Below are 72,089 nucleotides of genomic sequence, written 5' to 3'. Positions count from 1 at the left end.
GATTTTGGAAGTGTTCTTGCTTCATCTATTTTCTGAATTGGCATTATTTCTTCCTTAAAAGATTGATAGTATTGATCACTGGCATTATCTGGATTTGAAATACTCTTTGTGGATTTTTTTGTTGTTGTTGTTAATGATTTGTTTGATTTCTTCAATAGGTACAGTGTTACTCAGATTTTTCTCTTTTTAAGTCAGTTTGGTTTTTTATAAGGGATTTATCCATTTTGTGTTAAGTTTTAAAATTTATTGATATGGAGTCATTCATAATACTGAGTAAATAACCTTCAAATGACTGTAACATTTGGACTGTTATCTGCTGTTTCATTCCTGATATTGATTATTTTTTCTTGATTAGACTTGCTTGGTAATAGTTTATCAAGTTCATTAATCTTTTCAAATAAGCAGGTTTGAACTTTGTTAATTTTCTTCGTTGCTCGTTTATTTAATTGCTCTGTCTCCATTCTATATTCTTTCTTTTTATATACTTTGGGTTTAGTTTACTCTTCTTTTTCTAGTTTCTTAAGATGGAAACTTAGATCATGGATCTTAAACTTTTCTTCTTTTCTAATAGTGGCATTTTAAAGCCATAAATTTCCCTCTAAGTATTGCCTTAGCTGTGAACCAGAAATTTTGATCAGTTATGTTTTCATTATTATGTGGTTCAAAATATTTTCTAATTTCCCTTGTGATTTCTTCTTTGAACCAGTTATTTAAAAATGTGTTATTTAATTTCCACACATTTAAGGATTTATAGATGTCTTATTTTTATTTCTAATTAATTCCTTTGTATGTATGTCAGAGAATATACTCTCTAATATTTCAGTCTTTTGAAATGTATTGAATTTTATTTTATGTTCCAGCATATGGCCTCTATTGATGAATATTCCATATACATTTGTGTATTGTGCTATGTAGTATTCTATAAATATCAATCAGGTCCATGCCAAGTGATTTTCTTTTATTGACTACTGGAATTTGTTGATAATACCAAATTCTGTTGGGTTCCTCTAAAGGTATTGGTGCTTGTTCTAATAGCAGTACAATTACTGATCTTGAACTTATGGCTTAGTTTTATACTTTGTTAGAATAGATCCTTGGAAAGCCCAACATATGTTCTAATCACTTATAACTTGGAGGGACTCAACCCCTAATCTTTTCTCCCCTGTAGATGTATTGTCAGGGCTTGGTTTGTGGCTTTGTTAGGGAGGGCCTAGAGTAGGCCATATTCTATGGGGTAGATCTTTCTTCTTTTGATGATAAGCCTTTGGCAGATGTGCCCTGTGCATGTTCAGCTCAATCTTCAGCCAGAGACTCATAGAGAACACCCATACAGATTTCATGGGCTCCATTCAGTGAAGCTCTCTCTTTTTACTGAAGGTTCCAGCCATTTTAGCTGCCCTGATCTCTGTAGCTCAGCTCAGCAGGACAGCTGGACTCTGTTAGTACTCCGATTCACTGTGCCATAGTTGGTGATTTGTCTCCAAGTGGAGAGCTGGGTTGATTATGGGGCTCACTGCATGAATTTTCCTTTTCTCTGAGATCAGTCTTGCACTGCCTGAAAACAGTTACTTCATATTTTTTGTCCACTTTTATCATTGCTTTCTGTGGGAGAGATAGTCTAGTTCCAGGTTTTTCAACATTGCCTGAAGTGGTAGTTTTCCTGTTACCTTTTGATACCCCATGATCCTTTGTGCCCTTTCTTGCTTTCAGTCATAAAGATGTACTAGGATTACCTTCATAGTTTCTCTGCCCCAGCACTAAAATTAGCCATTTTTCCTGATTCCTTTCAGTGGAAAATGGTATTTAGAAACCATTTTTTTAAAATTGTGATTTAATTCTGATGCTTCCAATTCAAATCCAACATGACAGGATTCTTCTTCACCTTTACCCAGTCCATATTTTTATCTCATTTTCCCACAGTGGGAACCCTCATTCCCATCAATGTCAATATATTTAATTCATACAAAATAGTTTCAGTACTACTACACCAAAACTACTACTACTAACAACAAAGGTCCGAAATAAAACACGAGAGATTTTACAGTTCTTTTTGTCCTTATAATTACATCTACTAAATCTGTATAGTCAGAGTGTTGTGTTCAAAAGTTACTTGAATTAATTAATGCTCTCTGGGGTTGTGTTATTTATTCAATATTTAACTAAGTTAATTGGTGTCTGTACTCAATTTGCATTTTTATTCTTTTTGATTAATTTTTTTGAAGACATAAAACATATTATTGAAAATTCAAAATTTTAGAAAAACGAACAAATCAAAGAAATTTAATTTCCATGCCTATTTCTTTCACCTGGTCGCATACATCCACTATTTATAATCACTTTTTTTAGTTTCTGGTGTTTTCTTTCTTTCTTTTCCTGCAAATGAATGTATGTATTTTATTTCTCCTTGTTTCATAATTAAAATGTAGTGAAACATAACTATTTGCTTTTTTTTTTTTTAATTAATTTTATTGGGGTGACAATTGTTAGTAAATTTACATAGATTTCAGGTGTACAATTCTGTATTACATCGTCTATAAACCCCATTGTGTGATCACCACCCAGAGTCAGTTCTCCTTCCATCACCATATGTTTGATCCCCTTTACCCTCATCACCCACCCCCCCACCCCTTTACCCCCTTACACTATTTGCTTTTTTGCTCCTTGTTTTTTTTCCACTTGCTGTATTATGGAAATCAAGTAGTGGGGATTGTTTTAATATTTTTTTTCTTATTACAATATAGTGTATTATGCTTAGTAAGAGTTCAAACAATATCAAAATAGAAACCTTTCATATAGGTCCTTCCAGATAATTCTTTGGATATATATGTATATAGATGATGTATAAAGCCTAAATCATGTATTTTTAAAACTTAGCATCATACTGCATGTACTATTCTCCAACTTGATTTGTCACGTATATGATATTAATACCTATAACCTCTTATAATTGGCAATACTTGTCTAACTCAAACTTTTAAATACTGTGTAGTTTTCAATTGTGTGGATTTAATATAAGTTCAAAACTGCACTATTTATGGAGGTTAGGGTTTTATCTGTAGGTTTTTGCCATATTACAAAACGATGCCGCAAGGAGCATCCTGTTGCATAGATCTTAGTGTACTAGAAGATGAAATGTGTTTGTAGGGTAGGTCCCTAGACATGGGAATATAGGATAAAATATTTATTTAAATTTTTGAAAGATGCTGACAAATTGCCCATTAATGTCACGATATTAAACCTATATTTCCACCAGCAGAATATCAGAGTCCTCTCTCATTACACATTTACTAACTATATATTGTCAATTAAAGAATTTTTGCCAATCTAAATCAAAATGAAAAAAATATCTCACTGTTTACTAAAATCCCCATCTTAGCTATGATGAGTATGTTATTTGTATTCAAAGAACCTTGGAAGTGTGTGTGTGTGTGTTTGTGTGTGTGTGTGTGTGTGTGAGAGAGAGAGAGAGAGAGAGAGAGAGAGAGAGAGAGAGAGAGAGAGAGAGAGAGACTGAGTCTGAGACTCTGGCTATTCCATTAAGTTGGGCAACACACAATGGGAGAGGAAGAGAAGAGAATGTGAGTTAAGACTTGAGTTCATTATTTTGGTTGCTGTACACATCAACAACATCTGATGTTGAAATCCTGTATGACACTGGTCCTCTTTAAATAAAAATGTGTGGATAATTAAGCTAATTAAAATATTTAAAAAATGAATTTAAAAGCTGAAAATTCTGAAAACAATTCCATGTGGGGATCTTGTCCAGCTCTGTGGCATCACCCAAATACATAAGTTGCCAAGCTTGGTATTGTGTTCAATTCATTACTATCCATAAGGGGGAAGAGTGAGAGAGAAGGAAAGATAAATTGAGCATTCTATTAATTTTGATATTGAAATTGAGCACATCCACAAGAACAGCCAACAACTGCAGTGAATGGGCTTCTTTCTACTCTGTTGTTTTGGAATGAAAGAATATTGGATCTTCCAGAGTGGAGAGAAGCATTGAATGCATATAATTTTTAATTTAGTTTCTATTATAACCCAACTCATGTAAGCATTTCAGGCTAAAGTGTATCCCTTGTGGTTCTGTTGACTTCTACAGGTTTAATTTGCCCTAAAAGAATTATGTGCTCTGCAAAGTACACCATTACTGCTTACTGTAGTTTGGTCTCTGGAGAAAACTGGTCATCTGGAGATTTCTTAAAATATGCATGACACCCTTAGTCCTTAGAGGAACACTGAATATGCAGGTTTAAACTTTTGTTCATATTCTGATTCTTGCCCTATTTTTGCTTCCATATACTTATCTGAAGCTATCATGGAGGCATGATCCTTTGTGAAGATTGCATCAGAACTATTCTTCTATAGAAAGATTCTTTGGAATTCAGTGACCTTCTCCCCAGGCTAAGAAGAGTCAGGCCTTGCTTCTCTTTGTGGGTTTTAAATTAGGAGAGCTGTATTTAAATGTATTCTCCCTAAATGGCTACAAACAAGAAACACATGGTTTTAAGAGGCACCCATGAGATCCTTGACATGAATGACACATATTTGGCACCATTGCTTTGTGAAGAAATGAGACAGTGGTTTCCTGGAACTAAATTCTGCTGAGGAATGTCATAGAAATTTGGCATTCATTAATTTACCAAACATACAGGCACATTGTATAAAAACTCCTGTGCTGGGCACCTCATTAGGTGATCAGAAATGGACAGAGCCTGACCTTTCCTCCCCCAAAGAATTCAGTAAACCATAGGGGAAAGGAGAAGCTAACAAGCATTGTGTTCTGTTATGTCAGGCACTTTACATACATTGTCTCCTCTTACAAAGACACTGAGGTAGGATGGTCCCACTATTGTCTCATTTTACAGATGGGGAAGTTGAGACTTTGAATGGATAAATAATTTGACCACTTTTATATAGACAGTAAGGGGGGCAGAACAAGGACTTAAACCCAGGTATATCTGACTCCACATTCCTCTTAAATTCCCTGCTGTACTGCCCCTTTGTGTGGGCACCCTTATACTCATTTTGCAGATGAGAAAACTGAAACTCAGGGAGTGTACATTTATATAAGTTCCCCAAATATAAAATGGCAAATCTAGATTTTGGACCATGGACTGATTCCAAAGTTCATGCTCTTTTCACCACACCAGGAATATGTCTTATTTGCAACTCTTATAACTGGTATAAAATATTAAGTGTCATAAAACAGGTACAGATACATTTCAGATGAAAGAGAATTTATTTCAAGCTGGGGTTAGGGTTATTAGGGAAGAGGTGTCATTTGACATTGACTATAAAGACTGGGTTGAGAATAGTAGCAGGTTGATATTCTTAGAGGGAACAGCAGGAGCAAATGTAAAGATGCCTAAAGTGCAAGCTAGTTTTGAATACTAAGTAGCCCATATTAGCTGGAGGATAGTATACAACTCAACTACTTGAAGAGACATATTTGCACAGAAACAATTAGCTAGACAGATGATATCCTGAGTGTATATCTAGTTTTAAAATTATAGAAAATTTGCTGCAAGTCTAGAAAGGAAATATGGGTTGAGGTGCCTCTGATTGGAAAGCAAGGAGCAAGGTTTGTGGGACATTAGAATGTCTTTGTCTTCTAAAGAAAATCAACACAGAAACTGGCCTCAAATGACACACCAGACCAGATGGATTTAATTGATATTTTTAGATCATTTCACCCCAAAGCAGCGGAATATATATTCTTTTCAAGTTCACATGGAATATTTTCCAAGATAGATAACATGTTAGGACACAAAAGAGGTCTCAATAAATTTAAGAAGATTGAAATCATATCTAGAGTTTTCTGTGACCACCATGGCATGAAATTAGAAATCAATTACAAGAACAAAACTTCAAAAAGCACAAACACATGGAGGCTAAGTAACATGTTACTAAGTAATGAATGGGTCAAAAATGAGAGCAAAGAAGAAATTAAAAGATACCTTGAGACAAATGAAAATGAAAACACGATGACTCAAAATCTATGGGACATCAAAAGCAATACTAAGGGGGAAATTCATAGCAATGCAGGCTTACCGAAATAAACAAGAAAAATCTCAAATCAACAGTCTAAATTTACACCTAAGGGAACTGGAAAAAGAAGAGCAAACAAAGCCTAAAGTGAGTAAAATGAAGGAAATAATAAAGATCAGAGCAGAAATCAATGAAATAGAGGCTAAAAAAATACAAAAGATAAATGAAAGTGAGAACTAGTTCTTTGAAAAGATAAACAAAATTGACAAGACTTCAACAAGACTCATCAAGATAAAAGAGAGAGGACCCAAATAAAATCAGAAATAAAAGAGGAGAAGTCACAGTGGACGCCACAGAAATACAACAAATTAAAAAAAATACTATGAGAAACTATATGCCAAAAAATTGGACAATCTGGAAGAAATGGATAAATTCTTAGATGCACACACTCCTCCAAGGCTGAATCAAGAAGAAACAGAAAATCTGAACAGACCAATTACTGCCTATGAAATTGAATCGGTAATCAACAAGCTCCCAACAAACAAAAGCCCTGGACCAGATGGCTTCACAGGTGAATTTTACTAAAAATTCAAAAAAACTCCTATTCTCCTCAAACTGTTTCAAAAAATCCAAGATGAGGGATCGCTCCCAAGCTCATTTTATGAGGTCATTATTACTTTTGTTCCAAAACCAGACAAAGACATTGCAAAATAAGAGTATTATAGGCCAATATCCCTAATGAACATAGATTCAAAAATCCTCAACAAAATATTAGCAAATCGAGTTCAAAAATGCATTAAAAAAGATCATACACCAACATCAAGTGGATTTCATTCCTCGTATGTAAGGTTAGTTCAGATCTGGACATCAATTAACGTGATACAGCACATAAACAAAATGAAAACTAAAAATCATATGGTCATATCGATAGATGCAGAAAAAGAATTTGACAGAATCCAACATCCATTTATGATAAAAATTCCCAGCAAAGTGGGAATAGAGGGAACATATCTCAACATAATAAAGGCCATATATGAGAAACCCACAATTAACATCATATTCAGTGGGGAAGAGGTAAAAGCATTCTCCTTATGTTCAGGAATAAGACAAGGATGTCCACTTTCACCATTTTTATTCAACATGGTACTGGAAATCCAAGGCACAACAATCAGATAAGAAAAAGAAATAAAAGATACCCAAATGGGGAAGAGAAGAGTAAAACTGTCATTATTTGCAGGTGACATGATACTATATACAGAGAACCCCAAAGTTTCCACACACACACACACAAAAAAAACTATTAGAACTAGTAAATGAATTTAGTAAAGTAGCAGGATAGAAAATTAATATTCAGAAATTGGTTGCATTTCTATACACCAATAACAAACTATCAGAAAGAGAAATTAAGACCGGACGTCATAGGAATGGTGGCAGTGGGGCACACATTTTGAGTTCTTCTCTGGATCTTATCACAAACTGGACATCTATAATCTATCAAAGGACTCTCTGCTCACCATGCAGAACAACTAAGAGACTCGTGCAAGGATTACTTGAAGGTGGGCAAATTGAGTGAGCAGGGGAAGAGAGAAGGGAGCGGAGTGGAGACGCGGCCGCATCTGTGGCAGTGGAAACGTGGCGCGCAAAGAACAGAGAACACAAAAGCCAGGAGATGGACTCTTTACCTGCGTCCCACAGCTGATCTCTCCCGCCGAGGGGGCAGCATATCCAGCATTTGAGTCAATAACCTCAGCTGATACCTCCAGTTGGGCCCTAGGCCGGACAAAGGACACAAACTCTATACCTGGCCACCCATTCCTCTTCCAATTCTACCCCCGCCCTTCCAGAGACTTAAACTGGCCCCTGAACTGAGGAGTAGTGTCAGATTACAGAGGAGCCTTAGTGCTCAGGCTCTGGGAAGACTGGCATGCAGCTCTGACCCAGGGAAGAGGCTGAGAAGAGTGTGATTTTTGCTGCGCTAGGAGAGAAGAGATTCCTCCATGCCCAGCCACCACCTTTTCTGGCCTATGGGAAGAGTGTGACATGGCTGGGCTGGGAGAGAGAAGACCCCTCCATCCCCAGCCCACACCCATTCTGGCCTGCCTAGGGCAGAGCAATTACAACTGCAGAGGCACTCCCAAGGATCAGCAATAAGCGGTAGACGCAGCTCCGGGCTTTCAGCAGCTCAGAAATCTCCTGCCTGCCACACACACACACACACACACACACACACACACGGAAGAAGTGCCCTAAGACTCGGGAGAACTGGACACAGGGCTGGGGGTGCTACTCTCAGTGCACATATGTGCAGGTAACGGCAGAATCTGCACTGACTTTGTAAAAACTACCATCCAGACCCCTTAGCCCCACGCATCTAAATCTGCAGTCCCAACGTCACTCTGGGCACCAGGTGACTGGCTCTGCCTGCACAATACACAGAGGACTCTGGTACAGCAGAGGACAACCTGGAGATTACTTGGTGGGCTTAAGCCGATACTGGCGCTGCACTTTTGTTTTGTTTTGTTTTGCTTTGTCTTTATATCTTTGATATCTTTGCTTGTGTTGAGTGTGGGTTGTCGGTTGTTTTTACATGTAAATGTATTTGATATTTTCTTTATTGTTGTTGTTGTTGTGCTTGGTGATTTGATTTGTTCTGAAATTGCCCTACCAGGACCCAGCTTAAGAGGCATAAGATTCAACACACCAAGAGGCCAATTCCAGACCAAACCAGAGTACTACCAGGTTTGACCTACAAATGACACACCCACAGGGAATTCTTTACAGGCACAAGAACCCATGGAGGCCAAACCACATTTAAGCAGTCAATCCTCACACAGCAGAACACCCTGTGGTGGGCAGAGCTAAGTCTCACAACTAGTCAGCCTACGAATTAACCCCACCTACTCACAAGTGAAAAGCAATTAAAGATCTTCTTTAACAGGACAATATACACAACACAAGAGTCTCCTTTGGAGCACACGCAGAGGAGAAGAATGGAGTAGTGCAAGTCAAATATTAAGGACACATACTACATAAGATAACCCAGCAAGAACTAAGAACTCTAGGGGTTCTACCTAATACATCAAAACAAACACAGAGAGTCAGCCAGAATGGGGAAACAAAGACACATGTCCCAAATAAAAGAACAGAAGAAACCACCAGAAATGAAACCAAATGAAACTGAGGTAACCAACCTGTCAGAGACAGAGTTCAGAACACTGATGATAAGAATGTTTAAGGAGCTTAGAGATGACATAAAGAAGAATAGAGAAATTATAATGAACAACCAGTTAGAAATAAAGAACACAATTACTGAAATACAGAACTCACTTGAAGGAATTAACAGCAGGTTAGGTGAAGCAGAGGATCGAATCAGCGACTTAGAAAACAAGTTAGCAGAGATCACCCAAACAGAAAAACAGAAAGAAAAAAGCATAAAAAACAATGAAGATGGTTTAAGAGACCTATGAGATAACATCGAGCGCAACAACATGTACATCAGGAATACCAGAAGGTGAAGAGAGGAAGCAAGGGATTGAGAACATATTTGAAGTAATAATGTCCGAAAACTTCCCTAACCTGATGAAGGAAACCAACATACAAGCCCAGGAAGTGCAGAGAGTTCCAACCAGGATAAACCTAAACAGGTCCACACCAAGACACATTATAGTTAAAAGGGCAAAGGTTAAAGACAAAGATAGAATCCTAAAAGCAGTAAGAGAAAGACATAGGGTTACATAAAAGGGAATTCCCATAAGACTATCAAATGACTTTTCTACGGAAACATTGAAGGCCAGGAGGGAGTGGCAGGAGATACTCAAAGTGATGGAACACAAAGGCCTACAACCTAGACTGCTTTATCCAGCAAGGCTATCATTTAAAGTTGATGGAGAGATGAAGAGCTTCCCAGAAAAGAATAAACTAAAGGAATTTATTACCACCAAGCCAGCATAGCAAGAAATACGAAAGGACTTTTGTAAATGGAAGAAAGATGAAAACAATCTAAGTACAAATTTAAAAATGGCGATAACTATATACTTATCAATAATCACTTTAAATGTAAACGGTTAAATGCTCCAATCAAGAGACATAGGGTGGCTGAGTGGATAAGAAAGCAAGACCCTTGTATATGCTGTATACAAGAGACTCATCTCAGATCAAAAGACACACACAGAAAAAAAAAATAAACACACACACACACAGGCTGAAAGTGAAGGGTTGGAGTAAGATATTTCATGCAAATGGAAATGAGAAAAAAGCTAGAGTTGCAATACTTATATCTGACAAAATAGACTTTCAAATGAAGAACATATTAAAAGACAAAGATATAATAATAAAGGGATCAATCCAGCCAGAGGACATAACCCTAGTAAGCATCTATGCACCTAACATAGGACAACCTAAATATGTAAAACAGATATTGACTGACATATAGACAGAGATCAACAGTAACATTATCATAGTAGGGGACTTCAACACATCTCTGATAACAAGGGACAGGTCTTCCAGACAGAAAATCAATATGGAAACAACAACCTTCAATGATACATTGGACCACTTGGATTTAATCAATATTTTCAGAGCATTTCACCCCAATGATGCAGAATACACATTCTTTCTCAAGCACACATGAGACATTTTCCAAGATAGACCATATGTTAGGCCACAAAATAAGTCTTGAGAAATTTAAGAAAATTGAAATCATACCAATTGTCTTCTCTGAAAACAGTGCTACGGAATTAGAAATGAACTACTGGAAAACAACTGGAAGACACACCAATTCATAGAGGCTGAATAACATGTTACTAAATAATGAATGGGTCAAACAGTAGATCAAGGTAGAAATCAAAAGATATCTTGAGACAAACGAAAATGAAAACACAATGACCCAAAACTTATTGGATGCCGCAAAAGCAGTCCTAAGAGGGAAATTCATAGCATTGCAGGCCTATCTAAAGAAACAAGAAACATCACTCATCAACAGTTTATCTTCACACTTAAGGGATCTGTTAAAAGAACAGCAAAATAAGCCCAAAGGGAGCACAAGGAAAGAGATAATAAAGATCAGAGCAGAAATAAATGAAATAGAAACCAGAAAAACAATACAGAAGGTCAATGAATCCAAGATTTGGTTCTTAGAGAAGATAAAGAAAATTGACAAACCTTTAGCCAGACTCATTAAAAAAGAGAGAGAGGACCCAAATTAATAAAATCAGAAGTGAAAGAGAAGTGACAACAGACACGGCAGAAATACAAAAAAATTAAGAAATTATTATGAGTAACTATATGCCAACAAATTTGACAATCTGAAAGAAATGGACAATTTTCTAGAGGTGTACAACCTTCCAAGGCTAACTTAAGAAGAAACAGAAAACCTGAATAGACTGATTACCACTAGGGAAATTGAATCAGTAATCAACAGTCACGCAACAAACAAAAGCTCTGGACCAGATGGCTTTACAGATGAATTCTACAAAACGTTCAAGAAAGAATTATCACCTATTCTCCTCAGGCTCTTCCAAAAAATCCAGAAGGCGGGAAGACTCCCAAACACTTTTTACAAAGCCACTGTCACCCTGATCCCAAAATCAGACAAAGACACCAACAAAAAAGAAAACTACAGTCCAATATCGCTAATGAACATAGATGGAAAAATCCTCAACAAAATATTAGCGAACAGAATTCAGCAATACATTAAAAAATCATGCACCATGATCAAGTGGGATTCATCATTGGTATGCAAGGGTGGTTCAACATCCGCAAATCAATTAATATGATACACCACATTAACAAAATGAAAAACAAAAATCACATGATCATAGCAATGGATGCAGAAAAAGTATTTGATACAATCCAGCAGCCATTTATGATAAAAACCCTAAGAAAGGGGGAATAGAGGGATCATACCTCAACATAATAAAGGCCATATATGACAAACCCACAGCTAACATCATACTCAATGGAGAAAAGCTAAAACCATTCCCCTTAAAATCAGGAACAAGGCAAGGTTGCCCACTTTCTCCAGTTCTATTCAACATAGTGCTGGAAGTTGTAGCCACAGCACTCAGACAAGGAAAAGAAACAAAAGGCATCCAAATCAGTAAGGAGGAAGTAAAATTGTCATTATATGCAGATGATATGATACTATATATAGAGAACCCTAAAGACTCCACTAAGAAACTGTTAGAGCTGATAGATGAATTTAGTAAAGTAGTAGGATACAAAATTAATATTCAGAAATCAGTTGCATTTGTATATACCAGTAATAAAACATCAGAAGGAGAAATTTAAAAAGGAATCCCATTTACAATAGCTCCAAAGAATATAAAATACCTAGGAATAAATTTAACCAAAGAAGTAAAAGATCTGTACTCAGAAAATTATAAGACAGTGGAGAAAAAAATGAAAGAAGATACAAATAGATGGAAACACATACCATGTTCATGGATAGGAAGAATTAATATAGTTAAAATGTCCATACTGCCTAAGGCAATATACCTATTCAATGCAATTCCTATCAAACTACCAACGACGTTTTTCACAGAAATAGAACATATAATACTAAAATTTATATGAGACCCTAAAAGACCCGATAGCCTCCGCAATCTTGAGAAATAAGAACAAAGTGGGAGGTATAACAATACCTGACATCAAATTATACTACAAGGGTACAGTAGTCAAAACAGCATGGTCGTGGCATAAAAACAGACACATAGATCAATGGAAGAGAATAGAGAGTCCAGAAATAAATCCACGCGTACATGGCCATTTAATCTACGACAATGGAAGCAAGAATGTACGATGGGGTAAAGACAGTCTATTCAATAAATGGTGCTGGTAAACCTGGACAGACACATGCAAAAAAATGAAGCTGGACCACCTCCTCACACCATATACAAAAATAAACTTAAAATGGCTTAAAGACTTAAATGTAAGATCTGAAACCATAGAATTCCTAGAAGAAAATATAGGAAGAAACTTCACAGACATTACCCGGAGTAAGATTTTTACTGATATATCCCCTCGCACGAGGGAAGTAAGAAAAAAATTAAACATGTGGGATTACATCAAACTGAAAAGTTTTTTCACAGCAAAGGAAACCATCAATAAAACAAAAACTGATCCTACTGAATGGGAAAAGATATTTGCCAATGATATATCTGATAAGGGGTTAATATCACAAATTTATGAAAAAGTCACTCACCTCAACTCCAAAAAAAAACAAACAACCGAATTAAAAACTGGGCAGAGGACATGAAGAGACATTTTTCTGAAAAGGACATACAGATGGCAAACAGACGTATGAAGAAATTCTCAACCTTACTAACCATCAGAGAATTGCAAATAAAAACCCCAATGAGATACCACTTCACCCCAGTCAAAATGGCTGTCATCAATAAATCAACAAATAACAAGTGCTGGCAGAGATGTGGAGAAAAGGGAACGCTTGTGCAATGTTGGTGGGATTGCAGATTGGTGCAGCCACTATGGAAAACAGTATGGAGGTATCTCAAAAATCTGAAAGTGGAACTACCTTATGATCCAGCGATTCCACTCCTAAGTATCTATCTGGAGAAATCCAAACCTCCAATTCAAAAATCTTTATTCACTCCTATGTTTATTGCAGCACTATAAACCATAGCCAAGGCATGGAAACAACCGAAATGCCCATCAGTAGATGACTGGATTAAGAAACAGTGGTGCATTTATACAATGGAGTATTACGCAGCCATAAAGAAGAAAGAAATCTTACCATTTGCAACATGGATGGACCTAGAGAACATTATGTTAGGTGAATTAAGTCAGACAGAGAAAGACAAATACCATATGATCTCACTTATATGCAGAATCTAAAGAGAAGAATAAGTGAATGAACTAATCAGAAACAGTTTTGGCGATATAGTGGAAAAACTGAGGGTTGCTAGATGGGTGGGGGGGTGGGGATAAGGGGGAAGGTGAGGGGATTAGAAAACCTTTGGTAACCATAAGATGGCCATGGGGTTTTGAAAATTAATTTGGGGAACGTAATCAATAATGTTGTAAAGATTTTATAGGGTATCCGATGGACACGTGTCCAATTTGGGAGACCACTTCAGGGATGATGTAGATGCCTGATCACTAAACTGTACTCCTGAAGCTGAACAATCATGAATGCCAACTATAATTTTATATATATATGTGTATATGCATATGTATATACTTACAAGCAGTGGAGTACAGCATTAGGAATAGGGACAGTAGAAATGTAATGGCTCTGTGCGATATCAGAGGGACAGTTGATGAGGCAGGGGGGTTCACACAGTGTGAGGGATATAAATCATAAACGTCTAAGTATTACTTTCTCTTGTACACCTGAAACTAATACAAAAATAAAAAAAGAAAAACTCATAGACACAGACAATAATTTAGTGGTTACCAGAGAGTAAGGGGGTGGGGGGTGGGTGATGAGGGTAAGGGGGATGAAATATATGGTGATGGAAGGAGAACTGACTCTGGGTGGTGAACACATAATGGGAGTTATAGATGATGTAATACAGAATTGTACACCTGAAATCTATGTAAATTCACTCTCAATTGTCACCCCAATAAATTTAATATAAAAAAAGAAAGAGAAATTAGGAAAATAGTCCCATTTACAGTTGTATCAAACAAAAAATAAAATATTTAAGAATAAACTTAATCAAGGAAATAAAAGACCTATACTCAGAAAATTATCAAACAACAAAGAGAAAAACTAAAAAAAAAAAAATACATGTAAATGGAATCATATACCATGCTCATGTATAAGAAAAAACAATATAATCAGTGTCAATACTACTCAAAGAAATGTGTAGTTTCAATGCAATCCCTATCAAAATACCAATGGCAGTTTTCACAGGACTAGAACAAATAATCCTAAAATTTATATGGAACCATAAAAGGCCCCAAATAGCCATGACAATACTGAGAAAGAAGAACAAAGCTGAAGGTATCACGCTACGTTATCTGAAATTATACTATGAAGCCATAGTAATGAAAACAGCATAGCATTGGCATAAGAACAGACACATAGATCAATGGAACAGAATAGAGAGCCCAGAAATAAAGCCATGTCATTTAATCTATGACAAAGGACACAAGAATTTACACTGGGGCAAGACAGTCTATTAATAAATGTTGCTGGGAAAACTGAACAGATGCATGCAATAAAATGGACGCGAACCACCTTTTTATGGCATATACAAGAATAAACTCAAAATGGATTTAAGACTTAAATGTAAGACATGAAACCATAAAACTCCTAGAAGAAAATATAGGCTCTAAACTCTCATACATTTCTCTTAGTAATATTTATTTTTTGACATATCTTCTTGGTCAAGGGAAACAAAAGAAAAAAATGAACAAATAGGACTACATCAAATTAAAGTTTTTTCACAGCAAAGGAAACCATCAACCAGTCACAAATACATCCTACTGAATGGGAGAAGATATTTGCCAGCGATACATCTGATAAGGGGCTAATATGCAGAATGTATAAAAGACGCATACACCTCAACATCAAAAAAACAAACAATCCAATTAGCAAATGGGCAGAGGACCTGAATAAACATTTCTCCAAAGAGGACATAGAAATGGCCAGTAGACATATGAAAATATGCTCAAAGTCACTAGTCATCAGAGAAATGCAAATAAAAACCGCAATGTGATACCCCCTCACTCCTGTCAGAATGGCTATCATCAATAAATCAACAAACAAGTGCTGGCAAGGATGTGGAGGAAAGGGAACCCTTGTTCAATGTTGGTGGGATTGCAATTTGTTGGAGCCACTATGGAAAATAGTATGGACATTCCTCAAAAACATTAAAAATAGAACTACCTTATGACCCAGCAATTCCACTCTTGGGTATTTATCCAAAGTAATCCAAAACACTTTTTTTGAAAAGATATATGCATCTCTATGTTTACTGTAGTGCTATTCACAATAACCAAGATATGGAAACAACTGTCTATCAATAGACAATTGGATAAAAAAAAACGTGGTACATTCATACAATGGAGTATTGCTTTGCCATAAAAAAGAAAGAAATTTTACTATTTCCAACAACATAGATGGACCTAGAGGTCATGCTAACTGAAATGAATCATACTGAGAAAGACAAAATGCCATATAATTTCACTTACATGTGGATTCTGAAGAACAGAATAAACAAAGGAAAAAAAAAACTCCTAGATAGAGAACAAACTGATGGTTGCTAGATGGGAGGGGGGTGAAGGATGGTGAGCAATGTGAAGGGATTAGGACCTACAATTTGGTAATCACAAAATAGGATGTGAAATACAGTATGAGGAGTATGGTGTCAGCTGGGCACTAGAGTTATCAGGCAGGTTCACTTCATAAATTATATAAATGCCTAACCACTGCACTGTATACCTGAAATTAATATGCAATAATATTGAATGTCAACTATAATTATTATCTATGTAGTCACAGGATTTAAAGTACAGTATAGGGAATATAGTCAGTGGTATTGTAATAGCTATGTGCAGTGTCAGATGGGTAGTAGATTTGTTGGTGTTATCACTTTTTGAGGGGTGTAAATGTCTAATCATTATGTTGTTTTGTACACCTGAAACTAATAAAAAAATAAAACAACAAAAAAACGAATGCCTTTGTCTTCTAGTGTTTCTGCTCACATGCTTTCCATTTGCTGTAATAGGAATGTTCAATCAGAGCTTTATTTTCAATTCTGAAAATGTCTTTTGAATAAAAGAAATTACTGAGTAAGATATCACCCTCAATTATAAATCAGAATGAGGTTTATTTATCTGTATTTTTCAGTCTTCATCCTCAGAAAATTAATGATTTTTCAAAAAAAAAAAAAATGAGGGAACTTGCTTCTGGTCTTAGCAGTACCAGCAGGTGGCACTGTATTACATTTCTTCTATAGCTCTGAAGTAGCATTTTATAGCATGGTGCCTGTCTTGGAAGTTCAACCTGCGAAAGAATAATAGATTTTCTTGTCACCATATTGTGATTGGACTAATCTTTTGCACCCATACACTAAGCACCCTCCCCACTTAACCCCATGATTCTGTAGTTTGTGAGACCTACTCTGCTTAGATGAGCACAGAACTACACCTGGATCTTTCCATTTTCTCCTAAGAAGTTAACTTGTCAAGCAGTTCTTCAGTTAGGTATTCAGAGGTTGAAGGCAGGGAAAAGTTATGAGGCTGGAACATTTTTCCTTTGGCACCCCCCCCCCCCAGCTACCCTGCTTTAATATCCTTGCATCTTTTTTGGGCATCTAGCTGCCACCATGTCTGAACAGTATCCAAATGATTCACAGTTTTCTTAACCTATCTCTCCTCCCCTTTACTCAGAGTTCTCTTGTTCTTTAACAGGCTACAACTAGTTCTTTAAACCATTCCAGGTTGGTACATTGGGACTCTACTGGACATTTTCTACTTTTATGCTAAGCGAAATAAGTCAGACAGAAAAAGTTGAGAACCATATGATTTCACTGATATGTGGGATATAAAACTAAAAGCAACAAAAGAACAAGACAAACAAATGAAGAAACAAAAACTCATAGACACAGACAATAATTTAGTGGTTACCAGTGGGTAAGGGGAGAGGGGGATTCTAAATGAGGGTAAACGAGGTCAAATATATTGTGATGGAAGGAGAACTGACTCTGGGTGGTGAACACATAATGTGATATATAGATGATGTATTACAGAATTGTACACTTGAAACCTATGTAATTTTACTAACCATTGTGACCCTTACAAATTTTAATTAAAAAAAAGAATACTCCTTCATTTTTGACACTCTCTTCTGCTTTTCCTTAAGTGACAACACTTTATCCTGGATCTATCCATATCTTTCTGGCTGCTCTTTTAAAATCTCCATCTTTATTTCATTTTCTTCCAACTTTCTCTAAAAAGGTTTTTTTTTTTTTTGCCAGCTCTCTCTACTTAATATGCCCTTTATAAACCACTCGATACTTTTTCTGAGTTTCCATTCCCTTGGTACTAACTATTCGATGTTAGTGCTTCTCAGCACTGATTGCCTATGAGAATCACATGTGGAGTTTTTGTAAAAAAAAATTCTCTTGTACAAGTCTTGCTGCCAGAAATACTGATTTATTTGAGCTGGAGTGAGGCTCAAGCATCAGTAGGTGTTTTGATTTTTTTTTAACTTGGAGGTGATTCTAATCTGAAGCCAAGGATAAGAACCCCTGACCTTTTTGAGTCTCCTTGATCTAGCAACCCAGTCTTTATGTCTCTTATCTACTGTTTCCCTGTTAGACATCTTCACTTGGCTGTCTCACAGGTACTTTGAATCAACTTGTTCAAAACTGAACTTTTCATTTCCTTCCTTTAAATTCCACCCTTCCTCTTGAGTACCCTATCTTGTTAAAATGGCACCTTCATTCTTTTTGAACCAGAATATATCGTGTGATGTCCAAATCTTTCATAATTTTCTATACCCATTAATCACCAAGTTGTACTACTTCTGCTTCTAAAATGTCTTCCAAATGCACCCAAGTCCTCTTCATTTGACCTGCCATTGACCTAATATAGCCTTTTATCATTTCTCTCCTAAAGACTGATAGCACAAGCATCCTACCTGCTCTTCCTGCCTTCAGCTTCCAGTCCCTTCTACACTCTCACCCATTTTTCATGCTTGCAGATGGTGTTTTTACTAGTTGGTTTGCTTTTAATTATGTCTCTCTCCTGTGACATAAGACTCCTTTGGCTCCATACTGCATGCAAGGTAAAGTTTAAATGCCTTGTGACACACATTCTGTGATATATAAGATACTTCTTAGTTAATTCCTTAATTCATTTATTCATTCAATAATTAAATAGGCCACACATACCTCCATACACAAGCCATCCTGGGTTATTCATCACTCCAAAAATAAAATTGTTCACTTTCTCAGCTCTGAGCATTTGCTCTTATGCTTTTCGTCAGTTGTAGATCACTTCCCTCCTTCGCTGCCTTTTGATGATCCTACTTGTCTTTGAAGGCCCATTTCAAATGTCATCTTCTCTGTGAAGCTTTCCCTGGAAGCCCCCACCCAGCAATCTCTTCAAGGCAGAATTGTCCCTCTTCTGGCCTTTTGTAGCATTTTGTTTATACTTCTATACTGGAAGTGGTCATATTGTGATTTAGTTATTTTTAGCTTTGTCTTTTCCACACCTGTGAACTCTTCCAAAAGCAAGAATTGTTTTTGTTTTGTTTTTTAATTCTCTGTGTCTGCCTCGCACGTAGTAGTTGATCTACAAATGTTTGTTAGATGACTGAATGAATGCTTATGAATTGCTGGCACCCTAGCACCATGAGGAGCAGAATGATTGAGATAGGAAGTCATTGAGCAAACTTGAATTCTGCAGTATTTCACCTCTTGCAGTTTGGGATTGTGGCCAGAGCACAGCCTGCCTATCCTCAGGTTCTGCTGTTTCAACAAAAAGGATTTGCTAAGTGCTACCAAAGCCCTCTGCAACTCCATCCTCTTCTGCAGAGCTCACATTCATATAGACTTTATAGTTTATAATGAGCTTCCAATGTATAAACACCACATACTTCAGCTCAACCTTTGCAATGCGCAGTGACTTGATATATTTATGACTCTTGTGATGTGAACTAGCTAAAGACAGAGCATGGAAGAGAAAGTAAGACTTGTTGACTTAGAGGGGGCAGATCACTTGCTTTATTTTTTTGTTTTTAAAGAGAAAATGTCATCCATGTGGCCTGCACTTACAAAGAGCCTCAATAAAATGCTGTGTAAATGAATAGCCAAAGTCCGTTTCTGCCATATAGGCCAGAGATCCTGTATTAAACTTATGTCTTTGCTGCAAAATAGTAGACAAAAAAATACCAATGACAGAACTGGCAATAAACATGTTTTAAACTCTTGTAGTACAAACATTTTTGATAGTGTTTTTTTCAAACGCTTACACAGCATACCCTGTGAAATGACAATATAAAGGAGCTAGACCCCCAATAGTCAGGGGAGTAGGAGAACCTCGTTTTATCAGCACATGGCTGATAAATCTAAGAGCCTTATATAGAGCCTCCTGCGTCTCATCCTTCCTTTTTACTTTTGTTTAAAGCAAAATCTTCCAGCTCTTTGAACTCTTCCTCAGTCACTCATTTCTCCTTTGACATCAGACCCCAGACCACTTGTACCTCTTTGCATTTTATTTAGTCCCTACGTGTTGTTCTCAAACCCTTTGTGTTTTACCTAACTGCCACTTGGCCAAAACTGTTGCTATTCATTTCAGCTTGCTTTTTTACTTAGAATTAATTCTGTTTTCTTAAAGAGCTGACCAATTAGTTAACAGTTATCTAAAATCTTATTTTGAGTTTAAGAAAGCTACCATAGATCCTGATTAGAACTTGAATGTCATTAAAATAAAAACTGTACAATGAAGGGGCCCTTAGGACATATATTTTTAAAAATCCACTACCCAGCCATGTAACTTTGCCCTTTCCTTTGCTAGTTGTCTCTTTAAGTTCTGGAGTAGAATCCCTGAATCACACTAAAATGGGGTTCACTGAGTCATCCTGCTGATTAGAAAAATGAACAGGAAACACATCATTTATGGTGAATGTCATGATCAGGAAGTTAGAGTGAAACCATCCTTAGAGGCTTTGACAATTTGTTGCCAGAATGACATTTATTTATGCAGTTTTCAGTCAGAAGAAGGCCTTTCCATTACTTCTTAGAAGGTCTGAAGTCTGAGCCAAGCATTTTGAGGGCCAGGATGTTAGGTTTACCTCTTGTACATAAAAGAACAGGGACGAGAATGAGCAGGGTCCTAGGTAACCTCACCTACCTCTTTTCTAATGTTGTGTTAAGATTTTCACTTCTGAACTTTTAGTCTCTGAATTTTAAGATGGGGCTTATTGTACCCTCTGTCCTCTTAGAGGTTTTATTAGAAGGGTCGCGTATCATCAGTTTTCTTGGATACCCCCCTCACGTTTACTTAGTGTTCTTTCTATTGTTCCTTATTAAGAATTTTGTCTGACATTTTCACATTCTTGATTATTTATGTTGCTTTGAATGTCCATTTGGGAAGACGATCAGAATTTTCCCCCTGAAGTAATTCCATCCTGGAGGATGGAATTTTTGCATAACTTTGCATAAAATTAACATGTTCATGTGTGTGTGTGTATATATATATATATATATATATATATATATATATATATATATATGTGTGTGTGTGTGTGTGTGTGTGTGTGTGTGTGTATATATATATATATATATATATATATATATATATATATGTGATTTTATGTAAACCCATGGGTTACAGGTTAATTTACAGAAACCTGGCACTCAGGATAGTAAAGACCTTGTCAAGGAAAATTAAATACATCAGCACAGTTGACACCAAGTATATTCAAGCTATCAGAAAATGGGGTGGTCAGAGAGGAGCTGTGGAATAGAAGCTACTTATAATTACACTCATAAAAGAAAATAGAGGGGTTATCTAATCCAGCCTCTCTTCAGTGTGGGAATCCCTTCTAGAGCATACCACACAGGTGATGGTCCAGTTGACAGTTATATTTTCAGAACCAAGTGCATAGTAAAGCAGTCTCTTTAATTTTGAAAAGCCTTTGTTAGGAAGCCAAAATTTGCCCTTTTGTAAACTTCTACCAGTGGAACCTAGCTCTCCCTCCTGGAGTCTCACAGAATCAATCTAATCCAGTGGATCTTAATTTAAAGTCCATATACAGGACTTAAATGAGCCCACAAACTCCCTGAAACTGCAAAAATTTTGTGTGTGTGTGTGTGTGTGTGAATGTATGCATTCATCTATAGCTTCCATTAAATTTGAAAAGAGGACATGTTATTCTCAAAATATTTACAACAACCAGGGCTGCCTTCATAAGTATTCAACTTGTGCAGTTGCACAGGGCCCCACACTTAGAAGGGACCTGTACTTGGTTTAATGCTTTGCTGTTGACATTGTGAAAATTAATAAAAAGAAACATTATTTCAAATGGAGTTAAAGTGCCTCCGATAAGGCACTAATATCCAAAATATACAAGGAACTCATGAAACTCAACAACAAGAAAACAAACAACCCAATTGAAAAATGGGCAGAGGACCTGAAGAGACATTTCTCCAAAGAGAACATACAAATGGCAAATAGACATATGAAAAAATGCTCAACATCACTAATCATCAGAGAAATGCAAACAAAAACCACAATGAGATACCACCTCACCCCAGTCAGAATGGCTATCATCAACAAGACAAATAGTAACAAATGTTGGAGAGGCTGTGGAGAAAAAGGAACCCTCATACACCGTTAGTGGGAATGCAGACTGGTGCAGCCCGTATGGAAGGCAGTGTGGAGGTTCCTCAAAAAATTACAAATAGAATTACCCTATGACCCAGCAATCCCTCTCCTGGGTATCTACCCAAAAAATCTGAAAACATTTATACATAAAGACACGTGTACTCCAATGTTCATTGCAGCTTTGTTTACGGTGGCCAAGACATGGAAACAACCAAAATGTCTTTCCGTAGATGAACGGACAAAGAAGTTGTGGTATATATACACAATGGAATACTATTCGGCGATAAGAAAAGATGATATAGGAACATTTGTGACAACATGGATGGATCTTGAGAGTATGATGCTAAGCGAAATAAGTCAGACAGAAAAAGCAGAGAATCCTATGATTTCACTGATATGTGGTATATAAACCAAAAACAACAAAAGAACAAGGCAAACAAATGAGAAACAAAAAACTCATAGACACAGAGAATAGTTTAGTGGTTACCAGAGGGTAAGGATAGCGGGAGGTGGGAGATGAAGGTAAGGGGGCTCAAATATATGGTGATGGAAGGAGAATTGACTCTGGTTGGTGAATACACAATGGGGTTTATAGATGATATATTACAGAATTGTACACCTGAAATCTATGTAATTTTACTAACAATTGTCACCCCAATAAATTAAAAAAATAATAAAAAAGTAAAATAAAAAAATGGAGTTGGGAGGCTAGAAGAGAGAACTCTCATGCATATGTTAGTCATTGCACACTACTGACCCCAATGTAACTCTAACAGGAAGTGATACTAATTTACTACTTCTGCAGGAGGAAAAAAAAGATTCCTGTTTGCCTAGTAACAGCTGAGCCAATGGGGGACTGCTAAAACTCAGCCAATGAAAAGTCACTATAGTTTGAAGTTTGTTTCCTCCAATGGCCTCTAATTACAACTGCTCCTCCCAAGTCCATAAAAAAGCGTTCACCTGTTTCTCTGGACTTGCTCCCGATTTTCCATTAGACCGCCTGTCCTGAATTGCAATTCTTTGTTGTTTCCAAATTTACCCATTTTGTTGGAGAAATATCTGGCTGTCTGTTTGTTTAAGGTCAACATATTGAAATTCTTAATAATTTTTTTAGTAAGTGCCCTTGCACTTTCATTTTATACTGTGCCCCTCAAATTATGGGGAGCTATCCAGTGACATAAAACTCAAACAATTATTAAATTCCTAGAAAATGAGACTTTGGGTAGTTCTACGTCTAGGAGGCTTATATCATTCTGCTGTTTTGCTTCTGACCCTGTGTTTCCAAACAGCTCTGCCCTTGTGTTCCTGAGTAGTTTATTTTCTTAATTTGGAATGAAATGAGAGCAATCTCTGCTTCCTCTTTAAGTTCTCTTCAGTTTCTTGCCTGGCCTATACCAAGGATTCTAACCTAGAATTCATTGTCATTTTAGAACTTATCTAATTTATCTATATAATATTTCAAACCTTGAAACCAACTTAAGCACAAAGGTGGATTGAGTCTAACTGGAGAAAATTAACAACTTTCATTAACTAGGAGAGTTCTTATCTTTTTCTCCTTGGATATCTGGAATTTGAGCACAGTGAGTCCTGTCATAGAAAAAGTATATTCTTAAAGTAGACAGTTCAGATATATACAGTTTAATTTTATTAAGTTCTATCTTATCTTCCTCTATATGAAAACTTTAAAATTTATCTTTCTCCTTTTTGATGTGAGGGTATTTTCCCCTCACATATAATGCTCTCTTAATAAATTTAATATATTCTGTTATGTATTCTTATATCAAATTATGTGTTTACAACATCAAGCTTAGAGAAACTTAATTCAAAATTTAAATTTCATATTTTATTTCAGCATATTATTAAAATAAAGCTCATAACATATTAGTAATTTTATTGGAGAAATACACGAAGCACAGGTTCCCCTGAAGCTCACTGGACAAATGTGCTGTTGCTCCCTGGTGACCTTGGATCCAGCTGTGGAGGAAGGAAGATCACAGCCACACTGGAGAATTGAATGTGATTTGAGACAAATCCATATTGGTCAGCTGAGGGTAGGTCTAGTCTTCTAAGATGATGAAAGGGAAAGAAAATAAGCTCTAAGATGAAAGGTAACTGTTTTACCTTGGAATAAAGAAGTCTAAAGGTTGACTTGAAAGAAATGAGGTATTTTTGATGAAAAAGAGTTGTCTTCTGTATTCAAAGAGGAATGGATGATTTAAGATTTAGGTTGACATTTGAATAAATTTTCTTTTAAATTAAGAAAATCATGTTCAGTGTAGGTTAGAGATTCACTACCTAAGTCAATGGACTCAACCAGATCATTTCTTGAGTTTCCTTCAAATTCTAAGTTTCTGCCTTTGGGCTTACAATCCTGATTTCATGGTGCCCCAAGGCTGGCAGGGTTTTTTTGTTTTGATTTGTTTTTGTTTGTTTGTTTGTTTGTTTTGCTGATTTGCCTTTTATCTTGGACTTTTCATCATCATTCTTAACTATGTGTTGGGCCCACGTCCCTTTTGGAGAAGAATGAGGCTAGAAGGAAAGAAGTCCCTTGCTGAATGGCCATCCTTAAATATCTAAGTGGGCATTGTAGTTTTCACCTTCATCATCTGTGAGGCTATACAGTTATTTCAATTTTGTTTTCGCCACTCAAAACATTTTTGTACATACTGTTTGAGAATTTCCTTGAGAACCCACGGCATGATATAAATACAGTTTTGACCTAACCTTTAAGAGTGAGTTGTTTCTTTAAAATAGTCAACATACATTTGCATCTACGTCTAGTTATCTTAACTAACTAGATCAGTGTGGTAAAGCATTTTCAGTGAAAATCATGTTATAACTTTAAAGCAAAAGGGTGTTTCTTTGGTTTGCGACCAAACTGGATATGGAGGTACAATTAAGAGAGAAATTTAAAAAAAAAGTAATAGAGCCTAAAACAGTGCTAGTGGGTAGAATCAATGGCTGTTTACTACTTTGGTGACAAAAGGAAAATACTCATTCAAAATTTGAAATTCAAAATAGTGTCATTTTTATATCATACATATACAGTCAGTTAACAAAATAGAGTCATAGAAGCATGGAATATTAGCTCTTGAAATCCCTTAGAGACCTTTTTGTCTAATGCCCTCACTGCCATTTCTGTCATTCAAATATTCATATTTCAACTGATTATTCATGTGTCATTTCAGGAAGACTGTCATTGGACTCCCAAGAATAGTGTACTTTTCCTAGTACCTGGTCAGGGCCTAATAAATAAATAGTAGACACTCCATAAAAATTCATTGAATTAATGAGTATATTAATATATTTAGGGGTTTGGAAGACCCTGGCAGAAGTTACAACATCTCAAAGTTATTATCATAAATGCTAATAAGTGTTCAAAACTGGGGAGTAGAGAGGGGAAGTAATCTGGTTATTTGAGCATTCTGATTGTTTGGATTCCAGTTAAGTGAGACTTTTCTATAAATAAATATATAAAGGTTGTCCTGTCTTCGCAGGTATTAAAAAGGTTTCTTTTTTAAAGGCTGTATTTGCATATATGTGTCTGCTTCTTTTTTTAATTAATTAATTAATTTTTTAATTAAATTTATTGGGGTGACAATTGTTAGTGAAATTACATAGATTTCAGGTGTAAAATTCTGTATTACATAATCTATAAATCCCGTTGTGGTTCACAACCCAGAGTCACTTCTCCTTCTGTCACCATATATTTGATCCCCCTTACCCTCATCACCCACCCCCACACCCTTAGCCTCTGGTAACCAATAAAGTATTGTCTGTGCCTATGAGTTTTTTTGTTTCTCATTTGTTTGTCTTGTTCTTTTGTTGTTTTTGGTTTATATACCACATATCAGTGAAATCATAGGGTTCTCTGCTTTTTCTGTCTGACTTATTTCACTTAGCATTATACTCTCAAGATCCATCCATGTTGTCACAAATGCTCCTATATCATCTTTCCTTAACGCCAAATAGTATTCCATTGTGTATATATACCACAACTTCTTTATACATTCATCTATCGAAGGACATTTTGGTTGTTTCCATGTCTTGGCCACAGTAAACAAAGCTGCAATGAACATTGGAGTACTCGTGTCTCTATAGAGAAATGCTTTCAGATTTTTTTGGTAGATACCCAGGAGAGGGATTGCTGGGTCATAGGGTTATTCTATTCGTAATTTCTTGAGGAACCTCAACGCTGCCTTCTATAGCAGCTGCACCAGTCTGCATTCCCACCAACAGTGTATGAGGGTTCCTTTTTCTTCACAGCCTCTCCAACACTTGTTATTATTTGTCTTGTTGATGAAAGCCATTCTGACTGGGGTGAGGTGATATCTCATTGTGGTTTTCATTTGCATTTCTCTGATGATTAGCGATGTTGAGCATTTTTTCATGTCTATTTGCCATTTGTATATCCTCTTTGGAGAAATGTCTCTTCAGGTCCTCTGTCCATTTTTCAATTGGGTTGTTTGTTTTTTTGTTGTTGAGTTTCATGAGTTCCTTGTATATTTTGGATATTAGCTCCTTATCAGAGGCACTGTTTGCAAAAATCTTCTCCCATTCAGTTGGTTGCCTCATTATTTTGTCAATAGTTTATTTTGCTGAGCAGATGCTTTTTAGTTTCATATAATCCCATTCGTTTATTTCAGTTTTTACATCCATTGCCTTTGGAGTCAAATTCAGAAAATGTTCTTTGAACCCAAGGTCCATGAGTTTAGTACCTATGTTTTCTTCAATGCAGTTTATTGTGTCAGGTCTTATGCTTAAGTCTTTGATCCATTTTGAATTAATTTTGGTACATGGTGACAGACAGCAGTCCAATTTCATTCTTTTGCACGTAGCTATCCAATTCTGCCAGCACCATTTATTGAAGAGGCTGTCTTTCCTCCATTGTATGTTTTTAGCTTCTTTGTCACAAATTATGTGTCCATATTTATGTGGTTTTATTTCTGGCTTCTGAATTCTATTCCATGGGTTTATGTGTCTGTTTTTCCACCAATACCAAGCTGTTTTGATTATTGTAGCCCTGTAGTACAAGCAAAAATCAGGGACTGTGGTACCTCCAGTATTGTTGTTTTTTTTTTTAATATTGCTTTGGCTATTCGGGGTCTTTTGTGGTTCCAACAAATCTGACGATTTTTTCTTCTAGTTCTTTTAAAAATGCCATTGGGATTTTGATGGGGATTGCATTAAATCTGTTTATTGCTTTGGGTAATATGACCATTTTAACTATGTTGATACTTCCAATCCATGAGCACGGAATGTCTTTCTATTTCTTTGTGTCTTCTTCAATATCTTTCAAAAATGTCTTATAGTTTTCAGCGTATAAATCCTTCACATCCTTGGTTAAGTTTATTCCTAGGCATTTTATTCTTTTTGCTGCAATTGCAAAGGGAATTGTTTTTTTCTATTTCTTTTTCTGAGATTTCATTGTTGGTGTATAGGAAAGCAACAGACTTTTGTACGTTGATTTTGTAGCCAGCAACTTTACTGTATTCATTGATTGTTTCTAATAGCTTTTTGGTGCAGTCTTTAGGGTTTTTTATATATAGCATAATGTCATCTGCAAAGAGTGACAATTTAACTTCTTCATTCCCAATTTGGATGCCTTTTATTTCTTTCTCTTGCCTGATTGCTCTAGCATGGACTTCCATCACTATGTTGAAAAGCAGAGGTGATAGGGGACAACCTTGTTGTGTTTTTGAACGTAGAGCAAAGGGCTGTAGCTTTTCACCATTAATTATGAGATTAGCTGAGGGCTTGTCATATATGGCCTTTATCATGTTGAGGTATTTTCCTTCTATACCTATTTTATTAAGTGTTTTAATCATAAATGGATGTTGTATCTTATCAAATGCTTTTTCTGCATCAATTGATAGAATCATATGATTTTTGTTTTTTATTTTGTTTATGTGATGTGTCACATTGATGGATTTACGAATGTTGAACCATCCTTGTGCCTTGGGGATGAACCCCACTTGGTTGTGATGAATAATCTTTTTAATGCATTGTTGTATTCGATTTGCTAGAATTTTGTTTAGGATTTTAGCATCTGTATTCATCAGAGATATTGCTCTGTAGTTTTCTTTTTTTGTGTTGTCCTTACCAGGTTTTGGTATCAGGGTAATGTTGGCCTCATAAAATGAGTTCGGGAGTACTGAGTCTTCTTCAATTTTTTGGAAGAGTTGGAGCAGGATTGGTATTAGATCCTGTTTGAAGGTTTGGGAGAATTCACTCGTGAAGCCATCTAGTCCAGGACTTTTGATTTTGGGAAGGTTTTTGATGACTGATTCAATTTTGTTACTGGTGATCGGCCTGTTTAGATTTTCCAGTTCTTCATGATTCAGCCTCGGAAGGCTATATGTTTCTAAGAACTTGTCCATTTCTTCTAGGTTATTGAATTTGGTGGCACATAGTCCTGCATAGTATCCTTGGATAATCCTTTGTATTTCTGTGGTGTGCGTGATAACATCCTTTTTTTCATTTCTTATTTTGTTAATTAGTGTCTTCTCTCTTTTTATCTTAGTGAGTCGAGCCAAGGGTTTGTCAATTTTGTTAATCTTTTCAAAGAACCAGCTCTTTGTCACATTAATTTCTTCTATGGTGTTTTAGTTCTCTATTTCATTTAGTTCTGCTCTGATTTTTGTTATCTCCTTTCTGCTGCTGACCTTGGGTTTCGCTTGTTCTTCCTTTTCTAGTTCTTTAAGGTGTAACATGAGGTTATTTATTTGGTGTTTTTCTTGTTTCTTGAGATAGGCCTGTAATGATATAAATTTCCCTCTTAAAACTGCTTTCGTGGCATCCCAAAAAATTTGGTAGGATGTATTTTCATTGTCATTTGTTTCTTTGTATCTTTTGATCTCTCCACTAATTTCTTCTTTGACCCAGTCGTTCTTTAAAAGTATGTTGTTTAATCTCCATGTATTTGTGTTTTTTTCCTGCTTTCTTTTTGCAGTTGATATCCAAAGCCTTGTGATCAGAGAATATGCTTGGTATGATTTCAATCTTCTTAAGTTTGCTGAGGCTGATTTTATGTCCCAATATATGGTCTATCGTTGAGAATGTTCCATGTACACTAGAAAAGAATGTGTAGTCTGATGTTTTAGAATGAAGTGCTCTATATATGTCAATTATGTCCATTTCATCTAATGTGTCATTTATGGCTGCTATTTCGTTATGTATTTTCTGTTTGGATGAAATATGCATAACTGTCAATGATGTATTTAAGTCCCCTATATAATTGTGTTTTGGTCAATTTCTCCCTTTAGTTCTGTTAGTAGTTGCTTGGTATATTTCGGTGCTCCCTGATTAGGGGCATAAATGTTGATGACTGTTATGTCTTCTTGTTGTATAGTCCCTTTTACCATTATGAAATGTCCATCTTTGTCTCTTGTTATCTTTTTCACCCTGAAGTCTGTTTCATCGGAAATCATTATGGCTACACCTGATTTTCTCTGGGTACCATTTGCTTGGAGTGTCAATTTCCACCCTTTCACTTTGAGTCTATGCTTGTCGTTGTAGCTGCGATGTGTTTCTTGGAGACAGCATATGGTTGGGTTTAGTTTTTTGATCCACTCTGCTACTCTGTGTCTTTTTATTGGTGAGTTCAGTCCATTTACATTTAGGGAGATTATTGATATGTGAGGATTTCCTGTCATTCTATCTCTAGTTTTCTTGTAAGGCTATGTCTCCATTGTTTCTTTGCCTTTTTGTTGTTGTCTATTATTTCTGTGTGGTGGTGTTCTATGATGTTTCCCTCTGTTTCTTCTTTTATTACAGTATATATTTCAGATTTGGATGTTTTTTGAGTGGTTACCCTTGAGTTTATGTAAAAGAAAGTTTGATATTTAGAGTATTCCAGTTTCTTCAGTACGCTTACTTTCTCTAGTCCCATATTCCAGTTCAGGCCTTTACGCTCCCCCTTTTTATGTTTCGGTTGCCACAAGTTGTCCCTGTTGATGGTGGTCTAATAGCCTCCTTTAGTATTTCTTGTAGTGCAGGTCGTGTATTAGAAAATTCCCTCAGCTTCTGGATGTCTGGAAAGGTCTTTATTCCTCCTTCATATCTAAAGGAGATCTTTGCTGGATATATTATTCTTGGCTCATGATTTCTCTCTTTCAATAGTTTGAATATTTGGTTCCATTCCCTCCTAGCTTGTAGAGTTTCTGCTGAAAAATCTGATGATAATCTAATGGGCTTCCCTTTGTAAGTTACCGTCTTCTTTTCCCTGGCTGCCTTGAGGATTCTTTCTTTATCATTGATTTTAGACAGCTTCAATACAATGTGCCTTGGTGAAGGCCTGTTGGGATTTAGGTAATTAGGTGTTCTATTTGCTTTTTGGATTCGAGGATCCAGTTCTTTCCACAAGTTGGGGAAGTTCTCATCGAAGATTTGTTTAATATATTGTCTGTTCCCTTCTCTCTTTCTTCTCCTTCTGGTATGCCCATTATTCTTATGTTGCTCTTTCTGATGGAGTCAGAAAGTTCTTATAGTGTTCTTTTATTTCTTTAATGTCTCAAGTCTCTTTCTTCTTCCATCTGTGTAAATTCCAGGTTCCTATGTTCGATGTCACTGATTCTTTCCTCCATCTGGTCAACTCTGGTACCTAAGCTGGATATTTTATTGTTAATTCCTTCTGTTGAGTTCTTAATCTCCAGAAATTCTATTTGGTTCTTTTTCAAAATTTCAATCTCTTTAGTAAAATGCTCAAGGTGTTCTTTGATTGTGTTTCTGAGTTCATTACACTGCCTTTCTGTGTTTTCTTGCATCTCATTCAGTTTGTTCAGAATTGCAATCTTGAATTCTCTGTCATTTAAATCACATGTTTCCATATCTCTAAGTTCCTTTTCTGGAGACTTTTCACTTTCTTTCTGAGCTATCTTGTTGCCTTGGTTATTCATGGCAATCACTGATTTACTATTTCTCTTCCTAGATGTCTACAGGAGTGGCTTCTGCAACAGGTTGATAGGTATGCGAAGAGCTTTTGAAGTTCCAAAGCTCTTTCTGCACCAGATTCAGAGCCCGTATGTTTCAGCAGTTCTGTTTACTCCTGCAGGGATCTGTCCAGATAGTTTGGCCAGGGGTGGGGTGAGTTGTGATCAATGACAAGGGCAAAAGTGCCTTGAGCAATGGCGACGTCCACCACCACAGCCAGTCCTGCTTCCACAGCTCCCTTTGCCGGAACTTGTTGAGGTGCGAATCTGTGTCTGCGGTCCACAGTTCTCAGAGCAGCAAATTTTCTGTCCTTTGATCTGATACTGCTACTTTATCGCTTCTAGCACCGGGCAGGTGGGGTCGGGGTGAGCTCTGGGAGGGTAGGGAGGGGGCGGCTAGTCTCCGTGCCTAAGGCTTCCGTTCTCAGCTGGGCAGTGAGGGCTTAAACCCCCGATTTCAGCCTTCTTCCCTCAGTCTTTGCTCCGTGAGGTCTCTGCTGTGAGTGTTGGGTTCAGCCATGTTATATGCTGCTCCCTCAGCCCCGTGGGCCGGAAGCAGAGCCCAGCAGTCTGAGTCCTTCCCTGTCCCGCAGCTGTGGTAGTTCCGGGAGCAGCGAGCTCCGAGCACTGAGGTAGGTCTACGTCCTGTGCCCGCGTGGCTCTGTTTCCGCACTTCTCCACTCCGTCTTCCTTGCTCGTGTGATTCACCCACCTGGAGGTGAATTCAGTAGTGGGCCTCTTTGTCTTGCCTGTCTGCTGTGCAGGGAGTCCTTTGTGGAGTTGTTGTTGTCCGATTTGTTGTAAATTCCAGGGGAGCGCTACAGAGGCTCACCTCACGCTGCCATTTTTTCCCCAACTCCCGTGTCTGCTTCTTGTTCTTGTAACTGCTAGTTGCCAAGCACAGTGTGGAATTGTTTGGCCTGGTATTGCTTTTGTATTGCTCTGGTAAGGAGAGATCAGATCTGCGGGAAAGAAATACTCTGCTGCATAGCAAGCTTTCGCCTGATGTGCACTTCACTCCTTGCTGTCTTCATTTCCCTTGTGCTGCCCCAGTGTACAATCCTGCCCACTTTCCTCCCTTCTCAGAAGTTCTGTACCCAGGGAACAGAGACCTGGCCTACCTGACCATGCATGAAGAATCCACACAGGGTCAATTGCTAGACAAGGAATCTGGACACCTGGATTCTAGTCCTGGCAGTATCACTCACAATCTATGTGACTGTGGTTGTCACTTTTCCTCTCTGGGCCTTAGTGTTCCTATCTGAAAAATAATTAGGGGTTTGGGTTAGGTCCAAGTTGTTTTCAAGTTGTGTTCTGTGCATTCCTAGGGCTTCATTGGAGGTGAGCATGGGACTAATACAAGGATCAGAGAGGGGCATTAAAAGGGGGACCCTGGGTTCATCCCCACTTCAGCCATAGCAACCTCACTTTTATTTGTTTGATATACTGTGCTTCCCTGAAAGAGTTTGTTTGAAAACTGTATTCACTGACACACTGAGAGTACATAGTGGATGTAATTTAGTCATTAAGGTGGTAGAAATGATTCTGTCTACTGTTTCATGGCTCAATATTATAGGCTTTTGTTATTGCCGATTGGATTGAAATGACCATGTGACAATCTGATCAATTGCTCTTAAGGGGCTATCTTGTTTGCCACTTGGCTGTCTCTACTTGGATCAACTCAGTAGTAGCTTTAGGTTAAAGATGTGGAAATTATGAGCCCAACAGTGGAAGAAAAAGCTGATTTTCCTTCTTGTGGAGATTGTGGTAGAGGTTGTTAACCAGTTCTGGGCAGGACTATATGTATATCTGTTAACATGCCTTCTTCCCCTCTACAATTCCCTCCCAAGGCCTAAAGCTGGACTTCCTATAGATGACTGCCTACCTATGTACTGAAAACTAAATTGATCCAAGTAATAGAGAGACCCTCAGAGTATACTTTTTATCATTGTATTATCTCATCCTTTCAAACCCCATTGATCCTTCACTATAAGAAGCATGATCGGGGCTCCTAATAGGCTGACAGGAAAACACATCATACTCCAGAGATGGACCAGGAAGAGGGGAAATACACTGTGGACTGAAATGTGTTTTATTTTCAAGCATTCACTGATCTGTGGTTCAAAGTGTGATGGATTATCAGTGGAAATGACCTGCTTTTTTTCTTAGATTTTGTTATTACTATTTAGTTATTTTGTAGTAACTGTGTGTGTAGCATTTTCCATTTGTCCAGTGGTTAAGAGTCATGTGGATGGTCACTGCTTTCATTCCAGCTTCACAGATGAAGAGCCAGAGGCCCAAGGAGGAACTTGTGAGTTGGCCCAAGCTCACATGGTAAATTGATGGCAGAGGTGAAGGTTACCAGCCTCAGCTTTCCACAAGCCCTTACGTATATCCTATCACTGGTTCCAGTCTTCTCCTGCAGGGACATGGTACAGTGCTAATAAAGCCTTCTATTAAGTTAGTTGGAAGACTTTATTAGAAAATGCCAACGTGTGGCTGGTGCTTTTCCTTGATCTTTAGGGTTACCTGAAGAGTGCCCTCTGTGGCTTGGCCTATGGGAACAAAGAGCAAATGCTTCAGGCTTCTTATTAAAAACTTGCCAACAGGGACTGTTGGCAGAGCAGCAATTGTGACATTGTTCATTTAGAAAGCATCAAAAGTTGGGTGTCCAGTCATGGAAGAGACACTCAACAAAAATTACTTTATTTTGTTTTGCTTTAATAAAATGCATCTTGGACTTCCTATAGGGGTGGAATGCATTCCGAGTTCACCTGACAACAAAGCTTCCACACTTTGATTTGCCTGAAAAGCTAGGGCAGCACTGTTTCTGGAGTTATAGATTCTGAGTTTGGGCAGCCAAAATAGCTTCTATTTTCCCCTTCATCTCATAGATCATCATTCTTTGGCTCAAAAACATTTAAAACCATTGAAAACTGAGCAGAAGAAGAGAGAAGAAGGCAAAAACAGAAAGAAATTACATATAGGGTTAATAACTGCTGTATGGAATTCAAGCTTCTACGTTTATTTGTTTTATAAATATGAATTGAACACTAATTTATCTGACACGTGCAAGAGGGAAAAGGGTATTTCCTTCTGATTCCTTTAATTGACAGAAATGGAGTAACCTTGAAAGTCCACTCAGACATTACCCTCAATATTCTTTCAAGACGACTTCATGGGTAAATGAGCAGTTGGAAATATTTCCTGTTCAATTCCAGCTTAATCGTTAAATGTTTTTTTTCTTCTTGCTGTAAGATATGACTTTATCCATTTGCAATTGTGCAGTATACATGCGTTGTTTCTCTCTAATGTAGGTACCTTTTCAGCCAAGTTAGGTAATTACTTAGGAAGAGGTACATAGAAAAAAGCCTTGCTCTGGAGCCATATCCATCTGGGTTTAAATCCAATATATGCAATAGGTAACTATGAAACCTTGAGTGCATTACTAAATCACTAGTGCATTATCTGTTAAATAAAATAATCTATATAAGAGTTACTGTAAGAATTGGAGAAAATATGTAGAAAGAGCAGTTACACAGGGCTTTGGTGTATTATGCTCAATAGATGGCAGTTGTTGCTGTTGTTATATTGCTTACAGCAAAATTTTCTTAGTTATTGTAGACAAAATGAAAGTGACAGCAGTCCCAAGGAGGTGCCTTTGGTTCTGCTTTTCTGAACAGAGAAAACGTTTTGTGTATTTAAGTTTAAAGGGTAGCACTAGGCAGCAAGTTCTATTATTTCTCTCATTTCACTTCTTTCCTTTTCCATAACTAGTGGTCATCTGTAGTTTTCTTTGGTGTTAAAGGTATCGTGAAATAATCATGTCATTTCCTGAAAGATTATTTACCCAGAGAAATAAGATGTAACTGAGCATGCATATAAATATTGATCTTATTTTTCACTCTTGGCAAGTAGAGGTCTTTAAAACATAACGTGAAAGCTTATTACATTTTATGTAGGATATTAGGAAATGCTTTTTAAAAAGAAAATTTAGTTTTATTTATTTATTTTTATTGAGGTATAATTGACATACAACATTATATTAGTTTCCGGTGTACAACATAATGATGCAATATTTGCATATATTATAAAGTGATCACTACGATAAATCCAGTTAACATCTGTCACACACACATACACAGTTACAAAATTTTTTTCTTGTGATGAGAAGTTTTAAGATTTACTCTTTCAGCAACTTTCAAATATGCAATACAGCATTATTAACTATAGTCACCGTGCTGTACGTTACATCCCCATGATTCATTCATTTTATAACTGGAAGTTTGTACCTTTCATCTCTTTTCAATGTTTTAAAAAGAGATAATGTACTTTTTGTTTTGGCACAAAGGGATTTCCCAAGAATGGCATCCCATTTAAAAACCTATTGATCTAGGAGGAACTTGAAGTTTGGCCGAACATTTTAGAATTTGTTTGCTTACTCAGCCTCAAACACTTATGGCCTGGAGTTTCCTGGAAGTGTGAGCTGGTCTTCAGGGCTCTCCCCAACCCTGTATCTCTGAGAGTTTCTCTGTTCATACAGGGAACGGAGCCCGGCTGACTGACATAAAACACACTCCCAGAGTTGCTGATCAGGCAAGGCAGAACTAAATAGTCTGGCCTGAACTATCCTAGTGCAAAATTCAAAATTCTCAAGGAGTTAGAACCATTGATGCTTCTTAAATGCTCCTAGATGTTATGCCTTGTTCCTGGAAGCAAAAAAAAAAAATTCTAACTACTACAACAAACAGTCAATATTTACTATATGCTTGATCCTTTGCTAAGCACTTAATACATAGGATCTCCTTTAATGCTCACAACATCCTATAATAGGTGCTACATAAAACAAAAGACTCTATGGGTAAAACAAGTTTGAAAATACTGGGTTAAAGAAAGATAAATGGGTTTCTTTACTTCAGGATTTATCAGAGCCTTCAATATGCTAATTCATTTTATGAACTCCAAGAGGGATTTAGATTATGCTACTTTTCCAAGTGTGTGGGGACATGGACACTCTTTCTTGTTCTTCAGAGGACATCTGAAGATATAGAATACCCTTTGGGACATATCCTATGGGTTTCTTATGGAATCCATGCTTATTATCCTTGGAAATTGAACTATGTTCTGTCTATGTCCTGACTTTGTCTTGTCCTTCAGTAACCCACATGACCTAATCTATTGTTTTTTTTTTGGGGGGTTGGTGATTTTTTTTTAAATAACTTTTTTATTTTTCAATTAGAGTTGACGTACAATATTATGTTAGTTTTAGGTGTGCAACACAGTGATTAGACATTTATATAACTTATATGGAGAACACCCCAATAAATTTAGTGCCTTCTGATACCATAAACAGTTATTAAATATTATTATTTTTATTATTAGTTTCAGGTATACAAAACAACATAGTGACTAGACATTTACACACCTTACAAAGTGATAGCCCCAACAAGCCTACTACCAATCTGACACCATACATACGAGGTGTGATCAAACAATATGGTGAATGTTTAAATAAATAAAAAAATATTACAGTAAAAGACACATTGCTATTAATCCCCCTCAAAATTCCCCCCCCACACACACTTTAACGACACTTATCCCATGGTTCTTGCCATTTTCTGAAGCAGTTCTGGAAGTCGTCTTTCGTGAGTGTCTTTAGTTGCATTGTTGTGGCTCAATGTCCTTAATCATTTTGACTTGGGGGAAGAGCCAGAAGTCACACGGGGCCAGATCCAATGGATAAGGTGGATGAGGACACACTGTAATGTTTTTATTTGACGAGAATTGCCATATATCAGAAGTGATGTGTGACACAGAGCATTGTCATAATGGAGGATGATTTATGGCACACTTTAAAACACACCTTCTCTCAACCGTAGCTCACACCTGACTGACTGCACCAAACAAGTTGAAACTTGTTACACAGTTACAAAGGTTTGACGCGCCACTTCCCATCTTGAAGATCCCTGCCTTTCCATTGGATGGCACTCGGCAGCAGCATTCAGCGTATTTGTTGATTACAATGGAAAGGCTCCGTGTCATACATCACTTCTGGCACAGCAATTTCTGAAAATAAAAACATTATGGTGTGTCCTCATCCACCTTATTCATAGCATCTGGCACCGTGTGACTTGGCTCTTCTCCAGAGTCAAAATGACCATGAAAGGTAAACATTTTGAATTAATTCAGGACATTGAGGCAACCACAATAGCACGACTAAAGACACTCACAAAAGAGGACTTCCAGAAGTGCTTCAGAAAGTGACAAGAATGATGGGATAAGAGTGTTTGAAGTGAGAGGGAGTATTTTGAGGGGGATTATTGGAAATGTGTCTTTTACTGTAATATTTTTTTTATTTAAACGTTCACTGTAATTTTTGATCACACCTCATAGCTGTTACAATACCATTGACTATATTCCCTATACTGTACTTTACATTCCATGAATATGTGTATATATATATGTATATATATGTATATGTTTTTTTAATTATAGTTGACATTAGGTATTACTTTATACTTTATATTAGTTTCAGGTATACAGCATAGTAGTTAGACATTTATATAATTCATGAAATAATCCCTCTGATAAGTTTAGTACACATCTGACACTATATATAGTTTGTACAGTATTATCGACTATAGTTCCCGCACTGTATTTCACATCCCCATGACTATTTTGTTAACTGCCAATTTGTACTTCTTTTTTTTTTTTAGATTTTTTTTAAATTTATTTATTAGTTTCAGGTGTACAAGACAAGGTAATACTTAGACGTTCATCATTTATATCCCTCACACTGTGAACCCCCCTCCCCCCATCCACTATCCCTCCGACCTCACACTGAACCATCACATTATATATATAGCCAATTTGTACTTCTTAATCCCTTACTCTTATTCACCCGTTCTTCCAAACCCCTCCCATATGGCAACCCTCAAAATGTTCTCTGTAATTATGAGTTTGTTTCTGTTTTGTCTGTTCATTTATTTTTTTCTTTAGATTTCACATATTAGTGAAATCATATGACATCTGTCTTTCTCTTTCTGACTTACTTCACTCAACATAGTACTGTGTTGGCCCATCCATGTTGTTGCAGGTGGCAAAATTTCATTCTTTTTTATGGGTCAGTAATATGCCATTGTGTATATATATATATATATATATAACTGTTATATATATATAACTGTTCTTTATCCATTCATCCATGGGCGGACACCCAGGTTGCCTCCAAATCTTGGCTATTATAAATAATGCTGCAATGAACAGCTGTATGCACATGTCCTTTCCAAGTAGTATTTTGTGTTTCCTTGGATAAATACCTAGAAGTGGGATTACTGGATCCTTTTTTATCTCTCGTTACAACCTTCGTTTTAAAGTCTGTCTTGCCTGGTATAAAGTCTATCATTATACCCCAGATTTTTTTTTTCATTTCCATTTTCATGAAATGTCTTTTCCCACCTCTTTATTCTCAGTCTGTGTGAGTCTCTTTCTTCACTTCAGTCTCTTTTGATCTGCAGTGAGTCTCTTGTAGCAGCCTATGTAAGGTTTTTGTGTTCTTATCCATTCAGCCACTCTATGTATTTTGATTAGATAATTTAATGCATTACATTTAAAGTAATTGTTGATAGATATGGAATTATTGTCATTTTATTATTCATGTTTTGAGCTTTTTTTTCTTCTTCTTCTTAAAGAAGTCCCTTAACATTTCTTGTAATACTGGTTTGGTCGTGATGGACTCTTTTAGATTTTATTTTCTATGCTTTGATTTTAAATGATAGCTTTGCTGGGTAGACTCATCTTGCTTGTAGGTCCTTGGTTTTTATCACTTTGAATATTTTGTGTCACTCTCTTTAACCTGCAAAATTTCTGTTGAGAAATCAGCTGACAGTCTTAAGGGAGCACTCTTGTGGGTAACTAACTGCTTTTCTCTTGCTGCTTTTTAGATGCTCTCCTTATCTATACCCTTTGGCATTTTAATTATGATGTGTCTTGGTGTGGGTATGTTTGGGTTCATCTCATTTGGGACTGTTATTGTTTAAAAGATAACTGGCTGCAGCATGGATAACGATTTAGAAAAAAATAAGAAGGGAAGCTAGAAGACCAAGTAAGAGGCTACTATAAGAAAAATAAGACCACACTACTATTTTATCAAAAAATATTTAATACCTATTTGTATTTTGAATAAAATTGTAATACTTTACTGTGGCCTATAATGCTCTACATGGCCTGAACCCTGCCAATTTCTGCAGCCTCATTGCTTACCATTCTCTTCCCAGGCTCCCTCTGCTTCAGACACACTGTCAATTCTTCTGGTGTTCTAGGCTAATTCCTTTTCAGGGCATATTCTATTCCCTCTGTCTGGAATGTCTTTTCACTGGCTTTATTACTGCTGCTTATTCTTAATCTTTTTGTTAATTGTTGCTTTCTCAGAGATTGTCACTAATCACCTCCAAAATTCAGAGCACCCAGTTCTTCTGAGGTAGATAAAATTAAAAGAGTTTCTTTACAGTAGGACTTCTCAGAGCTTTTGATGTGTTTACATGTATTATGAACTTCAAGAAAGACATAAAACACCCTGTTCTCTTCCTTTAGGTCAGTTTTCAGGAAGTTTATTTACCTAATAATTATCTCCCCTCTAGACTCTGTGTCCTATGAGAACAGAGATCATGTCTGTCCTCCAGTGTTATACCCCCAATGCTTAATGCAGTGCCTGGCACATGATAAGGGTTCAGTAAACATTTGCTGAATGGGTGAAAAAATGAATATGATTATTAGTGCTGCTGGCCTGCTATTTTATACTAGGGTTTTGGCTGAATGATTTAATGCTTTTGGTATAATCTCTTCCTGCTAAAGATTTTTCCCTTTATTTAAGCCAGATCACTTTTGAAGGGAAAGCTAGAATTAGATATAGCCCTGATTGGATGCAGTTGAGCTTAGTGAGAGCAATACCTGGCTTTTGTATTTTTGAATGAATAATCCTTTAAAATTATGCATTATTTTATTTACTGTTTTAAACATTTTATATAAAATTCTTTAATATTTAAAAATTTTAATAATTAAAAGAATTATTGAAAAACATATGCTTAGGAGGATGACTAGTTCAAGATGGCAGATTGGGTAAATTCTATGCCTACTGCATTCTAGGATCACACCAAAATTACCAATAAATTATAGAACAGTCAACCTCAAGAATCTTCTTAAGACTAGCTGAACAGAACTCCTATATCTAAGGATATAAAGAAAAGGCCCCATCAATACTGGTAGGCACAGAGATGTGAAACAGGCTGACAGATAGTGGTTGAACACTGGGAGGGACACATCAGTGGCAGAGGTCCCCCCAGAAGAGGGAGGGGGTTCCAGGAAACCACCAGACTCTGCCCAGCCCAGGGATACTGTGCCAGAAAGAGGAGTTACTACAATATCTGGCAGTGAAAATCAGAGAGGAGTGTCTGCCAGTCCCAGTAAGGTGGAAGGAGGCTGGAAACCCAGATGCTTTCTTACAGGGCCCCCACACAGACTCACTCACAAAAACTCTCCTGGTCTCCATTGGAGGGGTGGCAACTCGAGAGGTGCCAGAGATATATGGGGAAACACCAAGTTGTGTGGATTTGAGGTGAGGGCTAGAGGGACAGCAGTCATTATCCCTGTGTGGAGCCTGCCTCACATGTAGCCTACAGGAGGTCACCATCTTTTCTATGTTGAACCCTCCCCCAAAGGGCCAAATTGGAGACCACATTGGTCTGGTAAAATCTGTGTGGGTGCACCACCTCGGTGACACCCTGGGTTCCCACCCCACATAGTACTGCATCTCCTGGGCCACTCTTGGCTACTGAGTGACCGGCTCAGCTCCACAAGATGTAGAAACCTTTTATAGCAGTGGAGAGCCTGTGACAGCTCGAAGAATTCTGGGTGATTGGCAGTGAGCCACAACCTGTGCAGCATCCTTTCTTGGGCAGCTATCAGGGACCTACATACTTAAGGCAAGTGGTGGCTGGCTGCAGTGTTCTCAGGGCATATTGTGAAGTGGTCCCAGGCCAGGCACTGGAGCAAGACCTGCATCTGCATTAACGTTTTAAAACCATGGCAATGCCTCAAGACTCCCTTGGACCTTACCCTGCCCAGTTAGTGTTGCATTGCTGAAGACACTCTCAACAATGAATCAACCAGCCCAGCCCACACACCTAAGTTGGCTCTTTAAGTGGCAGAACTTTGTGGGCAGCCAGCAGTTGGCAACAGGCCTACGGGCCCTGGGCCTATAGCTAAGCTGTTGAAGGCCCAATACTGTTGGCAGCCAACCTCAGTTCACAGCGAGGCCACTCCCACACACCTCCAGGTCCAGCACAGGCAGCATCCAACCACATATAGCTTGTGACTACTACCAGGTAGCTGTAGGCCAGTAACAGGCAAGGATGAAATTGGCCTGCATAGAAGACCCTCCCAACAGACACCAGAAACAACACACCCAGAAGTGAGCTTCAGACCACATCAGAGCAGTTCCTGGTTAGCCCAACAAGTCGCATACCCAAAGGGTGGTTTCAACGGGCAAAAGAGCCCATGGGGGCAAATCCCCTTCTAAGTGGTCAGCCCCCACACTGCAGCTTACACACTGTGGATGCAGTCAATCCTCACAGTTAGTCAGCTGTGGAGTCTGTACTAAGAGTGATATTCATAGCATTGCAGGTCTACCCAAAGAAACAAGAAAACTCTCAAACAGTCTAACTTTACATGTAAGTGCTGGAAAAAGAACAGTAAACAAATCCCAAAGTGAGTAGAAGAAAGGAAATAATAGAGATCACAGAAGAAATAACTGAAATAGAGGCTAAAAAAACAATACAAAAGATCAATGAAATCAAGAACTGTTTTGTTTTTTTTTTTGTTGTTAAAGATAAACAAAATTGACAAACTTTTAACCAGTTTCATGAATGAAGAAAGAGAGAGGACCCAAATAAATAAAATCAGAAAAGAGGAAAAGTGACAATGGACACCACTGAAAAAAATAAAATTTAAAAAATACTACGAGCAACTCTAATCCAACAAATTGGACAGTCTGGAAGAAATGGATAAATTCATAGAAGCATACAATCTTCCAAGCCTGAATCAAGAAGAAACAGAAAATCTGAGCAGACCAATTACTGCCTACAGAATCAAATCAATAATCAACAAGCTCCCAACAAACAAAAGTCCTGGACCAGATGGTTTCACAGGTGAATTTTACCAATCTTTCAAAAAAGAATTAACACCAATTATTCTCAAACTATTCCAAAAAATTCAAGAGGAGGGAAGGCTCCCAAGCTCATTTTCAAGTCCACCATTACCATGATGCCAAAAACAGAAAAGACATTACAAAAAAAAAATTTAAAAAATGAAAAACAAAAAGTTCAGCAATGAGACAAAAATGTTCAGTTTCACTACTTTTATTCAACATACCACTTTTCCCCAAAAATAATACTTCCCGGACAATCAGCTCTAATGCACCTTTTGGAACAAAAATTAATATGAGACCTGGTATTATATTATATTATATTATATTATATTATATTATATTATATTATATTATATTATATTACATTACATTACATTACATTATATTATATTAAAGACCTGGTCTTATTTTACTTATAGTAAAATAAGATCCTTGTGACACATGGAACACATTTTTACTTATAGTAAAATAAGACTGGGTCTTACATTAATTTTTGCTCCAAAAGAAACATTAGAGCTGATTGTCTGGCTAGGTCTTATTTTCGGGGAAACACAATAGTACTGATAATACAAGGCACAGCAATCAGATAAGAAAAAGAAATAAAAGGCATCTGAATAGGAAAGGAAGAAGTAGAACTGTCATTAATTGCAGATGACATGGTACTAATATAGAGAACCCCAAAGACTCCACCAAAAAGCTATTAGAACTAATAAATGAATTTAGTAAAGAAGCAGGATACGAAATTAACATTCAGATATTGGTTGCATTTTTATACACCAATAACAAACTATCAGAAAAAGAAACTAAGAAAACAATCCCATTTACAATTGCATCAAAAACAAACAAACTTAGGAGTCAATGTAATCAAAGAAGTAAAAAACATGTACTCAAAAAATTGTAAGTCACAGAAGAGAGAAATTCAAGAAGATACAAATAAATGGAATTGTATATGATGCTCATGGGTAGGAAGAATTAATGTAGTGTCCATACTACCCAAAGAAATCTATAGATTCAGTGCTATACCTATCAAAACAACAATGGCATTTTTTAACAGAACTAGTACAAATAATCCTAAAAATTTTATGGAACACTAAGAGACCCTGAATAGCCACAGTAATCCTGAGAAAGAAGAACAAAGCTGGAGGTATCATGCTACCTGATATCAAATTATACTGCAAGAACATAGTAATCAAAACAGTGTGGTATTGGCATGAAAACAGACAAACAGATCAATGTAACAGAATAAAAAGCCCAGAAATAAACTCATGCTTATATGGTAACTTGATCTATTACAAACAAGGAAGAATTTACACTGAGGTAAAGACAGTCTATTTAATAAATGGTGCTGGGAAAACTGGACAGATACATGCAAAAAATGAAACTAGACTACCTTCTCATACCATATCCAAGAATACATTCAAAATTGATTTAAGACTTAAATTTAAGACTTGAAACCATAAATCTCCTAGAAGAAAATATAGGCTGTAAACTCTCAGATGTTACCCTTAGTAATATTTTTACTGATACATCTCCTTAGGCAAGGGAAACAAAAGGAAAAATAAACAAATGAGACTACGTCAAATTATAATGTTTTTTTTTACATCAAAAGAAACCATCAACCAAACGAAAAGAAATGAGAGAAAATATTTGTCAATGATACATCTGATAAGGGGTTAATATCCAATATTTATAAAAATCACATACAACTCTACATCAAAAAAAGAAATATAAAGAATCGAATTAAAAAATGGGTAGAGGACCTGAATAGACATTTCTCCAAAGAAGACATACAGATGGCCAATAGACATATGAAAAGATGCTCAGCAACACTAATCATCAGAGAAATGCAAATGCAAACCTCAGTGAGATAACATGTCCGTACTGTAAGAATGGCTATCATCGATAAATCAACAAACAACAAGTGTTGGTGAGGATGGGGAAAAAAGGGAACCCTTGTGCAATATCGGTGGGAATTGCATATTGGTGCAGCCACTATGGAAAACAGTATGGAGTTTCCTCAAAAAATTAAAAAGTAGAATTGCCTTATGACCCAGCAATTCCACTCCTGGGTATTTATCTGAAGAAATGCAAAACACTTATTAGAAAAGGTATATTAACCCTATGTTTACTGCCACACTATTAACAATAGGCAAGATATGGAAACAACTGAAATGCCCATCAGTAGACAATTGGATAAAGAAGCTATGGTACATTTATACAATGGAATGTTACTCTGCCATAAAAAAGAATGAAATTTTACCATTTCCAACTTGGATGTCCTAGAGTTTATTATGCTATGTGTTATAAGTCAGGCTGAGAAAGACAAATACCATATGATCTCACTTACATGTGGAATCTAAAGAACAGAATAAATAAAGAAACAAAAGAGACTGATAGATACAGAGAATAAACTGATCAATACTAGATGGTATGGGGGTTGGGTGATGGGTGAGAAAGGTGAAAGGATTAGGAAGTGCAAATTGGTAGTCATAAAATAGTTATGGGGATGTGAAATACAGTGTCGGGAATATAGTCAATAATGTTGTAAAAACTACTCAATGTATTGTGACAGCTTGGCACTAAAGTTGTTGGAGGATCACTTCATAAATTATATTAATGCCTAACCACTGTGCTGTACACCTGAAACTAATATAAAATAATATTGAATGTCAACTATAATTGAAAATATATATGTATGTATGTATATATATATATATATATATATATGTACATAGTCATAAGATTTAAAGCATAGCATATGGAATATAGTCATGCATATTATAATAGCTGTGTATGGTATCAGATGGGTAGTAGAATTGTTTGGGTTATCAGTTTGTGATGTATGTAAATGTCTAATGATTGTGTTGTTTTGTATACCTGAAATTAATAATAATAAAAAAGGAAAGCACATCCTTAGTATTAAACCTTTTTAAAGTTCTATTTCAAAGTAAAATAACAAAGCAAAATAATGCACTACAACATGTGTTTTCCAATTAGCCACACCTGTTGGAAACCTTCCTTAGGCCATGAAATCCAAGACCCATGTGAGCCTGGTAGCATTTGACTTTCAGACTAGGCCTGGAAACCGTGAAAGATGGTAATGCCTTTATGAATGCTGAGCCTGCAAATCCAAAAACCATAGCATAAGTATACAGTAAATATGTGGCGGTAGGTTTTTATAGAAGATGGTGGGGTTGTTATACACATTTTCATCTAATTCTCCTTGTGACACATGGAACACATTTTCATTGCTACCAAGCATGATTATGAGTTTAATTGTGAACTGTGGCACAAAACAACTGGCTGGACACTGTGACCATCATGACTAGAAGTCATGACTTGGGGTGCACTAACTGAACTCTTAAAGCAAACAAGGCATTTGCTTGCCTAATTCTCTGAGTCTGCTGGGCCTCTTGGAGAGGACTGATGCAGGTAAAGCTAGAAGGAGGACAGGGCACAGTGTATAGCTCCCAAGGTCACTTTCTGGTAATTGGATCAGGCAAACTGCCCAGTGTTAGTTCTTTAGAAGAGCCATTCCTTGAAAGTGCAACTCCCCACTCCCCAACCCCTACTTTTGATCCCAAAATGGATGGAAAGGTACAAAGTTTACTCTCCAAGAGGTTATTGGTATGTGTTACTTATCATCAGCTACATCCCAGTGCCATAACACTGCCATATAGCTTGTGTTGAGTTTCTGTGCCATGTTTCAGTTTCATTGGCAAGAACACTTTACCAGAATGCGCTAAAGGCTCATTAATAGATCACTTGCACCAACAAAAGGAAGAGTCAACCTAATGAGAGAGTGTACCTCACTAATGGCTTGGAAATTAAGCAGTCTCCATCTAACTAATCAATGCCAAGTGACTGACCTTCATGGAGACTGCAGCTCATTAGTAGAATACACACAGATGGTAATGTGCTCAAAGGTATTTAAAATATATGTGAAAAGAACTATATTAATAAGGCAAACTTATCCCAGTTGTCCATGATTTGGCTCCTATTCCCTATGCTATCTGTATGTAATTTGGTACATTTATTTATGAGAATGAATTTGCCGGATAATATCTACAGTTTTCAAAAATTTCTATGTAGATAATGAATTATGATAAACATTCAAAATAATTTGCTTTCATGAAAAAAGTTCATAGGAAAAATAGACTTATAATAATGACTTTATTTATTCATTCAGTAACCCATTTATCCAAGGATAATTGCCTTGAGAGAGAAATGGATTCCAAGCCTAATGCAATAAATGTTTATTTGGAATTGTATTTGACGATTTCTTCCTTTTCTTTGTTGTCAAATGCTTTCTCAAATGTGACCTGTTAATAAATTATTCCAATATCTCCAGGGGCCTGCTGAAGATGTTCATATTGAAATGTTCCATAAATATGCTTCGCTTTCTCTGATAGCCAGCCAGTAGTAACATCAGAAATGGCATGGCTATACTTCAAATAGGACAATGCATATGACAGCCAATTCACTAACTCTATTCTTATCCCATACTTGCCAAGCTACTGCAAAAGCTCCAAGTGGTAATGCATAGGTCATTTTTAAATCTTGTGTTGCCTTTCTTTCATTCAGTCAATCTGTCTTTTTAAAGAAACAACTTGAAGACTGCAGTGAGTTTTAATGACATTATATTCTCATGTCTTTTCCTTACCTTGCCCATGTTTTAAAATACCCTTTTCTTCTTCATTTCCCTCTTCAGAAATCCCTGGTTCTGGTATCTTCAGTGAAAGCAGCAAGATGAAATGTTTATCAATTCCTAGGGCTACTTTTAGTTTTGTTTAGATAAGTAACTCCCTAAGGGGAAGACCTTACATCTTGTTTGGCGAAGTGCAACATTTGCTCACAGCTCTCTGCCCCTGACAGATAGAATTACAAAATGTGTCTTGGAGTAGAGCCAAACACTGACACAAAGACATCCAGGTATCCTGCTTTCCATGCCTTTTGCTTAGAAGAGTGGTACTGTGACAATACAATGACCCTGGGTCATTTGTAATTGCTTAAGATCCGGAGGTAGAAGAATTTAAAAGGATGGAAAGCAAAGTAGAAGAATAAAAGTTGTCTCTTTGGCATATTACCCGAACCAAGATTGGTATTATAAGATCTGCAATCAGTAGTGGTCCAGGATATTCGCTAGCTTTTAGTAAATGAGGCTGAAGAATGAGATTTGCCATTTAACAGAGCTCTACAATGGTCTCCATGTTCATCACATTTCTTAAAGCAGACGCTGCCTCTGGCCACCTCAGGGCCTACCTTCTCCATGAAGCTTGCCCGCCCCCCCAATCTTCTCTCTGTTTGTTTTTCTTCTGTTGTCCTCTACCAGTACCTAATCAGTATGGAAGAACCGAACTTTTAAGCTCTACCATGTGGGATGCTCAGTGTCACCTCAATGGCAAAAATAAGCTCATTTATATCTCAGACATATGGCCATTTTGGTTAAACTCCAAGGGCTTTAGCCTATTTATTTGTTGGAATTTTGCTAGGTTATTATTAGAGGATGGAAAAGACAAATGGATATAATCTCTGGGTAAACTTACAAATTTTAGTGACATTTTTCTACATTAAATTTTAACCTTAATAAGACAACAGGCACTTTTGTACAATGAATTAGTCTACGCACTTTGTTTTAGTTTAGACAGAGGAGCACCATTAAGTGAGTTATTTTCTCTCCAAACCAAAATGAGTTGTAAACATCTGTACTGAGTCTTTAGAAAGTACTTGGTTTTGCCAGTGAGAGTGGAAACAAAGACACCACTGTTATTCTCTGAGACCCTTAATTTTATTCTTAAATAGATAAGACTTGGTCTTGGCCTCTTTTTACATTTTTTTTTATTTTTTTATTTTTTTAAATAATTGTTTTATTTTTAAATTACAGTTGATATACAATAGTATATTAGTTTCAGGTGTATAACAGTGATTAGACATTTGTATAACTTACGAAGTGATCACCCCAATAAATCTAGTACCCATCTGATACCATATATAGTTATTACATTACTACTGACTATATTCCTTATGCTATACCCTTCATCCCCATGACTATTTTGTAACTACCAATTTGCACTTCTTAATCCCTTCACCTCTTTTTTTCTCCATTGTGTATATATACCACAACTTCTTTATCCATTCATCTATCGAAGGACATTTTGGTTGTCTTTCATTTTTTATATCCCCACCATTCTTACCCTGTTGGACATATTAGATGTAATTGTACTTGGGAAAATCTGCATATGCTGTTTTGTGGAAAAGATAACACTGCTCTCTGTGATTTTGTAAACCCTATATGTAGCCAAACCATGCATATGAAAGGCATATCTTTACACACACTTGTCAGGACCTGATTCTGTCAAGCCTTTCCTTTGATCCTCAGAATGTGTCTATAAAAAAATAGTGAAAATAGTGAAAAGTTCTGCCTTCACTTCCACTTATTTGAGAGCAGAATTAATTGCCAGATCTTTGATCTCTTCAGATTGTGATTAATACCTATGAACTAGAGCCACCAATCCACAGCTGGTTTTATCAAAAGGGTACAGGGCCAATAACCTGAGCATTCACTAGTCCTGTTTGCTAGTGGCTAAGACTGATTAAATGCTGTGACCTAGAATTGAAGTGTTTTGCAATTTTGGACTCTTCTGTACTGTCTATTCTAGTTCATGTCTCTGCTTACCTTTCTAGACCATAGGTACCTCTGAACCTTTCTTGGCCTGCTAGACACTCAGTCCAGTTTCCTTCTAGCCAGCCATGTTTCACTTATGCTCATACCCTTGAGAAATTTTTGAGGGTAGGAGGGAGATTTTGAATCTCCAGGATTGAGAGGGATAATGAATGCAGTAAGTACCCTGAAATGGCAGAAGGGAATGGGATTCAGAGCCCAGGAGGACAGGCTAAAAAGAGTAGAGACATCTCTTTCATCATAATAATAGGGGAGGAGAAAAAGTTGAGGCCAGACACAGGTTAGTTTTGGTGACTGTAAGTCGAGGTGGCTTCCATTTTGTAAATTAAGTTGGAGGTAAGATTAGTCAGCTGGGAGAGAAAGGGAAATGTAAGAATAGAGCTTGAGAAGGTAGCTAAAATTTGGAATAGACCATTTACACAGTCTCTTTCCCAAAATTAATAGTCTTTATCAGCAAGGGCGAGACCAGCTACACTGAAATGATTCTGCCACATAGAGACCATATTGAAAAGCTTGAAAGCTTCAATAGTAAACTGCTTTGATGAGCAGCTCTCTGTAGCCCTGATACCACAACAATGTGACTTGGTGCCATTATAAACTGATAGCGTTCAACATTAACTGAGCTCTCAATATCACCTAGCAATCCATTGATTGGCTTTTGATCTGCTACTTCTGCCATTATATGCTACCTCCACTCCCAAGAAGTAAGTTATGTGGTAATATTTGGGCTTGAGGTGAGAAGTGAGACAATTCTTTTGCTTGGAAGCCACAGCAGGAAACTAGCTTATGTGATCATCAGCTATTAGTGCTGACTGGCAAAAAGACATGAGTCTTTCTGGACGTTCTGGAGCTCCTGAGGGAAGTTAATCTTAAGCCGTATGTGAAGAAAATATTCTGTTCTCTTGAGTTAAATTAATTAAGAAGAAAAGCAGAAAATTGTAATTTCTTTGTAAAGTCTGGATTCCCTTGCCCCATGTTTGTATGTGTTTCATAGTATTCCTATGAATGCTGTCAGCTGAGGAACTAGAATTTTCTATCATAACAGGTATGTGCTCATGTGTGGCTAATGGTATGTAAGAAATAAATGTACATAAGTCTAAGGGAAGGCTTTGCGATAAAAAAAAAAAAAGTGTTGGAGTTTGGGACCAGGGGATTTGTGATTGAGCTGATGTGTGGACTAGCATCAGAACCATGGTGTGGGTACCAGCCAGGTAGACGAGGTAAAATATCAGGTGAGATGCAAAAACCTTTTCAGAATAAGGGAATAATACTGAGCTGAATTATCTGAATGACAGGCATGCAGGGATAATAATAATTAGGGATTGCTCTGTTTCAGGCACTATTCTAAGGTATTTATCTGTAGTAACTCATTTAATCCTCACAACACCCCTGTGAAGTAGGCATTCCTTTTGTCCTCTGAGGAGCAGGAATTACAAAGATAATTAATGGGAGAGCTAGAATTTAAACCCAAGCAGTTAATTTTAATGACAGCAATGGAATTATCATCTATATTTTAAAACACAGAGAGGTTTAGTAAATTGCCCAAGGTTAAATGGCTAGTGAAACTAGCTTGTTCAAGATCCCAAATATTCTTTCTGTAAAATATAGTTTTGTTACTACACCCTTGGTACTCCAAGTATCAGCAACACTGACATCATTTGGGAGCTTAATAGACCTGCAGGCTCTCAGGAACCTTCCCAGATCTGCTGACTCTGAATCTGCATTTGTATGAACATTAAAATTTGAGAAACAATGGGCTGTTCTTCCCTGCCACCTGTTCATGGACAGATAGGTGCAAGTACTACTAGCTAAAAGCAGAAACTGCATCCTATTATTCATATAAGAAAGGCTGAGGTTAGAAAATTGGGGGATTTAAGTAGCAGGAAACATAAGGGTTTGAATAACTGACCAGCATTGTAAACATTGGAGTTCAGAGGTAAGGAAATGTTGTTGTGGAAAAGCTGGGGGGACTGAGAGACTCAAGCGGCACGCAGAGATTAGGGAGAACACAGCTTTATTCTGCCGGCGGGATCAGCAGGATTGTTCCCAAAGACTGAGCACTTACTGGGATCGGGAGCTTTGTTTTATAGGGTTAGGCCTCCAGGTTGGGGGGTAATCTGGCTGGGGTGCCGGGGAGGTCTGTACCTAGCAGCTGTGATCACTCAACATTGTTTTGACAGGGAGGCCTCTAACTATGGTGCCTGCTGGAGACTGCTCTGATTAGTGTCAGAGGAGGAGGGCTCCTAACGGTGCCCGCAGGAAAAACCCGTCCTGACAATGTGACTGTACAGGTATTGAAGTTGTGTGCAGTTCACTTCTTCACAGAAGATGGACTGAGATTGTAGGCAGGCAGGACCAGCAGCTAGGCCTCCTACAGCTTCTTTTATTTGTTTGCCAGGGGCAGAGCTGGTTCTGAAGTGGATTTGACTTTGCAGTGATTCCAGCAGGGAGAGTTAAAGGATGAATGTGGCATAGCCTCTAGTTGATCTGTTAGCTTCTCTATCCTGGGGAAGTCACAGATTTCACTGCTTTAAGTAAACCTGATATATGAATATCTGGATTTATAAAACAGTGAAAGTTAAGGGTATGGAAATCTAGATTTATGGACCATGTAACTAAATTATTTGTTGTATTAGAGGATATGTATGTTTCCTTTTAATAATGAGCTCTTCTAAAATATTTAAAACAGAACTTAATCTTCATCACTGTTAATAATACAAACTGGTAGGAGAATAAACAATGTAACAGAGGTGTCCCGGCCTGAGCTGAAATCATTTGTTTGCCTAAACAACTGAAAGAAAGTGACCTGAATGTTTTCTGAATTTGGGATAAATAAGGTTTTGGTACATTCTATCCTTTAAAATATAAAAGAGGTGCTTTCTAGAGAACACGCTGCTTTTGACTTTAGGCTCCCTTCAGTTCTGCTGTCTTACAGTTTTTATTCTTTATGGTCCATTGAACTGAACTTATGACTTAAAGTAGTTGACTGAACTGAGATTTATTGGAATGCGAGGAAGGAAACAGTGAAATAAAAAGGCAGTTTTGTTATTTTTGTACAAGGCTTCCTAAGCAACATTTCACAAACCACATGGTGTCACTTACCTCTGTGGCTTCATTCATCAATCTCTTTACCCTCCTACCCACTCACCTGCTCATTCATATTCATTTCTTCAGCCAGTGTTGTCTGTTATCATGTTGTCAGCATAGGTGAGGCAACAGTGGACAAGACACATGCAGTTCCTGTCCTTTGGGAACTTATAGCCCAGTGTGAGGTGCAGCCAGGTTAACCAGGCAGTTCCCAGGAGAGTGTCATTATGAGCCATGACAATTGAACTCTAGGATGTCTTGGTAGCAAGAAAAGTTGCTTATGATACAAACCAGCTGCAATTCATGGACAGAAATTGTATAATCTATTGGATTGGTACATAAGAAATTACTCCAAAAGTGGTGTTTTAAGTGATACATATTTATTTATTTATTTATTTATTTATTTATTTATTTATTTATTTAAACAGCTTTATTGAAGTATATTGCATACCATTAAATTTATCCACATTTTAAGTGTACAGTTGATATGTTTTAATAAATTTATACAGTTGTGCAACTACCACCACAATCTAGTTTTACATTTCTATCACCCTCCAAATTTCTCACATATTCATTTATAGTCAATCCCCACTGGATTTTTAAACTTCTTCTTGTAACAATTTTTTTCTTTTTTCTTTATAAATTACAGTTGACATCTAATATTATATTAGTTTCAGGTGTACAGCATAGTGGTTAGACATTTACATAGTTTATGCAGTGATTCCCCCTATTAGTCCAGTACCCACCTGGCACTATACATAGTTGTTGCAAAATTATTGACTATATTCTCTATGCTGTACTTTACCTCCCTGTGACTATTTTGTAATCGCCAATTTCTACTTCTTAATCCCCTCTCTTTTTTTACCCAGACCTCCAACCCCCTTCCCATCTGGCAACCATTACTTTTTTCTCTGTATCTATGAGTCTTAAATGATACGTATTTATTATTCCATACTTTCTGTGGCCCAGGCACTGTGTTATGACTTAGCTGGGTACTCTGCTTCAGGGTTTCTCACTGGCTGCAATCCAGAGTTTGCCACGGCTGCAGTCATCTCAAGGCTTAACTGGAGAAAGAACCACATCTAAGCTCACTCGTGATCATTGACAGAATTCAGTTCCTCATAGATTTTTGGATTGTAGACATCAGTTGCTTACTGGTTGTTGGCCAGAGGTTACCCTCAATTACTTGCTGTATGGGTCTTTCTAAAGGGCAGCTTACAACATGGCAGATGACTTCATCAAAGTGAGTAAGTGAGGGTGAAAGAGAATGGCAGCAAGATAGCATCAGTCTTTTGTAACTAATTTCGGAAATGACATCTTATCGCTTTTGCCATATACTGTTCCTCAGAAATAAGTCACTAGGTCCAGCTGCACTCAAAGGGAGAAGCCTGCACCCTGAGGGAAGATGAGAAGATTATATAAAGATGTGAATATCAGGAGACAAGGATCATTGGGAGTCATTTTAGAAGCTGCCTACCTCAGAAATGTTCTCCCGTGCGGAGATATGAGTTCCAGCTGCTCAACGGCTCTGTTGAACTATTCTTGGTCTCATTCGTACTTAAAATCACAATTTGTCAAAATGTGTTCCTGCCTCCAGCTCATGGTTTGTTTTCATGGGACTATATGTATTGACAAGAAAAGTACTTTAGTTAAGTCCCCTCTCTCTTCCATTATCCCAATCATAACTGTTAGGAGGGTCAGGGAGACATTTTCAGAAAGAAAGAATATTTGAGGAAGTGCAAATTTAGTGCCAGCTTTTATGGGATTTATCCAAGATTCCTGATAGACCTGTTTTCTCAGACACCTGTCCTAATTAGGTTCTTTTGGTTACAAATGGCTCATTCAAGATACCTTAAGTAATGGATACTGTATAACAAGTATATCTGTCCATTGGAATGCAGAAAATGCTTGAAAACCAGGTCTCAGGAAGAGAGATATGTTAGTCAAGAAAAGGGATAGGCCACTGTAAGAGACCCCAAAATAGAATGGCTTATGTAAGATGGGAATTGATCTCTTGATTGATTTCTCTGTGTCACTCTCTTTCCTTCTTCCTCCCTCTATCTCCTCCTTCCTTGTCCCTTCCTCCATCCCTCCTCTTCTCTCTCATTACAGTCCAGCAGGTTTAGGCTGGTAGAGCAGATGTGCAGTTGTGCTTCATGAGTCAGTTCAAGTATTCAAGTAGTACCTTCCATTGTCATTCCAGCATCCTCTAGAGCAGAGATTGATCAATTGTGGCCAAAGCTGTCTTGCTGCCTGCTTTTATAAATAAAGTTTTATTTGAACACAGCCACCAGCATTTGATTACGTATCACCTATATGTGCTTTGGCAAAGCAGAATTGAGTAGTTTTCATGGAGACCTTGTGGACCACAAAATCTAAACTATTTATCATGTGGCGCTTTACACAAAAGGTTTGCCAGCCCCTACTCTAGGGCATTGTCATTGTGTGCATGTTTTCTGCCATATTTTAATTCCAGATTTTGGGAAGAGAACGGATCAAGAGTTCAGAATAAAGAATTTTATTTCAACAAGGTGATGAAGAAGTTGTGCACATCACTTTATTTTTATTAAATTTATTGGGGTGATATTGGTTGGTAAAATTACATAGGTTTCAAGTGTACATTTCTATAATTAATCACCTACATATTGCATTGTGAGTTCACCACCCAGAGTCAGTTCTCCTTCCATCACCATGTTTGACCCCCTTTATCCTCTTCTACCACCCATCTTCCCCACCTCTGGTAACCACTAAACTGTTGTCTGTGTCTATGAGTTTTTGTTTGTTTGTCTTGTTCATTTGTTGTTTTCAGTTTTATATCCCACGTAGGAGTGAAATCACATGGTTCTCAACTTAGTCTGATTTATTTCACTTAGCATGATAATCCCAGGATCCATCCATGTTGTCGCAAATGGCAGTATTTCATCTTTTCTTATGGTCGAACAGTATTCCATTGTGTATATGCACCACATCTTCTTTATCCAATCATGTATCTAAGGACACTTTGGTTGTTTCCATGTCTTGTCCACCATGAATAACGCTGCAATGAACATAGGGGTACATATATCTTTACGGATAAATGTATTCAGATTTTTTGGGTAGATACCCAGAAAGATTGATTGGTCATATAGTAATTCTGTTCTTAATTTTTGAGGAACCTTCACATTGTTTTCCATAGTGGGTGTACCAAGTTACATTCCCACCAACAGTGTATGAGGGTTCCTTTTCCTCCACAGCCTCTCCAACACTTGTTATTCCTGTCTTGTTTATAATAGTCATTCTAACAGGTATAAGGTGGTATCTCTTTGAGGTTTTGATTTGCATTTCCCTAATTTCTACTTAAATTGAGCATTTTTTCATATATCTGTTGGCAATATGTATGTTGTCTTGGGAGAAGTGTCTATTTAGGTTCTTGTGGGGACAAAGCCCCAGAAAGCAGTTTCCAGACTCTCGGCCTCACATAGAAAGGTGCTGGCTCAGGTAGTAAATGGCCATCAACTGTGATTGGATGGCCATCAGCTGTAACCAGTGAGCCATTGGCCACTAATATAACTGCCATGGCTGTGATAGTAGAAAATGGGGGCTAGCAAGAAGATGGTGGCTGGCAAGCATGGATTGCAGTTAGCACGGCAGATTGCAGCTAGCCAGGGGAGTCAATCAGTTGACAGAAAAGCAGACAGCAGGTCGCACGTCGTGTGAATCCAGCCTCCAGTGAGACTATAGTGGTGTGACTCCCCTACTCACGTCTCCATGGTTGTTCCTTTTTGGCCTCAACCATATCCTGTGTTCTTATGTGGGGAGCGGACCCAGAGACCCTGCGTGATACCCTGCACAACAGTTCTCTACCCATTTTTTAATTGGATTGTTTTTTTTGTTGTTGTTAAGTTGTACAAGTTCTTTATATATTTTGGATAGTAACCCCTTATCAGGGGTGTTGTTTGCAAACATCTTCTCCCATTCTATTGGTTGCCTCTTTGTTTTGTTGATGGTTTCCTTTGCTTTGCAGAAACTTTTTAGTTTGATATAGTCCCATTCCTTTATTTTTGCTTTTACTTAAATCATATACATGTCTAACTACTATGCTAAACACCTGAAACTAATACAAAACAATGTTAATGTCAACTGTAACTGAAAAAATAATTAAAGACTACATAAACCTTTATATAAATGGAAAAAAGAAGCAAACAAAAACCTATTTGCTAAGGCCACTGCATCAAAACATTCTAAAATATTTATTACTTTTTTCTTTAAACAATTTTATTAAAATATAGCTGGCATACAATATTATATTACTTTCAGGTGTATCATTAGTTCTTAAAAACAACCTTGAACTATGAAGATCCCTTTGTGTAGATACAATTTCATGAACATCAACCTGTTGATGGTGTCACGCAGGGTGTCAGGCTGGGTCTCAGCTCCCGCTCCCCACATAAGAACGCAGGACATGGAGAGGCCGAAAAAGAACACTCACGGAGCCATAGATAGGGGAGTCATACCACTATAGTCCACTATAGTCTCGCTGGCGGCTGTTTGGAGACACAGGAAGCAGGAGTTACATGATCTGCAACCTGCCGTCTGCTTCTCTGCCAACCAACCTCACTTGCTAGCTGTAATCCGCTGTGCTAACTTCAATCTGTGCTTGCCAGCCACAATCCGCTGCTAGCGTAGCCACAGCAGTTATATTAGTGGCCAATGGCTCATTAGTTATAGCTGACGGCCAACTAGCCACAGCTGATGGCCATCCGATCACAGTTGATGGCCATTTACTACCCGAGCCAGCACCTTTCCACATGAGGCCGAGAGCCTGGAAACCGCACTCCTGGCTCTGTCCCCACAATGGACTTAGCAGTAATAGAGGGACTGAGTATTAAAACTATGCCTTTCTTAGAACTTCAAGGAAATTGGCTTTATAACTTCTTATTTCATTGTTTCATCTTATATCTTCCCATAGCAGCAATTTTCACCTCAAAGTGTTCCTCCATTGTAGGAATGAATGCTTACTCTATGACAGGCGTTGTGCTTAATGCTCTACATCAGGGGTGTCCAGACTTTTTTCAACGTTTTTCACCAAAGGCCATGTGTGGTAAAATACACAAACAGCCGGACCACTCACTCAAGGTGAAGTACGTATTGCCTCACCTGGTTTATTTAAGTAAACTAAATATTTACTTAATATTTAGTTTTTGGAATTTGCTGTGGGCCAATTAAAAATGGATTGTGGGCTGCAGTTTGTCTGCGGGCCGCAGTTTGGACACCCCTGCTCTACATGCACAGAGGGTGCCAAAAACATGTATACGCATTTTAAGAAAGGAGAAAAAAGCTGTATTAAAAATATAATACTCAATATATACTGATAACAAAAGATGAATACAAGTCATGTGTATACATTTTTTGGCAATGCTAGTTTTTATTTAATTCTCACACCAATGCTGCAAATTTAGGTACTAAAGGAGTATTAGCTCCATTTTGCAGTTGAGGAAACTGACGCAGAGAGGTCAGGTGACTTCCCCCAAGTCACATACCTTAATAAATGGCAAAGCCAGGATTCAAGCTCTGGTGGTTTAATCGTAGAACAAGGCACTTCACCCCCACAGTTCGTAAAACACTTAAGTATTCCATACACAGAGTTCTCCAGTGACAGATGTCGTAATTCTGTTTTCTGTGCCATTTTTCCTCAGGAACTACTTTCATAAGGCTCCATGAGCTCTATATTTACCAGCTGCTTATGTTTCTGGGAAAACTGACAGAGTCCATCAAGTGAACTATGTATGTTAAAAAGTGTTTAGTGATACATTTTCATCATGGATTTAAAAATTACCTATGGAGCCATGAAGGTCTATTGGATAAATAAATGTGCTTCTAGAATTGTCTAAATAAGTATTTACTATCTAGCATAAACAGTCCGCATTATTTTGGTAAATGCAGAAGGTTGGTTTTTCTTAGTATGGGTTAATCATACAGCCACAGACAGTCCCAGTTAGTAATGTATTTTTTGTGCATAATGTGGATTTTAATACTTTAAAATATATGACATTTTACAGTGGTGTGCAGTGTTACATTAATATATGACTAATGTTAGAATGCTCTTTCCTGGGATAGGAATGCTGACAAAATATTGTAATATTGTATGTACTATTTCAGATGGGTAATAGATTTATTGGGGTTGTCACTTTGTGAGGTATATAAATGTCTAGTCACTATGTTGCTTTGTGTATCTAAAACTTATAAAGCATAAAAAAATTAGGCTGCAAATGTAACAGTTGGTCTACAAAATTTGCATTCTCCTTCCCATTTACCCTCCCTATATTCTACTTCTCTACATTAAATTGTGCTCAAACTCTTCTTTTACACCTGGTTGAAAATACACTTCTAGGAATCCAGTCCCAATCAGCTACATCTAACTCATCATTCCCTCCCTATGTATGCTCAATATTTCTAGACATAGTTGATACAAACATTTGCTTTTGCTGACATGTTTCTGTTACTGCCCTAAGTCATCTCATGTATGTTTTGTCACATTATATACACAGAATTGTCTTCATGATGTCAAGAAGGGCCTTTGCAAACAGAAGGTGAACAGTAAATTATGTTGAAGGACTGCCTTTAAAGAATGCAAACATCTTTTTACTGCAGGTCAAGATTCTTAGAATCTTTTTGCAGTTGATATCCAATTTCAAAGCTTTGTGATCAGAGAATATGCTTGGTATGATTTCAATCTTCTTAAATTTGCTGAGGCTGATTTTGTGTCCCAATATATGGTCTATCTTTGAGAATGTTCCATGTACACTAGAAAAGAATGTATAGTCTGATGTTTTAGGATGAAGTGCTCTATATATGTCAATTATGTCCAATTCATCTAATGTGTCATTTAGGGCTGCGATTTCGTTATTTATCTTCTGTTTGGATGATCTATCCATAGCTGTCAATGATGTATTTAAGTCCCCTAGTATAATTGTGTTTTGGTCAATTTCTCCCTTTAGTTCTGTTAGTAGTTGCTTGGTATATTTCGGTGCTCCCTGATTGGGGGCATAAATATTGATGACTGTTATGTCTTCTTGTTGTATAGTCCCCTTTACCATTATGAAATGTCCATCTTTGTCTCTTGTTATCTTTTTCACCCTGAAGTCTGTTTCATCGGAAATCATTATGGCTACACCTGATTTTTTCTGGGTACCATTTGCTTGAAGTGTCAATTTCCACCCTTTCACTTTGAGTCTATGCTTGTCCTTGTAGCTGAGATGTGTCTCTTGTAGGCAGCATATGGTTGGGTTTAGTTTTTTGATCCAATCTGCTACTCTGTGTCTCTTTATTGGTGAGTTCAGTCCATTTACATTTAGGGTGATTATTGATATGTGAGGATTTCCTGTCATTCTGTCTTTAGTTTTCTGGTAAGGCTGTGTCTCCATTGTTTCTTTGCCTTTTTGTTGTTGTCTGTTATTTCTGTGTGGTAGTATTCTATGATGTTTCCCTCTGTTTCTTCTTTTATTACAGTATATATTTCAGATTTGGATGTTTTTTGAGTGGTTACCCTTGAATTTATGTAAAAGAAAGTTTGATATTTAGAGTATTCCAGTTTTTTCAGTCCGCTTACTTTCTCTATTCCCATATTCCAGTTCAGGCCTTTACGCTCCCCCTTTTTTTGTTTCGGTTGCCACAAGTTGTCCCTGTTGATGGTGGTCTAATAGCCTCCTTTAGTATTTCTTGTAGTGCAGGTCGTGTATTAGAAAATTCCCTCAGCTTCTGGATGTCTGGAAAGGTCTTTATTCCTCCTTCATATCTAAAGGAGATCTTTGCTGGATATATTATTCTTGGCTCATGATTTCTCTCTTTCAATAGTTTGAATATTTGGTTCCATTCCCTCCTAGCTTGTAGAGTTTCTGCTGAAAAATCTGATGATAATCTAATGGGCTTTCCTTTGTAAGTTACCGTCTTCTTTTCCCTGGCTGCCTTGAGGATTCTTTCTTTATCATTGATTTTAGACAGCTTCAATACATTGTGCCTTGGTGAAGGCCTGTTGGGATTGAGGTAATTAGGTGTTCTATTTGCTTCTTGGATTCGAGGATCCAATTCTGTCCACAAGTTTGGGAAGTTCTCATCGACGATTTGTTTGAATATATTCTCTGTTCCCTTCCCTCTTTCTTCTCCTTCTGGTATGCCCATTATTCTTATATTGCTCTTTCTGATGGAGTCAGAAAGTTCTTGTAGAGTTCTTTCATTTCTTTTAAGTCTCAAGTCTCTTTCTTCTTCCCTCTGTGTAAATTCCAGGTTCCTATCTTCGATGTCACTGATTCTTTCCTCCACCTGGTCAACTCTACTACCTAAGCTGGATATTTTATTGTTAATTTCTTCTATTGAGTTCTTAATCTCCAGAAATTCTATTTGGTTCTTTTTCAAGATTTCAATCTCTTTTGTAAAATGCTCATGGTGTTCTTTGATTGTGTTTCTGAGTTCATTAAACTGCCTTTCTGTGTTTTCTTGCATCTCGTTCAGTTTTTTCAGAATTGCGATCTTGAATTCTCTGTCATTTAAATCACAAAGGTCCATATCTCTAAGTTCCTTTTCTGGAGACTTTTCACTTTCTTTCTGAGCTATCTTGTTGCCTTGGTTATTCATGGCAATCACTGATTTACTATTTCTCTTCCTAGACATCTACAGGAGTGTCTTCTGCAACAGGTTGATAGGTATGCGAAGAGCTTTTGGAGTTCCAAAGCTCTTTCTGCACCAGATTCAGAGCCCGTTTGTTTCAGCAGTTCTGTTTACTCCTGCAGGGATCCGCCCAGATAGGTGGGGCCAGGGGCGGGGTGAGTTGTGAGAGGTGGCCCAGAGCAATGGTCGCGACCACCACCACAGCCAGTCCTGCTTCCACAGCTCCCTCCCCTTTGCCGGAACTAGTTGAGCTGCGAATCTGTGTCTGCGGTCCACAGTTCTCAGAGCAGCAAATATTCTGTCCTTTGATCCGACACTGCTACTTTATCGCTTCTAGCACCGGGCAGGTGGGGGCGGGGCGAGCTCTGGGAGGGTAGGGAGGGGGCGGCTAGTCTCCGTGCCTGAGGCTTCCGCTCTCCGCTCGGCAGTGAGGGCTCAAACCACCGATTTCAGCCCTCTTCCCTCAGTCTTTGCTCCGAGGTCTGCCGTGAGCGAGCGTTGGGTTCAGCGGTTTTGTATGCTGCCCCCTCAGCCCTGTGGGCCGTAAGCGGAGCCCTAGCAGTCCGAGTCCTTCCCTCTCCCGCAGCGGCGGTAGTTCCGGGAGCAGCGGGCTCCGAGCACTGAGCTAGGTCTGTGTCCTGCGCCCGCGCGGCTCCGTCTCCTCACTTCTCCCTTCCCTCCTCCCCCGCTCGCGCGATTCACCCACCTGGAGGTGAATTCAGTAGTCGGCCTCTTCGTCTTGCCTGTCTGCTGTGCAAGGAGTCCTTTGTGGAGTTATTGTTGTCCGATTCGTTGTAAATTCCAGGGGAGCGTTACAGAGGCTCACCTCACGCCGCCATTTTTAAAATGCCCAGCCAATAAGATTCTTAGAATCTAATGAATACAGATTTCCTTACATGGAAGGAAGAAGGCAAAGAAAACCCTTAGAGCTTTTACAACAAAAAGCATAAAATAGAACAAGAATAAAACAAAAGCAACAACAAATCCTTCACTATTTGATTTTCTTCAGGCCCACTCTGATTTCTTCAGACTGACTGATTAAGGTTGTTGAAGAGTATTTTGTAAATAAGGGATAAAGTCATGCTACACTTGTTTCTTGAAAAGAATATATGAATATTTGGATGTGTTTGATTCCTACTTGAAGTTGCCTTAATGTTTTATAGAAAGTGGTAGTGCTCCATCCACTTACTTCTGTGGTCAGGTGAAGGAGTGTGTGTGTGTGGTCTGCTTTAGTAATACTGACCCTTTTCTGCTGAGATTTGTGTGACCCCCTCATTTATCCACAAAAACTGTCATAAGAGTTTATCTGTATACAAAGAAAGGTAAAGCCTTGAAATTGAGGCAAAGGAATTAAGAGCTCAATGTTTACTTGAACTCATAAATTATGAAGGAAGGTTGACAGGCCTGGATTTGGTATGATGGAGAAGTATTTTAGAAGAATCAATAAAATGTATAGGTATTTTATAGAAAACATGTGGGCAAGTGTTCTCTAAATCTGGAATCTTTAGGGGGAGTGTCCTGGTGATCGTAGCTCTCCTACACCATCCCTGGTCCCAGCTGCATCCAATAAATTGACCCAACTATTTTCTAGTTCTAAAGAAGCTGGCCTGGCCTAGGAATGTCCTAAGGAGTTATCTTTGCTGTAGCTCATTCCTGCTCTCTTACGGCTAGTTTAAATCAGTGTATCCAGTGCTGTCCTTTGAGCACATAGGTACAACAATCAGTGCAGTATCAGGACAGGGGTTTGTGTGGTTTATCTGTATGAGTGACTGGACTTTTTTCATCTTCTCCTTCTCACTTGGTCTCCTTTATGAGCAATACAACTCTATGCATGGTCTTGTGCTCACAGTTCTTTGTGTGTTCCCTCTACCATAGGATGTGTTCCATTTTACTTGGTAAAATAGTTTTTTACACAATTAATAATATAGTTAGCTGATTATATGGCTGTTTCCCTCACTAGACTCTAAGAACAAGATCATGTCTTATCCTCCTCTGTATCTCAAGCACCTAGCAAAAAGTATGTGATCTATAAATGTTCTCTGAATGAATGAGCCTGAGTTGTGGCCCAGGACTGAGGACCAAGGGTAAGCTTATTGCACTAATCAAAATAGTAATAGTTGACTTTTATTGAGCTCAATATAATACTAGGTATTATATTGAACACAAAAATGAATTATATCATTTAACTCTGACAGATACCCTGTGGGGATTTATTATCCACATTTATAAATGAGAACACTGAGGCTCAGAGAGGTTAAGTTATTTGCCCAAAGTCACACAACTAGTGGATATTGGAGTAAGGATTCAAACCTAGGGACACCAGTCTCTAAACGTTCAGTACTATGTTGCCTGTTACAATGTCAAACTTGTGAGAACCAAATAAGTTTGGTCTGTCTGGTGGGGAGCTCAGAGTGACTTCAGTTTTCTTGGCCCACTCTAGCTTCACATTAGAACAGACCTTAATCCAAATTATCCCATAAATTGGGCATTTATAAGTGATGTCAAATTTTCTGGATCAAATTTTCTTCCAGAAGGCAGAGAATACTCTTTGGGGATGAGGATGGTGGTACTGGAAGAGACTTCTGTGGCTGTATGGTAATTCATTCAAACAGTTCCTTTTATAAATCTCCCTTATCAGACACTATGTGTGTGTGTGTGTGTGTGTGTGTGTGTGTTCTGGTCTATTTTCCTGATGTTAGTGATCTGGATCACTAAGAATTGGTCACAAGTGTTCCTGGCAGAGGGAGTATTATTTATGAAGGTCTTCCCCTCCCCCCCAACTCCAGTTCAAGCTGTTGTTTCTTAGTCTAATTGTGTAGGGCACAGCTCTCTGGCCCATGTTGGTGTTATGAGCCTTGTGTTCCACCTGGCTGAGGCAGTAGGTTGGCAGCTCACGATAGCTCATGGCAGCTCACTGCAGCCAGCCCACAGCAGCCCATGGCTGCTCCAGGTCGAGCTGTTGTTCACAATCTTAGCTGTAGAGGGCGCAGCTCACTGGCCCATGTGGGAATGGAACCTCCACCTCGGAGTTAGGAGCACAGTGTTCCAACCACCTGAGCCACTGGGCCGCCCCCATTTATGAAGGTCTTGATGTGGGAAGGAACTTGGCATATTCAAGGAGTGCAGAGGTGGCCAGTGTGGCAGGAGCACAGGGACTGAGTGGCAGAGGCATTAGAAGAGCCTGGGCAGGGTCAATTCAGAACCTCCACTGAACTCAGGGTGAGTGTGGTGGAACAGCATTATGAATGAAGAAATGATAGTAAGTGGAGACTCTCTCCTACTTTCAGTGAAGCAAAGTCCTTGAATATACCGATGATGGCCTCTTTGTTAGATTCCCTGCTATAAAGGATTATGTTCTAAGGAAATTTTAGGATGCAGTCAGGCCCTCAATTATACACAGAACATGTTCTCAAAGATTATAATACTTATGAAAAATTGAGGAGTAGGGACTTTGGGCCAAGATTATATAGGTAGGTATATATGTAGATAACTATAGATGTAGATATAAATACAGATAATTAAATGAGATTTAACTCAACTACTCTAATAGAATTAGTAGATATGTTGAAACCTTTAGTCACTAATTACAACTTAATGAAATAACAACTTAATTCTCACACTTACCCTCTTCCTTTCAGATCTACAATTTACCCAAATTATTCATCTAATGGTAAAGCATATGACTCCCTTGTTAGACTCTGATGAGAGAGCCTGAGGTTTGATTAAAATGATTCTTGAAATACTCCAGAATTCATGAAACCCAGGGGGCACCAGGCAGCTGAGCCCCACTTTTCTGCTGGGGTGGTGGGAAGGTCTCCACATTTTGTAGTTTTCTCCGCAGCAGCAGTGAAATTGGAGGAGGTGTCCTTGGAGGTCACCTGGCAACAAAGGGAAGAAGACTAACATTTACTGAATGCTTACCATGAGCCAGGCACCTTACATTAACTCATTTAATTGGCACAACCATTTGAGATAGGTGCTATTAATGACCACTTTAGAGATAAGGAGACTGAGACTCATATAGATTATGTGATTTGCCCAAGGTGACTCAGCTCATTAAGTTATGGAGTAGAAATAAAATCCTCTGCAATTCTGCCTGCCTGGTCTGCCTGTGAAGTTGTCCCCTTCCAGATTCCCCTTTGTGCGATTCTCATTTTTCCTAACAGCTGGCTTATCCTTGCCATTCAGGTTTTCACCAGAAAGTGGCTCCTCAATTTGGAAATCAGGGTTTAATAGGCAGGAAGATCCTGACATGTATGATTTGGTGACCAGATAGCTTTTCTGGTTCTAGAACATGAACATCTCCCCAGTGGAATGGCCTTAAGGTTATTTTTCCACACTCCCCCCACCCCTCCCACTACCCTGCTTGCTGCCTAACACCCCATAATCACCTTTACCTTCATTCCTCTCAAGCTGCAGGAAATTGAACCCCAGGAATTATTTCTGGGGCTGAGCTCAGAGTGAATTGTGTACCATGAACCAAAAATGAAGTGCTTTAATCAGGTGTCTTGATACCAAGAGCTCCAGGTAGATTGGAGGGGAGAAGGAAGTCTTTTGGGGGTATGGATGCTTAGGAACAGTTTGAACCTGTTCAGAGTGCCTTAGTGAGGGCTACCTTTGGCAGCCAAAGGCCAGAATAAAAGCAATGGGTGCTTGGGAACCAGGAGAGGACATTCCACTAAGAATAAGAATTCTTTAAAGGCAGAAACCATGTCTTGTTTATTTTTTGTTTTTTTTTCCCCCAGCACCTAATGTTGTGACTTGCATATAGTAGGTGCTCAATAACTATATATTAAACATTCAAGTGTAAAATTCTGAAAAAAAAACTTGAAAAGAAACACCTTTTTGTTAATAGTATCTTTTAATGTAATTCAGGTTCTTTGGGAGAACTGCTATGATTTACAGATAGGGTGTTGGTAATAGTTCCAACTCTGCCATTAACTAGTTACATGCCCATGGACAAGTGTCCTCCAATTGGTTTTTCTTATATTTTTGAAATTAGTTTCAGGTGTACAGAACAATGTAATAGACGTTTAACCCCTCACAAAGTGATAACCCCCTCCCCCAATCTATTACCCCTCTGACATTGTATATAGCTGTTATAATTCCATTGACACTTTCCTATTGCTGTACTCCATACCCCACGACCATATATTAAATTATAGTTGACATTCAATATTATTCAGCTTCAGCTTCAGGTATACAGCACGGTGGTCAGGCATTTACACCTTCCAAGAAGTGGTCTCCCTAATAAGTCCAGTGCCCATCTGACACCCTCCAAAATCTTTACAGCATTATTGATTATATTCCCCAAACTGTCTTTCATATCCTCCAGTTGTTTTTGAGTGTAAAAATTACTCACCAATCTTGGTTCCAAATCTCAAGCCAGCCAAAATTGACTTATTAGGAATTTCACATTCTTGAGGTCTTAATTAATGAGGCTTTCCTTTATTTTTCTGCAATGAACCTTGGTTTTTGGTGAAGAAAATGCATTTTCCCTGCTGGAAGCTTCTGCACAATATGAGGGGTTGTACTTTATAACTGATCTAGAAATGAAATCCATGTGCTAACTGAGCTGTCTCTATTACAGCTAACAATAGAGCTGCCTTTGCTTTAATGTAAATGCATACATACTAGTGCAGATATGACATGAACAAAGAGACCTGGCTATATACCCACTTAGAATATTAAAATTATTTGATACATCCAATGCCAGGATATCAAATCTACTGAACATTTTAACATATATTATGATAAATCATATTCCCTTACCATTTCACCCCCCCAAACCCCCAGAATGACTCTTCAAATGTACTGTGTTTCCCCAGGGCATGACACACTGGCTAAGTTTTCATAATTTAATGAAGTATGAAGGGACTTTGGCAGCTATTACTGAACCTGTCAGATTTAACTGGTTGTAAATTCAATTAGTTGGGGGAAAACAGCCTTGGAGAATATATCAAAATTCCATTAGTCAGCAAATTGGGGTTGTTAGCCCACTCTTTGGGGTAATCTGTCAAAAGGGAAAGGGTATTTAATACCTATGATCAACTAATTAAATACATTATTAGGTTCTTATGGGGTGGGTTTTAATATTAACCACCCCCTCAAGTCTATTTGGCCAGAAAATGTGGTGTGAAAGGGTTCCAGTGGTAGGCATTACATAATTAAGTGTATTGAATGACTAATTGAAGTATAGGCAGAAGGTGTTTCCTCACCCCCTTCTTTCAATTGATTGAAAGAGCCTGGCTCTAAATTTTTGATTTCTTTTAATAACCAATTTATGTATTGCTGACAAGATCATTTTATTGTACAGTAAATACTGCTTCATTATTAATGCTTTATTAATTAATCTTGTTTATCATGATTGAAGGTGTTTATAGCATTAACTGATTATAATACTACTCATTCCAAAGTTGGATTTCCAGTGTGCTAATACTATTTCTCTAACTTTTGAATGATATTTAGAAGAATTATTATAATGTGGAGTGAATAAACCAGGGAATGTAAATATTGCATGGGGATGTTCTCTCAAAGTAAATATGCTCTTTATTTGATGCATAACTTGACTTTAACAAGGTTTGTCATAGGCTTGCTATAATAGAACTATTTCAAAGCTATCTTTTGTTTTATCTGGATTTCATAAATCCATAGTGCAAACATTAACAATGTTGTTTTGCTTCTTTTTAATCACTTGCCACCCTTCCCACTATTTAGGCACATGTTTACTGGGGAGCTTTATTCATTTATCCATGAAAGAAAAGGAGTATGACAGGTCTCATCATTGTAAGACAGGAGTTAAGAATAAATGACTGATGAGGAATGGTCTGGATTTGTGTTTTTTCCACTCTCAGCTCTGCAAATATCTTTGCTTGCTGTGATTTTGGCAAAGTTGCAGCTTCTTTTAACTTTGGCTTCCTCATCCATAAACTCCCTATCTAATTCACTTTAACATTTCTATTCCTTTTTATCTGTTGGCATTCATATCACCACACAATTGCTCGTATCTTTCTTCCGTCTTTTTCTTTCTGTCTGTCTTGGTTAGCCTTAGGTCTTGTAGTCCTTTTGCCCTTGGGTCTGACTCACCTTATTTCGCCCCTCATGACTTCAGTTTATTTATAGAGAACAACTGAGCCACCTGCCTTCTTCTTCTTTTTTCTTTTTTAATTAAAGTTTATTGGGGTGACACCTGCCTTCTTCTAATGTTTGCACTAGGGCCCTTTGAAGGCACTGCTTCCCAGCCTCTGTCACTGAAATGGGAAGACTTTTTATCTGTCAATGGTCACTGACCCACTGAGTAGAAAATGAATTGAGGGCAATATAGAAATAAAAATTAATTTATACTTATTTGATTTTTCAATTAGAACTGGAGCATCAAAGTTTGATCTGTGGGTTGTAAATACATTTATTTACCAGATACTGCATCAATTGTTCCCTGCATATCACACCCTATTGGGTTGTGGAGTGGCTGAGAGGTGAAGTGATGTAAGAAGTGAGGAAAACACTGTAGAACATAGAGATGAAGAGATTGATATTATCTGAGCAAGGAATTGGGGAGCATTGACCTTCAAGTTACAATTAACTTCAATTATCCACTCTGTAGATGACCTATGGCAGATTTTCAATCTCAAGTCACTTTCTCTTTAGTTTGTGGCACACTCCTTGGCTGCCTTCCCTATTGGTGTGTGCTTGGAAAATACAAAGTAATCTTAATACTAGCCTGCCAGATTTAATTGAGATGGGATACCTGCTATTAAAATCTTTTAAAAAATCATAAAACACATTATAAAATTTGAATTATATAATGTTTCTGGTTAAATATATGCAAAGGACTTACATGTTATAGGGAAGACTTATGGCAGAATGCTTAAGAGTACAGCTCTAGAGTCAGACTGAATTTAAACATCAGCTACATTCTGGCTGTGTGACCATGGGTGAGTTACTTGTTGCTTTGAATACTGCTATGGCAGCTCAGAAAATGACTTTTTTCCATGATGGGATGCTGGGGCTATCCCAGTCAAAGAAGGTACTATGAAACTTCAAGAATAACTAGTTCTGAATAATGGCAAGTTCACTAAATAGTGTTTCAGGTAACAGTGCTAAGGGGTTGCTGAGGCTCCCAAGCTGATTACCAAGTGAAAAGCAGGACATGGAAAGCAGTAGTTTACCTAATGCCTTGGAACAAACTAAACTCCTCTTTCTCTTCCTCACACCTTACTTCAATGGTCACATGCGTGAATACTTTCTGTATCTTAATCTCTCACCTCTGCCTTTTCTGTCGCTTGTACTTTGTGCCTTCCCTCCCGTTCACCTCTTAACCATTCTTTTTATGTGTGTATTGCCTTTTCCTTTCTCCCGATCTTCCTACCTCACTGTATCTATTTTATCTCTTCTCATCCTTCTCAATTTGGCACATGTAGTGTTAAATCAGAGTTTAATTGAAATATTTGTCAACTTCATCAAAATTTTAAAATGTGCATCAAAGGACATGATCAAGAAGGTAAAAACACAACCTACAGGATGGGACAAAAATATTTTCAAATTACACATCTACTAAGAGTCTAGTATACAGAATATATAAAAAATTCTTACAATTTAACAACATAAACAACCCAATTATTAAAAATGGGCAAAAGACTTAGTCATTTCTCCAAAGAAAATATACAACTTGACAACAATCACATGAAAAGATTCTCAACATTATTAATTATTAGAGAAATTCGAATCAAAACCACAATAAGGTGCCATTTCATAACCAATAGGATGGCTATAGTAAAAAACAAAAAAAGAAACATAACAAGTATTGGCAAAGATGTGGGGAAATTGAAATCATTGTATGTTGCTGGTGGAATGGAAATTGGTTCAGCCACTGTGGAAAATATGTTGGAAGTTCCTCAAAAATTAAACATAGAAGTACCACATAACTCAGCAATTCTGTTCTTAGATATATACCAAAAAGAATAAAAAACAGGGACTCCAACGAATACATGTACATGCATGTCCATAGCACCACTATTCACAATAGGTAGAAAGAGCCCAAATGTCCATAAATGGATAAAAATTAGGGTATGTCTGTACAGTGGATTATTATTTAGCCGTAAAAAGAATGAAATACTGATCCATTCAATGTAGATGAACCCTGAAAACATTATGCTAAGTAAAATAAACCAGACATAGAAGGCCTCATATTATATGATCCATTTATATGCAAAATCCAGAATAAGCAAATCCATAGAGACAGAAATCATATTAGTAGTTGTCAGGGCCTAAGGTAAAGGGAAATGGGAGAAAATGCTTAATTGCAATAGGTTTTATTTGGGGAGTAATGGAAATGTTTTGGAACTAGATAGGGGTCGTGGTTGCACAACATTGTGAATGTACTAAATGCGACTGAATTGTTCAGTTTAAAATGGTTAACTTTATGTTATGTGAATTTTGCTTCAATAAATTTATATCTATTCCTATGGTGTACTTTCTAAATTTATGTTTCAGACTCTTAATTTAAAAATCAGATATCTAAACTCTGATATTTCTCAAACACACCAACACACATACACACATACCCCCTAAAACTACTGATATTAAGTTGTAATTTTTCTTTATGTGATCCTCGCTGATGTTTTCTTTGTGTGCATTTGTACAGGGGGGTTGCGAAGAAGCAGTTCAGTAGCATCAAATAGGAAGAAAAACCCAACCGCAAGATACTTTATGAAATCTAAGGAATACAGTCAAAGTAATAACCACCTACCCCTTTCACCGATATAAGAAAAGCTAAACTCATTAATGTATGCACGTATAGAAAAACAATGAAAGACAAATTTGGTAAAATATATTTAGTTCAAAGGATTTGTCTGTGTGCTGAAGGTTGAGATAAAGCATAGTGGCCTGAGATAACTTCTGTCTTCAGAAAAGCAAAAATGGAAATAAGAGGAAAATGGATAAGTAGGACTGAAAGCACTGGCCTTGCCTGTTGGAAACAAACCAAAACAAAAGGTTTTTGGTGAATATTCTGCATTCCAACCATGTCTGATAGGGATTTATGAGGTGGGAGGAAAGATGCTAGGAGATAAAGAGTAAAAATGGATGTGTTTGTATTCAAATTAATCTCCAAAGTAAATATAGTCATAAAATCTCTGGAATTCAAATTTCTGCTTCAGTACTTCGCTATGAAAAATATTTTCTAAAGAGCAGAGGGAAAATACCAGGTTTGACTATTACAGGGACCTATGGGATTGGTAGATAAGTGAGGGGCATCCTGCCAGCTTTGAATGTCTGGTAGGTTTATTTACAGGATACCCCTATGTGGGCCATGGACTGTAGTCTTATAACAGTAAGAGCTTGAATTTTGAGAAAGGTTGTTTTTGAAGTTATAAATGATCAATTGCTGAAAGGGGCTCATCAGACCAGATAGCATGATCACTAGTGAAGGGAGTGTAACCCAGAAAATTCCCCCCTTCTCCCTGAGTTGTCATTACTGTTTGATTGTCCCGGGCAGTGTTATAAGTCTACCATGTCCCTGGGGCAGCCTGCCATTTTTATAACGCGAGGACCAATTTAATTGGGGTTTATTTAATAGATTCATAGGGTTGAGGGGCAAAGGTTTGCCACAGGGAATAAATTGATGACTAATGTATTTTTGCCTCTAAGGCTAGAAAGAAAAATGAAGGAAAGAAAAAAGTGAAGAGTTAAGACTGAGTTTAAATGACAGCTTGTGGACCTCTGCAGATGATTCATTTCTGCTGACTGGCATGCCCTTTAGACCTATATGTCTAAGGGGACAAAAATGGGAAAATTACTCCCTGCCTTTCGGAGACACTTATTTCCTTCCTATGGTCTTTGCAAATCCCTAGCCCTTAAATAAATATGCAACCAAATGAGGAGAGAAAATACCACAATATAGATTCAACATAATAGGGGGTTGGGAGTAGACCAGTAATTTTTTTTCTTTGAGTCCCACTGTATGAATCTTTCAAATACCAGTATTTTTGTTGCATCACTGAGAGCAGTAATACCCCACCATCCCAGGTTTGTACTACTCATCAAAACTGTAAATTTTGTTGGCAAGACTTCAGTTTACTAGCCTTTGTAGCAGCACCTGATCCATGGGCATCTTTACCGAGTCCCCTTTGACAGCTAATTTCATCTTCCACTGAGAATAGGCAAGGAGAGGTAGAGATTGGCTGAAAGCAGGAGTCATTTTGGCATGGTAATAGTTATTTCAAGAATTTTTATTGGGAGGAACTTTTTTTTT

Source organism: Rhinolophus hipposideros, assembly GCF_964194185.1.
Source record: "Rhinolophus hipposideros genome assembly, chromosome: X".
Lineage (NCBI taxonomy): Eukaryota > Metazoa > Chordata > Mammalia > Chiroptera > Rhinolophidae > Rhinolophus > Rhinolophus hipposideros.
Note: the sequence above shows the minus strand (reverse complement) of the source record.